The sequence below is a fragment of the Drosophila willistoni genome, unplaced genomic scaffold (assembly GCF_018902025.1).
Source record: "Drosophila willistoni isolate 14030-0811.24 unplaced genomic scaffold, UCI_dwil_1.1 Seg531, whole genome shotgun sequence".
NCBI classification, from domain to species: domain Eukaryota; kingdom Metazoa; phylum Arthropoda; class Insecta; order Diptera; family Drosophilidae; genus Drosophila; species Drosophila willistoni.
In genome coordinates this window covers 4505288-4577376 of record NW_025814459.1, presented here as the reverse complement: position 1 = coordinate 4577376, position 72089 = coordinate 4505288, and the positions used below count along the sequence as shown (strand labels likewise).

Here is a 72089-nt window from a genome sequence, read left to right as displayed (position 1 = left end):
AGCGAGGAAGACTTGCTGGTAGCAACAACAAGAAAAAAAAATTTGGGGGAAAGTGGATAAAATTTCTCTCACCCACATCAACGCAGGGGCCGAAGAAGAGAAGCGGGAAAAATAAAGAGAGAGGTAAGAAACGCCCTTCCCACACCGCAGCCTTCACCATTAGCCCAGCCGGTCTTGGCCAAAAATATGAAGCCGGTCCAGCGACGATGGAAGCGCGGCTGTTCCGCGGATGTGATATGTAGGCAGGGTGCCAAAGGCCCCTTCTGATTTGTTTTCTTCGATTTATAGGCCCGAAGGACGTCCGACTCGAGGGCAAAGCGGAGGATATTTGAGAAACGAACCGCACTCACCGATCACTGAGTATGTGTCACACAACTAAGCATGTTCATATATTAGTGTACTGTAATGATCCTTTCTCGTCCATTGGGATATTTCTAATATCTCTTGGGCTAGGTTCGGCACAACGAATGGTTTTAAAGCACGTATTTATTTATAATATTTTGGGCTCGGCTGGGTATGACTAATTTCTCTGGAGAAGTCCCGAACTTGGACAGCGCTGTTTGTGGTTTGGGTCCTTCGCTGCTTGCTCCAGTCCGTCTCTCGTTCCTTGTGTCTCCGCTGGTTCCTATTTCAGACTCGCAATGTAAATACTTTGCCTGGTATCTCCCTCTTCAGAATATCTCTGGAACGCTGATTGGCCTTAGGATAGATCCTATGGCCTTTCTTTCACGTTCCTGGCGTATCCTGATCTTCTAGGGATGTTGTTACCACCTCAGTGCCTTCAGCCGTGTTTTAAAGATGGTCTTTGCGTGCTCTTGGCCTCCAGGATAAATCTCGTGGCCGTTTGTCGTGCAGCAAGATTTTCTCAGCGATTGGTATTCGTCAGGATATATAGATCCTGGAGTTTCGGCAGTAGGATATATCCTTGTGCCTTCCAATGTGCTGTGGATCGTCCTGCAGCCGCTTGACTTCTCTTCTTTTATCGCTTAGGCACTGTGTTCTAGTCTTATTCCAAGGAATTGTTGGTTGTCTGGTAACTTGAGAGGTTACTCGTAAGGCCTTCTCAGTTATTCTACTTCTCCTCGATCCTTTTCAAAGGATTTGTTTTCACTAGCTTGAGCTTTTAAGGTTACTCGTAAGGCCTTAAAACTCCCTTGGTTGATCACGACTTGTTGACTTGATTATTTCCTTGATGGGTGTTGCCTTTATATAGGCAGCTCCCACGGCCTCAGGAATTGATTGGTGTAGTACAGCTGGTACTTTTCCATCGGCCCTCTGCTTTCACCCACGCATCCACTTGTTGCTATGCGTGGTGAAAGTCCCGTAAATCCTTGGCGAATATGTGTCCACTTTCTTTGTAGCTGCGCGCCCATTCGCTTCCTTGTTCTTGTCTTTCTCCCTTGCCTACATAACTTCTCGGTCGCTATGTTGGCTTCTATCACTTTCTCATATTGGCGTCGCTTTTCTATTGGCCGCCCATCTTATCCGTTGACTTTCGCTTTGTAGTAGCCCTCTTTAATAATAATAATTTTAATTGCATTTCGGAAAGAATGTTTTCTTTTGTTTGTTTGCAAGAATAAATGAATGACCCCCCTTGCGTACTACGCACATGTCTTCACTTGGTACTGTTCTTACTCTCATTTCGCACAGCGAACGCAAAGCGTAAGCAAAGAAGAGAGCATGGAAAAGATCCGTTAGAATTCGTTCGCATGCATTGCGTTTGATTAGAAACAGAATTTTTGGTACAGGCTTTTTCATTTAATTTGATACTTTGATTGCGAAAAGACGTGAATATTAATATTCACATAAATATATATAGGTATTCACATATATATTTGTAAAACACGTGCATATTGCATCATAATTAAAAAGTACAGTGACTGCACATGGCAGTAATATAGGGGAGAGTGGGGCTAATCGGCGCATGGGGCAATCCGGCGCAGTCAAATTATCTTGAAATCTAATAGCACGATCCAAAAAGTGATAAGTGTCATAAGATCGCATTTTGCTAGGCTATATTTGGATCATAAACTTAGACGTATCCAATTCGTAGTATCCGAAATTTTTGGGATTTTGTAATTTTTAACCTCAAAAATCAATTTTCTCGTTTTTTTTTTTGGTTTTAAAAACATTGAATAAATTTTTAATTTTGATAGATGTTAACTAAAACAGGTTCCGACATGTATTAACTTATGCTGTGCACTTCGTTTTTTTTTTTTAATTCACACGTTTTTAAAATATTTAGTTTAAAATGCTAAAACTAAGGGTGGGGCAAAGTGGCGCACTAGTTGAAATTTAAATGTGGCGTTTTAAAATCATAACTATATTTGAATAAAAGTCCGATATATAAACTAGTTATTGATAAAAACAGTACATTTACCAGAATCAAACGGATCAGAATACTATATCATATAGCTAATGGTAGCTAATGGACAAACGATGAAATGAACAATCATAATTGAAAGTCTAAACCAATCAACATTTTTGGTGAAAAAAAAAGTTTTTTTATAAAACAAGTTTTTTAATATTAATCTATATTTAGTTTTTTTTTTTTTAAATCGCTTGATTCTATATAAAAAACTTGTAAAACGCCGATGCGCCACATTGCCCCGCGATTTTTGACAACGCCAATTTCGGGTATGTTCGAAAAAACCGCTATAGCTTTGTAACGGTAAATTATAACGAAACGTATCTTTGATCAATAGTTGGACAATGAATTAACCTTTCATTTAAGTGCTCATATGACAGGATACGAGCTTCCGATCAGGATATATGAAGGATTAAAAAAAATGCGCCGATTAGCCCCACTCTCCCCTACATATTTGGCTAAAGTGAATAATAAATACTAGTGAATATTCGAAGAATAAGGTGATATAAAATTAAATTTAGTGAAAATATTAGAATTTTAACCCCGTTATATTTCAGTTAAAATTTATATTTCGGTCGCGTGGCGTCGAGCAAGCAACTTTTGGCTTTCAAGCAGCCTTGGATTTTTCATTTTCTTTGGGACAATTTGGTTAATTGTACCCCAGCCCAATATTTTCTTCGTTGGATCCGAAAAAAAAGAGACATCTCTCAATAACCAAGACACCAGCGAGCCTCGGATTTATTTTATCAACCCTTCCATTTCATCAATAATCATCGCCATGGGACAGGCTAAAATAGTCTGGTGATGAAATGACGCAATTCCCCGGGTAATACCAACATTATACACCCAATTTGAGCGAGATCTACTACTTTTCGATTTCTTTTTGGTGCATAAGCATACTTAGTAGTAGTTTTGCTACCTTTTCTTGTTTCATCTGTACGCAAAGTATGGCGTAACAGCCCTTTGGTTTGGATACTACTTTTTTTTTTGTTGCACCACAGCAACACCTTTTCATACTTTTTTTTTTTCTCTTTGATTAACGTAAATTTTTGCTGAACTAAAAGAAATTTAAATGAATTATTAGTTTAAATAACGTAACGAAACTTTAAATAATATTATTAAAATTAAGTCCCTATTTGGTTAAGTAAAATACGTTTTCCTTAGTAGGAAACCTAATGGGTATGTAATGCGTTGAGATTGGCTTTGTTGCATTGGCCCAGAGATCGCACTGTTGGATAAATCGTGAGTTAACACACACATGTATATACATATATAAATATTTGTTTCATTGCCAACTGGCACACGCGGCCACATAACCCAAATCTCGTTTGAATTACTATGAATTTTTGAATCTATATTTGCTTTAATTATCATATTTAAATTTATTTTGCTATTTCTTTTTACATATCTTTATTTTGTAATTTCTAAGAATATTAAGGCATGAAAACCCTTTTGTTTGAAATTAAACCCGTAACTTGAAATTTCGTCATGTTTGTGTAAACTAATTCATTGAGGAGTCCGTCGCCTGAATCCATGACTATGCTGCCGTTACATATCGTCAACAAAGCTTTCTGCTCTCTGACGTGACGGTCGTGTTTTTGCATAGCTCCTGAGTTTTTATTAATATTTATTGTTTTTTCTCAATTTTTAATTGTGCTTAATTTGTTTACACTTCCGCTGGTGTTGTTCGCTTGACTCCCTTTGTGTTTTATTTCCATAATTCGCCAAATTAATCAGTTTAAACAGTTTTTTCTTTTTCGTGATTAGTGTTTGGTGCATTTACATATTTTTTTTTTTTCTTTTTTTTTTTTTTCTCTTTCGTCATTGCTTCTGCAGTTGCTCCCCTCATCGCCCCAATCATAGTATCAGTGCTAGTGGCTTTGTTGTTCTCTCTGCTTTGTGCTTGTGCTTAGCTTCTCTCCCGCGTAATCACTTTTGTAAGGCCGCCTCTCAAAGCTCGGCTTATAACTGTTCTTGCACTCTCTGTTGTGCTGTGCACTCTAGCTGTTCTCTTTGTTTTATTTGTAATTATTGATTATTTATCAATAATTATCTTTGTGCTGTGAATTTAATTTTTCTATATATTCTTATATATATAAAATTTTTTTTGCCTTTCTTTCGGCTTTTCAATGGCTTGTTGTCTACCTAATTGCAAACATTCTGATCGTTTTGATGATCAGTATAGAGCAATATCTTGTTGGCTCTGCGATAATCTTATTCACTTAAAATGTGCTGGCCTCAATGGCCGCGACTACGACAAATTTTCTGGTTTGTCTGTGTCTAAGCCTGAGCTTGGCTTAATGCGCTGGACTTGCCCATCTTGTGCCAGCCAGCAGCTTGATTTTAGCCGTATGTATAGGGATCTTCGTTTAAGGTTTCTTTCTTTAAACAAACTGGCCAAACAGCTGTCAAACGAGTGTGACTCTAGCGTTCAATTATTGTCGCAATTCAAATTTGTTCCACCTTCTGAGAAATTGCACAAGAAATGTACCCTTGAGTTGCCTCGTAAGCAGTCGCCAGCTCTCTCTATTACTTCCTCTCCGATTTTACTTTCGCCTACACCATCTTCTTGTCCCTCTTTATGCTCTTCTTTTCAGATTGAAGTACCCATTACAAGCCCTGGTGTACCTCAATCTATCCCTCACGGGAACTCTGATCAATCACAGGATCATGCCGGCTCTCAATCACTTGCGGATCCCAATGCTCCTCCGCCTCCACTAACTGTAGTGCCTCATCGCAAACAATTATTTATTTCTAGGCTTGCTCCAGATACTTCTGAGTCGTCTGTGGCAGCTTACATTGGTAATATTTGCCCTGCTAAGGTTTTAATTCAAAAGTTTAAGTTTTCTAGGCCTCGCGAAATCTCCTCTTTTAAAATTACAGTACCAAATGAGTACTTCTCAGCTATGGTTGACCCTAATTTTTGGCCAGAGGGCCTAGTTGTACACGAGTTTGCGCCCAATAAGCGCTCTCGTCCGTTGCCTGTCCACCTTCCTACTTTATCTTCTGCTTCAAAAAACTAATAACGTCTAGTCTTTGCATTCATTATCAAAATGTAAGAGGACTTCTTACCAAGCTGTCGAACCTTTTCTGTGATAGCCAAACCTTTTCAGCTGACATATTAGCTTTCTCTGAAACTTGGCTTAACTCCTCTGTTCTAGATAATGAAATTCTTTCTAATAATTTTATTTCTTATAGGCTTAATCGTGTTGGTCGTCGTGGCGGTGGAGTACTCATTGCTGTAAATTCGAATCTGTCTTCAAGTGTGGTGCCGATTGATCTCCCCTTAGGTGTTGAGTTTATTTGCGTCGAAATTACATGTTCTAACTTTACCCTATATATCTCTTGTTCTTATATTCCTCCAGCTTCTGATATCATGATCTACGTGCACCATGCTGATGCTTTACGAACTATTTTTGGTCGTCTTAAAGATCGTGATGTTCTTATAGTTTTAGGTGATTTTAACTTGCCTAATATTTCTTGGCTTGTTGATGATAATCTATCTTTCTTAATTCCTTCATCTCAACATGTTTTTCTTGATAGCCTACTTGAATGTCGACTATATCAGTTGAATTCTTTCCTTAACTGTTCTAAAAGAATCCTTGATCTTGTTTTTGTCTCTGATCCCACTGAGGGGATAAAAGATAAAAGATTTAAAAAAACTGGTTCGCGACTTGACTATGCAAATTATTGTATAGCCAAATCTCAATTTTGTCTTTTAAATACTCAATGCTACAACAATTATCTCGTTCGCTGTAAGGCTGAATTTTATAATAACCCCAAAAGATTTTACAACTTTGTCAATTCCAAAAGACGCTCTAATGTCCTACCTTCCACCTTCAGACTTAACGACCAGTCTGCTAATAATGATTTAGATATTGCAGATCTGTTTGCTAAATTTTTTCAGTCGACATATTCTACTACTGTTTCGGATCCCACACCCTATCCCTTTTCAATCCCACATTTAAATTGTATGTTTTTTCCCAGTATTACTGAAGACTGTATTCTCTCTAGCTTGTCATCTATGAAGTCTTCCTTCGTTCCCGGGCCTGATGATATACCTAGTTGCATCCTTAAAATGTGTTCTATTTCCCTATCTAAGCCTTTAGCTCGGTTATTCTTTATATCGAGTGAGACTTGTAGATTTCCTGATATTTGGAAGGAGTCATTTATTATTCCGCTTTTTAAAAAGGGTAGCAAATCGGATGTTTCCAACTACCGTGGCATTGCCAAACTTTCGGCAATACCTAAACTGTTTGAGAAAATTATTACGTCTTCTCTACAACATCTATCCAGATCCACTATTTCTCCTTGTCAGCATGGTTTCATGAAAGGTCGTTCGTCGCTTACCAACCTTTTAGAATTGACTACCCTTGTACACCATGGCTTCCGTAAAAAGTGTCAAACTGATGTTATTTATACTGACTTCAGTAAGGCTTTTGATACGGTTGATCATTCTTTGCTTCTCGCGAAACTTAACATCATGGGTTTTTCACCAAAATTATTGGGTTGGTTAAAGTCGTATCTTATTGGCAGAACCCAAAAGGTGTCTTTTCGTTCCTCGATATCTAAAACTGTTCGAGTTACGTCAGGTGTACCCCAAGGCAGTCATCTGGGCCCACTATTATTTACATTGTTTATAAATGATTTGCCTTTGGCCTTGGCGCATTCACGCGTGCTCATGTTTGCGGATGACGTCAAGATTTGTTATTCCTATAAAGATCCTTCTTTCCAACAGTACTTGCAATCAGATCTCGATGCGTTCTGTGATTGGTGCCATGTTAATAAATTACACCTTAATGGCTCTAAGTGTTCTTTTATGACTTTCAGTCGTTTGTCTCCGCTCCTAGCTCATTACTCTATTAAGTCTGTTCTGTTAGATTGTGTTCCATCATTCAAAGACTTAGGCGTTATGTTTGACCCTAAACTTTCATTTAATGTTCATATTTCTTCAATTGTCAACAGAGCAAGCAGCCTTCTCGGCTTCATTAAACGTTGGGCCAAAGAATTTGATGATCCCTATGTAACAAAGGTTTTATACACTTCGTTAGTTCGCCCTACTCTAGAATATTGCTCGCCAGTGTGGAACCCGCAATATGATGTTCACCAGCGTAGTATTGAATCGGTACAGAAGCAATTCCTTAAGTTTGCGCTACGCGGTCTAAATTGGGACCCGGGTCTTCGCCTACCTTCTTATTCTGACAGACTTCTTCTTATTAATCTTCCTTCACTTTATAACCGTAGGCTTGTTTTTGGCATTCTCTTTCTCCATAAACTAGTCAACGGCGAAGTCATTTCTACCAATTTACTAGATACGCTGTATTTTTGTGTTCCCTCACGTCGGACCAGAAACTTTTTTCCTATTCACCTTAGTAGATGTCTGACTAACTACTCTCTTCACGAACCTCTTCGTGTTCTTTGCCAATCTTTTAACAACCTTTCTCACCTTATCTCTCCTCATCTTTCTGTCACTTCTCTTCGCGCTATACTTTTTAATCATCTACAGCGAAACCAATGAAAATATTCTGGACTTGGATTGGCTGCAACTCATCCCTGGCCACATTGGCTGTGAATCGGGGCATAGCTGGCACCTTGTTCAAATAAAACACCTCCACCGGGCCGGGGATGTTTAGTTGTGTATAAAGCTAAGCTACCTTCTTCATTTAATTACTATCTGTCTTTAGCTTAAGCTTTTTCGTCGACTGCTGTGTTAGTTGACGTAAATAAATAAATAAATACATAAATAAATAAATAAAGATCATTTAAGAGTCTGTTAAGGGGCAATCAATTAAACCCAATAGTTTGCCAAGGTAGGGTGGGTACAGAAAGCGAACAACACCTTTAGCTAATCTGGAGAGAAGTCGTCCGCACAATTAATAGTATCCCGATTTGCTCCAATATTTTGCTTTTTACATCCTTTTAGTTTCTGATAGTGCACTTATATTTTTTCTGTATGATCCGTGCGTATGCTTAGAGTAGGAAAGAACCCCCCCTCATCCGACGAGCTAAGCAAGAGCAACGCTAGAAGTGCACGACCCCGATCTTTAGCATACACTTGTGTTATCGTTAGCAAGGTATAAAAATTAGGCAGCTAGCAACTACACGTGCACAAGTACATCAATACAGAAATGGCGCCCAACCGTGGGACCCGAATTCTAAATTATTCGTTACTACAGAAATGCCAAACATGGGACCCGAATAATTTAGAACACCACTACAGTAATGGAGCCGAATCATGAGGCCCGAATAAAACGTAGGACAACCCCACTACTAATCGGATATGTACACCACCAAAGTATCCACAATATTATTGCTCATTATCATCCATTCATATGCAGTTATTTAGATTAATTTTATTTTCAAGCTAGTTATGCAGACTCGTAATGCGATGGTGCCCGTTGTAGATTGCTTGTGTGAATCGCAAAAGTAATTCGGGAATTTTCGGATAAGTCGACCAGAAGAAACTATTGGCGGCAACAGCATCGTATGACGTATCTTTGTATGACTAGGCGGGAACGCAAATTTTATGATCTTTGTAGTTTGAGGCTATCGTTAGGAATTGCAGTTGCAATCATATCGGGTTGACTGACCAATGGAGTCGTTGAAAAGTTACAATATTGTAAAATAGGCATTCTTAGACCTTAACTTTGTTAAGAGCGAAAAGAACCTGGACCAGGAATAGCATATGTCTGGCGTATGTCGGTATATGACCAGTTTTGGAAATCGTCATTCAGACAAAACGGCAATAGGAATTTTTGTTTAAGATTTAATAGAAATCTATTTTTTGTGCAGATCGAATCAACTTTGTAAACGGCAATAGGATTGGATAATGAGCTAGTAGTCCAAGACCAAGTACCCCTCTAGATTACACAACTTTGATACAAACTGCTATCCAAGCACAACAGGAACAGTTAGTAAACCATTTAGCTTTGCTGATTGACGACAAGTTAGCTTCTATTCGACTTGAGCGCAGCGAACCAAACCCCATTCCAGAGCGTTCTGCAGCGTTCAGCCTCCCGGCACCAAGACAAGAAGAACACTATAACCACACGCGAACATCTAAAAATCTTAGTAGTCAGACTCAGAACTCAAATAGAGGGTCGCGAGCAAATTCGACATTGTCACCCGAAAAAGTAGCAAGCATTATGCAAAGTTGGCGAATAAAATTTGATGGTTCCAAAGAAGGAATGCATTCAGAGGATTTCCTATACAGAGTTCGTTCATTAGCAGAACAAAATTTAAATTAAGATTATCAAGTACTTTGTGATCATTTGTATTTACTGTTCGCAGGTAAAGCGAATGATTGGTTTTGGAAACTTCATCGAGCACACCGAAGTATCGATTGGAATAAATTTTGTGTAGAATTTAGAAAAAAGTTTGATGAAGTAGATAACGATATGGACACCTGGGAACTGATTAATAGCAGACACCAGGGCGAGAATGAAACCTTTGAGGATTACCAGTTTAGTGTCGAAAGGCTAGTAGGAAGATTAAACACACAACTTTCAGAGGATTCTTTAGTCAAGTTATTAATTAGACATTCAAAGTCGGCAATTCGTTATGAACTTATGCATCTAGGAATTTTTACCTTATCTCATCTGAGACAGGAAGTACGCACCCACGAGCAATTTGCTAAACAAATGAAGAGCATACCGACCAAGAATACTTTTGGACATCGTTCGAAGATAGCTGAATTAGACTCTAATTTCGAGAATTATATGCAGGAGGTGGTGGAAGCTTTTCAACAAAAACTTACATGTTGGAACTGCCGGAAGCCTGGACACCGTTTTGATATCTGTCTAGAACCGCGTACTGTATTTTGCTATGGTTGCGGAGCCGTAAATGTTTTTAAACCGCGTTGTCGTAATTGCAACCCGCAGGAAAACTGATTGACGGATGCGGCGAAAAACACTTCATTGTCGCATCCAGACCAATAATGAAGGATAAATATTCCCAAACAGAGGAATGCGAACCTCTTGTTTGTAGGAAAAAAACAGATTCACAAGGAAATGTAGGACCAACCTCGACAACAGTCGATAAAAGCCCATTTCGTCCTCTTCACGTACGTTTGGCTCAGTATGAGGCCGTTCGTCATCGCATCTTTTGGAAGGTTAGAAATAACCTTAATAATAGAAATAAAAAATTGATTTCCAGTATATTTTCTCGTTCAGGTAATCGATTGTACACAGAAATAAAGATAGAAGGCCAGACCTTCACTGCTCTTTTAGACAGTGGCGCTAATATTAGTTGCTTAAGAATTAAGTTAGCTAAAGAGTATTTAAAGCATCCTAAAACACGCACTTGTTCCGGCATTTACGTATCGATAACTTACCAAACCCCTTGATTTCTCTATTATTTCTGATTTAAAATAACACATATATCTTGGAATAGATTTTTGGCATAAATTTGGTTTAATCGATAAATTGAAGGAAGACCCACTGATAGTATCGGATATTATTGGAGAAAAAGGAAATGATCATAGAGATTCCGTGAAAATGCACCGTTTGCCTGAGTATCAGTAGCGAAAACTTAATTCTGCAATTGCTAAATTATTAAATTAAAAAAGAATTAGGTCGCACACATCTCATTGATCATAAGATTGAAGTTGATAGTACTAGGCCCATTAAACAAAGGCATTGGCCAATTTTACTGGCCTTTGAGAAGCTAATGTTCACAGAAATAGATAAAATGTTAGATTTAGATATCATTGAAGAATGTAACAGCCCATGGAGCTCTAATTGTGTATTGGTCAGACGTGGCGATAAAGTTCGATTATGTTTAGATTCTAGAGCAGTGTATCAGTGCACTCGTAAGGACGCGTATCCTCTTCCCCATATTGATGGAATACTTAGCAGGCTGCCACCTGCTCGATTTATTACTGGACTGGACATGAAGCACGCCTTCTGGCAAATTCCGTTAGAGGAAAGCTCACGTCAATACACCGCTTTCACAATACCTAACCGGCCACTTTACCAATATAAAGTGATGCCTTTTGGTTTGTGCAACGCCCCGCAGACTTTATGTAGACTTATGGATCGTGTCATACCGTCTTATTTGCGCACAAGGGTATTCGTTTACCTTGATGTCCTGTTAATTCTTTCCGAAGATTTTAAATCGCATGTTGCTTTAATACAAGAGGTAGCATTGAGACTGCGTAAGGCAAATCTTACGATTAATGTAGCTAAATCTAAGTTCTGCATGCAGGAGATTAAATACCTCGGCTTTATTATTGGATACGGACAAGTGAAAACCGATCCTGGAAAAATTTGCGCAATAAACGACTTTCCGATTCCAACAACAGTTAAACAATTAAGGAGATTTTTGGGACTCACTGGCTGGTATCGACGTTTTATTGAAAATTATGCCACCATTAGCTTTCCATTAACAGAACTCTTAAAAAAGAATCGATCTCTTAGTTGGAACGAAGAGCCAGACTACGCTTTCTCAGAACTGAAACGAAGATTAACTTCAGCACCTATTTTGACCACTCCCGATTTTAAGAAACCGTTTATTTTATTATGTGATGCAAGTTTAGTAAAAAACTGAAAAAAGCGCAAAGAAACTATACGATATCAGAACTCGAATGTTTAGCAGTAATTAAAGGAATTAAGAAATTTAGAGCATACATTGAGGGACAAGCTTTTGTAGAAGTTACCAATCACGCTTCTCTAAAATGGCTTATGAAACAGAAAGACCTTTCCGGTAGATTAGCGAGATGGGCAATTAACTTACAAGCTTTCTCATTTGAAATCGTTCATCGTCCTGGTTCTCAAAATATTGTAGCGGACTCATTATCGCGACGGGATGAAGTTTCAGAACTTTCAGAAATAAAACCTATGATAGATTTGTCGTCTAAATATTTTGAATCAGATGAAAATCGTGAACTGGCAAAACGCATTACAGACAACCACTCCAGATTGACTGATTTGCGCGTAGACAGCAAATATGTTTATAAGCGAACAGAACACGCAAGGGGAAATGAAGCGCAGGAAAACGATTCTTGGAAATTATGGATCCCATCCAGTCTTACCGAAGACATAATAAAGACAGCACATAATCCCCCGAACTCAGCACATTGTGGCATTGGCAAAACTAGTGATAAGATTAGGAGATACTTCTTTTGGCCCAACATGGCATCCCAAAGCAAGAAATATATTGACAATTGTTCGACTTGTCGAACTACAAAAAGCGGCAACAAGATTCTTCGACCTCCCATGGGAAAGCCCATGACATCCGATAGACCGTTTCAAAAGCTTTACATGGACTTATTAGGTCCGTATCCTAGATCAAAGCAAGGGCACATTGGATTATTGAACATCGTCGATCACAACACCAAATTTCATTTTCTGCATCCGCTTAAAAAGTTTACATCTAATCGTATTTGCGAATATTTAGAAAATTATATATGCAACAAATGCTCGTAATTACAATTTGCGTAGCAGAAGCAGACAATTAAAAGTCGGCGATACAGTTCATGCGCGAAATTTTACACAGAGTTCAGCCCCAAAAAGATTTAGTAGCAAATTAGCACCAGTCTTCATCCCAGCTAAGGTGTTGAGGAAGGTCAGTTCGTCGTATTATGAACTAGCTAACGAGCAGAAAAAATCTCTCGGTGTATATCATTTGAAAGACATAAACACCTAAATTAGCTAAAGAGGTCCTTTTTCAGTTCATGACTCCGTCAGTAGGCTTCCGTAGCATTAACTGTGGTGTAGTAGCCCTCTTTAATAATAATAATTTTAATTGCATTTCAGAAAGAATGTTTTCTTTTGATTGTTTGCAAGAATAAATGAATAACCCCCCTTGCGTACTACGCACATGTCTTCACTTGGTACGGTTCTTACTCTCATTTCGCACAGCGAACGCAAAGCGTAAGCAAAGAAGAGACCATGGAAAAGATCCGTTGGAATTCGTTCGCATGCATTGCGTTTGCTTAGAAACAGAATTTTTGGTACAGGCTTTTTCATTTAATTTGATACTTTGCTTGCGAATATTAATATTCACATAAATATATATATTTGTCTAGATTTCGACCTTATTGAAGCCCCGCTCAAACAAATTTTTTGATTAACTTCAATAAGGTCGAACTCTAGACAAATTCCAAAAACGGAAGGCCCGCCGTTTTACACTTGCTGTAAAAAACCCTCTTTTTTGCATATAGTACAATATACTATTACAAAATATTTGGGCGCGACGATTAGTTGGTTAAGGCGAAGCCCTTTACACTAATTCAGCTGGCGCCCATGGGTATGCACACAAAAAAGGTGGAATCTGCAGTTGCAAGCTTTGCCGATCTTTTTTCGCTTCATTTAGTTGGCAATGTAATTCCCAACTAGTTTTAGCATTGAAGATATGGTATGGCCATTACAATTGTGGATTTTTTAGCGAAGTCTGCTGATGATAGAACTTGGTGGTTATTGAAATAGCTATACAGACAACCTGCTCACCTTTTGTGCCCCCTATGATTTAAAATCTTACAAATAAATCAGTAAGATTGACCTGAAGCCCCGCTCAAAAAAATTTTTTGATTAACTTCAATAAGGTCGAACTCTAGACAAATACCAAAAGCGGAAGGCCCGCCGTTTTACACTTGCTGTAAAAAACCCTCTTTTTTGCGTATAGTACAATATACTATTACAAAATATTTGGGCGCGACGATTAATTGGTTAAGGCGAAGCCCTTTACACTAATTCAGCTGGCGCCCATGGGTATGCACACAAAAAATGTGGAATCTGCAGTTGCAAGCTTTGCCGATCTTTTTTCGCTTCATTTAGTTGGCAATGTAATTCCCAACTAGTTTTAGCATTGAAGATATGGTATGGCCATTACAATTGTGGATTCTTTAGCGAAGTCTGCTGATGATAGAACTTGGTGGTTCTTGAAATAGCTATACAGACAACCTGCTCACCTTTTGTGCTGCCTATGATTTAAAATCTTACAAATAAATCAGTAAGATTGACCTGAAGCCCCGCTCAAACAAAAATTTTTTATTGAATATTCGAAGAATAAGGTGATATAAAATTAAATTTAGTGAAAATATTAGAATTTTAACCCCGTTATATTTCAGTTAAAATTTATATTTCGGTCGCGTGGCGTCGAGCAAGCAACTTTTGGCTTTCAAGCAGCCTTGGATTTTTCATTTTCTTTGGGACAATTTGGTTAATTGTACCCCAGCCCAATATTTTCTTCGTTGGATCCGAAAAAAAAGAGACATCTCTCAATAACCAAGACACCAGCGAGCCTCGGATTTATTTTATCAACCCTTCCATTTCATCAATAATCATCGCCATGGGCCAGGCTAAAATAGTCTGGTGATGAAATGACGCAATTCCCCGGCTAATACCAACATTATACACCCAATTTGAGCGAGATCTACTACTTTTCGATTTCTTTTTGGTGCATAAGCATACTTAGTAGTAGTTTTGCTACCTTTTCTTGTTTCATCTGTACGCAAAGTATGGCGTAGCAGCCCTTTGGTTTGGATACTACTTTTTTTTTTGTTGCACCACGGCAACACCTTTTCATACTTTTTTTTTTCTCTTTGATTAACGTAAATTTTTGCTGAACTAAAAGAAATTTAAATGAATTATTAGTTTAAATAACGTAACGAAACTTTAAATACTATTATTAAAATTAAGTCCCTATTTGGTTAAGTAAAATACGTTTTCCTTAGTAGGAATAATAGTACCCATTGTATGTAATGCGTTGAGATTGGCTTTGTTGCATTTCATTTTTTTCTAATAACTAAATTATACAGCAAATCCCTGCAGCATCAATGGGCCCAGAGATCGGACTGTTGGATAAATCGTGAGTTAACACACACATGTATATACATATATAAATATTTGTTTCATTGCCAACTGGCACACGCGGCCACATAACCCAAATCTCGTTTGAATTACTATGAATTTTTGAATCTATATTTGCTTCAATTATCATATTTAAATTTATTTTGCTATTTCCTTTTACATATCTTTATTTTGTAATTTCTAAGAATATTAAGTCATGAAAACCCTTTTGTTTGGAATTAAACCCGTAACTTGAAATTTCGTCATGTTTGTGTAAACTAATTCATTGAGGAGTCCGTCGCCTGAATCCATGATTATGCTGCCGTTTCATATCGTCTAAGATCATTTAAGAGTCTGTTAAGGGGCAATCAATTAAACCCAATAGTTTGCCAAGGTAGGGTGGGTACAGAAAGCGAACAACACCTTTAGCTAATCTGGAGAGAAGTCGTCCGCACAATTAATAGTATCCCGATTTGCTCCAATATTTTGCTTTTTACATCCTTTTAGTTTCTGATAGTGCACTTATATTTTTTCTGTATGATCCGTGCGTATGCTTAGAGTAGGAAAGAACCCCCCCTCATCCGACGAGCTAAGCAAGAGCAACGCTAGAAGTGCACGACCCCGATCTTTAGCATACACTTGTGTTATCGTTAGCAAGGTATAAAAATTAGGCAGCTAGCAACTACACGTGCACAAGTACATCACTACAGCTTTCGTTTCTTGCATTTATTCTTTCCCCCCTACTCCCCGATTCACAAGCATAGCCCTCACTTGGTTTCGTTTCGGCACCATGCATCCCCCGCACCCGTTTCACGGGCTTGCTTGGCCCTCACTTTTGTTCTCTTTTCTTCGCTTGGTTTCGGCTGTTCGCGATCTAACTGCTTTCGGTGTCGCATGCGTGACTTAGGCAGAGAGTACCTGCATTGGCCACCGGTACTCTCTCTCGCTGTCATACACGCATAGTATACGTGTAGTGTGGGTGTATGCTTATCCCGCGTATTGTTCCCCAAACCACACGCATGGTATGCTAGTGCATGTATGTACATGTCTTATTGCCTCTCTGTGCTCTTGGATTTTCTTAATAGGTCGATGCCCTCTGTTGATTATCAAGCTAGACTTGGTCGTATATCGTATCTTTGCTTGCCGATTTTTTGTATTATGCTTCCCACGCATCTTCCCGCTTGTACGAAATCGCCAGCGGGTGTGTGTGGTTCGATCGGCCATGTTTGATCGTAAATCATTTGCCGTGATTCGGTACGATCGGTCAGTGCTAGGCTTGGTCGTATATCGTATCTTTGGTTTGTGTCTCGACTGTATCTTGTATCTGGCATATCATTTGCAGCGTTAGATTGTGTTGCTGCTTGCTTGTTGTGCGTGATATTATTAGTATCTATAATGTTCCTCACACTCCCCCCTTCTTCGGGAGGGATTTTCCCTCCCCTGTCCCTTGTACCTTGTGCTTGTTTTATATATATGCGCATTTTTCTCCTATGCAGCGACCTTGCCCCCTTTTTTTTTGTATGTGTTTGAATGTGGTTCATTTCTTTTCGGACTTAGCTCGCATCTTTTATTGGCCTTTTGGCATCTTTTCTTATTGGCGATTACTGAGTATCTTTTCGTTCATTGTGGCGGATTAGGGCATCTTTTCATTCTTTTCCTTTTATTTTTTTTTATTGGCCCGTTCCGCATCTTTTCTTATTCCATATTTCTTAATCTATTTCCCCACTTATTATACTTTCCCTAAAAACTCTTACTACCCCCTGAGATATTCTACTTCTATACCTAATTTGACCCGCCCATACTATCCTAACTCTCCTCGGCCCTTCTTGTTGCCTTAATTCATCTATTATCTCGGCCACCCACACCGGCCACTCCTCTGGCTCTACCGGCTCATACCGCTCGTGCCCTTCTGGCACCGGCCATGATAGCTGTCGTGCTATCGGTGGCCTTCTTTTCTGCCCCATGGGTGCCGACATTTGTCGGCTCATTGCCGGCCGTGGCCATACCCATGGGCACTCGAGGTGATTTTCTTGTTGTTGTTCTTCGTTTTCTTGTTGTTGTTCTCGCTGTCGTTGGTGTTCTACGGTCCAGGCCAGCCTCTGCCTCCTTCCGTGCCCTTTCCTCACGCAACACCTGTCTCTCGGCTTCCTGTTGCTGCTCTATCCGTCGCTGCCGTTCAGCCTCCTGCATTTGCTCCATTCGTTGGCACACCCATATGTGCTGCCAGCGAGGATCGCTCAGCGCAACATTTATAGCGTCTATTTCTGCCCGGTTTGTGTGGTTTTGTGTCGGCTCGCCTGGAGGTGGGCTGGCTTCTCCATCAGCTGCACCTTCCTCAGCCACCTTCCCCTCCCCCGATTCGCTGGCTTCTGACATATTGTCCACCATACGAAACGGAGTCTGCTGGTCCCATGGTGCGCATTCTGCCGGACTGCTCCGACCGCTGCGCCTCTCATCCTCGACCGCTTCGGGCTCCATCAGTTGGAACGCCTCATGCTGGGCGCACGGTGCATCTTCTGCCGGACTGCTCCGACCGCTGCTCGCCTCATCCATTATCTCCACCTGTTCCATCAGCTGGAACGCCTCATCCAGCTCTCTCCACATTGTTTTATCGTTGACGTTGTCGTCTTGGCGTTGGTTTGCCATGAATGATTCCGCCTTGCTTTCCTCCTCCGATAAATACCCGCTGTCCTCGGTACTTTCTCCGTCCTCTTCGTCCAAAGAGGCGGCGATGCCCGGATTCATCATATCCGGAGCATCGTCGTCAGACTCCTGCTCGGAATCGTGCCAGTCACCGCGTTCCATATTGGCCCGCGGTGCCGCACCTCGTCGAGCTACGCCTTCATCCTGGCCAAGTTGTTCATTAAAAGCATTCATGATAGAATAATTTTGCTTGTTTACTCGCTGAGTGCTAAACTTTGAGTGTTTCTTGCTAATGACATTGGCAATCGGTCATTTTTTTTCTTCTATTTACCGATATTTAGGCTTCGGATTTGATTTCTATCTTGCCCTTGCTCTCCTATCATAGCTGCTTATTCTAATGCGTCGCGATGCTCCACCATTACATGCGTAATACCGTGCGCATGTGTGGGTGCGTCACGATGCTCCACTATTACATGCGTAATATCGTGCGCATGTGAAGGTGCGTTTCCCCTTCCTTTTTTTTTGATGCAACTCATACCATTACGTGTGCTCCAATTCACGAGAGTTGGGCCTCCGCATATGTGTTGGTATTGACTCTCTTGACTTGTCTCCAATCCTTCTATGTCGTTTTTTTTTTTTTGATTCGCTGTCAGTTTCTAAGTTTCTCCTTTTGTATGCATCCCATTTTTTTTATTTTTATTTTATTCCGATGCAGTTTGAGATTTTCAGCTCTATGTCATGTTTTTGAGTTCTCTGTCCAGCCGGCTGGTCTGTGCAGATTTCTCGCCGCCATGTCATCAGAGTCGTCCATACTCAATGTTCATCTTGTTTACTGCCCTCCTCTTCCTCACATATTTGTTGCTTCATCTGGCTGATATGTGCTTGTCGGTTTTTTCCCGTTTCCTTGTGCGGTAACGTACATATGACCGTAGACAAGAAACCGATTACTTCATATGGGCCTCCAAACCTTGGTGCCAGCTTCGCTGCAAATCCTTCTGCAGAATTTGAAAGATGGTGTTCTTTTGCCCATACTGTGGCTCCAATTATTGGTCTCCATTCTCTTCGTCTTAGATTGTAGTGTCGCGCCTGATCCTGCGCCGCTGTTTCTAGATTACGCCGTATTAACTCGAATAGTTCTTGCATTTGTTTCGCCTTTGCTACCGGTGGTATGGATTGTTTCCCAGTGCCTGTCGTGACACTATCATATATCGCACTTGGCATTCTTGGTTCCCGCCCCTGTATCACGTATGCTGGCGTAAATCCTGTTGACTAGGATTGGCTTGTATTTACTGCTAGTGTTATTTCTGGCCAACTCTCATCCCAGTTACGATGATTTTCCCCCGTAAACTGAGCAATCATTGTCTTCACTTTTCCGTTTGCCTTTTCGGTTGGATTTTCTTGTGGTGTGTACGGTGCTGTAAGCTGGTGTTGGCATCCCCATTCATCTAGCATTTTCTTTAATATTCTGCTAGTGAATTGAACTCCATTGTCCGTTATCACCGCTCTAGGAGCTCTGAATCTAGACAGAATCCTCTCCCAAAAGGCCTTTATTAAATTCTCTGCAGTTGCCTTTTGCATAGGTATCAGTTCTGTCCATTTTAAAAATCTGTCAATGATTACTAGTAGCATCGAATTTCCGTGTTTCGATCTTGGTAATGGCCCCACAAAGTCAGTCTGCCGTTGTGAATGTGTGGTTTTCGACCATCACTTAGTTCCGGAGTGCTTTTGGCACACATAATTTCCATGAAACCATCTCTTCTTGGCCCGCTCTGTGCGGAATGTTCCTGTATACCTGGCTATTTTCTATTATGTAGCCCGGATATTTCTGTGGTTGTTGTTTTATTTTTCCCATTATGTCTTGAATCCACCCACACTCTTTGTTTGCTTGTCGTAATCTGGCACCATTGTCTACTATTCTTTTGCACCCTTCCATTGGTTGTCTTGACAAGGCATCGGCGACAATGTTTAATTTACCCTCTCGATTGTTGAAGTTCCAGTGCCCATGGGGTTTTACGGCCCGTAGGGCTCCCTATACTATTTAACCACTTCAACGCCATGTGATCTGTTACCACTTTAAATCGGTATCCTTCGAGGTATGGTCTTATTTTGCGTTTTGCCCATACTATCGCCAGGCATTCCTTTTCTGTTGCCGAATAGTTTTTCTTTGCTGGATTTAATTTCCTTGACAGATATGATAGCACTCTCTTCCCATCCTCAGTGTTTTGTACCAATATGGCTCCTAATCCCATGTTACTTGCATCCGTCTGGAGCACGAACATTTTTGTGAAGTCTGGACATGCCAATACCGGGCCACTCGTCAGCCTTTCCTTTACAGCATCGAATCCTGCCTGATGCTCCTCGTTCCAGTGCCACTTTGTTCTTTTCTTGAGCAGTTCGTTGAATGGGTGTGTTAATGTTGCAAAACCCGGTACGAATCGTCTGTACCAGGAGGCCAATCCTAGATACTGGCGTAAACTTTAGTTGTTTTCTGAAGAATTGGCACTTCTCAGCATTAATTCTTAAATTTGCTTCTTTCAATCTTATGAACACTTCTTGGAGATGGTTCATGTGTTCTTCAATTGTTTTGCTCACTATCACAATGTCATCTTGGTATGCGAATGCGTTTGGTATCATTTCTGGGCCAATGACTTGGTGCAGTGCACGGTGGAAAGTTGCTGATGCAGAATGTAAGCCGAATGGCATCACTTTCCATTGGATTAGCCCATTCCCTGGACTGTGAATGCCGTCATTGGTCTGCTTTTTTCTTCCATTGGAATCTGCCAGTATCCATCTTTCAGATCTAAGCTGCTTATGAATTTTGCTTCGCGTAGCTGATTTAAGATATAGTCGATGCGTGGCATTGGGTAGGCATCCTTTATAGATTTTGCGTTAATCTGTCTGAAATCTACGCATAATCTCCATTTGCCTGTCTGTTTCTTTCTCACCATCACTATGGGTGAGCTATATGGGCTTTGTGATGGTTCTATGCATCCCATTGTCAACAGTTCATCGACCTTTGTGTTGATTTCTCCTTGTATTTTAGGATTTTTCGGGTAATACCTTTGTTTTATTGGGATATCATCCTTCATCGTTATGCGATGTATCCCCACCTTTGATAGTCTCTTAACTTTCCCCAATTCCTTCAACTCATGACTCAGAAAACTTTGTATGTCCTGTTGTTCACCATTCTGAGTCACCATGATGGATATTCTTTCCACCAGCCTGCCCTGTATTCGCCTTACTGTCGGTATTCCCACTTTGTGGCCTCCACACGATATTTCTGTGTTCATGATCCTGAGGAAATTCCACCCTAAGATCAGTGCATCCATTCCCTCTGGCATGACAAGAAATGGCATGTGAATTTCCTTATTCCCGAATCTCACGTATCCTGTCCATTGCTCTTTAATGTCTCGCACCTCTGCGTCTGCCATGTACACCTGTTTGTGTGTGTTCTCCCATTTTCCTTTATTCCTCACAGTTTCCAACATCTGCTTGCTGATGAAGCTGCTCGTGGCTCCGGAATCAATTGTCGCCTTCATCTGAATTCCTGCTACATCGATAATCGCTGACAATTGATCCTCTTCCTCTACTAGTTGACCTATTAGTGGTGAGGAGCTTGTTGGCTGGGTCCCTGCTCGCCCCGGATAGGCTGGAACCGCCTTTCGTTTCCCGAACTCCAGCAACATTCTTTAGCAGAAATTGAGTCTCTGATTATTGCACTCCCTGGCCCAGTGTCCGACTCCCCCGCACCTGCGGCATGCCTGGTTTGGGTTCAAGACTCTTCCGTCTTGGATGTTTTTGTTTTCTTGGTTTCGTCTTGAATGATTCTCTACGCTGGTGTCCTGCCATCTTCGGAACTGTGTGACTCCCGTGATTATTTCCTCCACTGTGGCTTGATTGGTTGTTGTGTGTTCTTTGAGCATTGTTTTCGCGATGGAAATCGAATCGCTCCTGTTCGAGCACCTCGTGTTCTTCTGCCAACTGCATCAGCTCATCTAGGTTTCTGACCCTGTGCGACCGAACCAATATTTTCAAATCTGGAGTGCAATTTTACAATATGACCTCCAATTGTTCATACTCTCGTATTTTAAGGGGTCTCATCATTGTTTGCATGTCCACCATGTAGTCCTTGAAGTACTCATTCATGCTTTGTTTGCGAGCTTCGACTTGGTCAGCCAGTTTGTTGAAGAAACCTCTTGGAAGAAAGTATTTCTTGAATCCCTCCACAAACTCTTTCCACGATCGCCATTGTTTGTTGTTCGCGATGTACCATTTCAGTGCTCTATCTTTCAGTAGCTCTGGCATTGCTCTTGGTATCATGTCTAGTTCGATGCCATACATGTCCGCTGACCATTCTATCTGTTCAATGAACTCTAGCGGTTTAGAATAGCTATCGAATCTGAAAGTCCACTCTCTCACTTGTTTTGCCACTTTAGCATATTCGGTGGTCTTGCTTGTTGTATTTAGCTCCGTCTTCCAGGGTTCCATTGTTTGTCTTCTTACATGCCTTTTGTTTTCGGTGCTATCCAGTGCTCCGTCGCTTCCCCATCTTGGTGGTAGAAACGGAGGAATTGCCAATGTGGCGATATTTATTTTTTTGAATGACTCAGATTCCTTGTTTATAATGTCTCCGTATGCTTTTGATGTGCTTGCTACTGTTTTCTTGAGATTTTTCGTGTATTTTGTTTCCAATCTATTTATTTCATCCTTCCAGTCTTGGTCCGTTTCATTGTTTTATAGCCACTCGCATAGCTGTTTCCTCATTTTCTCCACCGTGCCAGTCATATCGATCCCGATCCTTTGGCCTGTCTGTACCAGATCCTCCTTCTTCATGTGGTGAATCCATCCTTTTCCCATTTTGATTTACAAACCGTATTTTTTTTTTTCTAAATTTTACCAGTATAGCACGTTGGGCGCCAGTTGTAAGGATCCTTTGTCGTTCCTTGGGATATTTATAATATCTCTTGGGCAAGGTTCGGCACAACAAAATTTATTTTATGCCCTGGTGAAATTAGAACTCGTTTGTTTGATTAATGCTTTTAAATCACGTATTTATTTATAATATTTTGGGCTCGGCTGGGTATGACTAATTGCTCTGGAGGAGTCCCGAACTTGCACAGCGCTGATTGTGGTTTGGGTCCTTCGCTGCTTGCTCCAGTCCGTCTCTCGTTCCTTGTGTCTCCGCTGGTTCCTATTTCAGACTCGCAATGTAAATACTTTGACTGGTATCTCCCTCTTCAGAATATCTCTGGAACGCTGATTGGCCTTAGGATAGATCCTATGGCCTTTCTTTCACGTTCCTGGCGTATCCTGATCTTCTAGGGATGTTGTTACCACCTCAGTGCCTTCAGCCGTGTTTTAAAGATGGTCTTTCCGTGGCCGTTTGTCGTGCTGCAGGATTTATCTCAGCGATTGGTATTCGTTAGGATATATAGATCCTGGAATTTCGTCTGTTGGATATATCCTCGTGCCTTCCAATGTGCTGTGGATCATCCTCCCTGAGTCGTTTGTCTTCTCTTCTTTTATCGCTTAGTCACGGTGTTCTAGTCCTATTCCAAGGACTTGTTGGCTGTCTAGAACTTGAGAGGTTACTCGTCCTTCTCAGTTATTCTACTTCTCCTCGATTCTTTTCACAGGATTTGTTTTCCTTAACTTGAGCTTTTAAGGTTCCTCGTAAGGCCTTAAAACTCCCTTGGTTAATCACGACTTGTTGACTTGATTCCTTGATGGGTGTTGCCTTTATAAAGGCAGCTCCCACGGCCTCAGAAATCGATTGGTGTAGTACCGCTATACAGCTGGTACTTTTCCATCGGCCCTCTGCTTTCACCCACGCATCCACTTATTGCTATGCGTGGTGAAAGTCCCGTAAATCCTTGGCGCATATGTGTCCACTTTCTATGTGGCTGCGCGCCCATTCGCATCCTTGTCCTTGTCTGTCTCCCTTGCCTGCATAGCATATCGGTCGCTATGTTGGCTTCTATCACTTTCTCGTATTGGCGTCGCTTTCCTATTGGCCGCCCATCTTATCCCGTTGACTTTCGCTGCTTTCTTTTCTCTGTCGGCGCTGCCGTCGCTCCCCTTCATCCACTCGTCATACCCAACTTCGCCCGAATCACCCCACCCTAGAACTAGACATACATATATTTGTTATATTCAACTTAATCTATTATTTTACGATAATTAGCCTGTTTATTTTTATAAGTATTGGTGGTTGATTTTATCTGTATCGCAATCTAATGCGCATATCTTATCCATTAGATAGAGGGCTTCCCCATTGCTCATCCCTCCCCCTTCGGCTTGTATATTCCCCTTACAAATCCACAAGCCATTATCGTTTCTTGCATTTATTCTTTCCCCCCTACTCACCGACTCACAAGCATAGCCCTCACTTGGTTTCGTTTCGGCACCATGCATCCCCCGCACCCGTCTCACGGGCTTGCTTGGCCCTCACTTTTGTTCTCCTTTGTTCGCATGGTTTCGGCTGTTCGCGATCTAACTGCTTTCGGTCTCGCATGCGTGACTTAGGCAGAGAGTACCTGCATTGGCCACCGGTACTCTCTCTCGCGGTCATACACGCATAGTATACGTGTAGTGTGGGTGTATGCTTATCCCGCGTATTGTTCCCCAAACCACACGTATGGTATGCTAGTGCATGTATGTACTATCTTATTGCCTCTCTGTGCTCTTGGATTTTCTTAATAGGTCAATGCCATCTGTTGGTTGTGATTATGCCCTCAAGCCTCGTTTCATTTGCTCTTATACAGCCGATTTCTTATGTTCCTCCTCCCACGCATCTTCCCGCTTGTACGAAATCGCCAGCGGTTGCGTGTGGTTCGATCGGCCAGGCTCGATCGTAAATCATTTGCCTACAATCGGTTCGATCGACCACTGCTAGACTTGGTCGTATATCGTATCTCTGCTTGCCGATTTTTTGTATTATGCTTCCCACGCATCTTCCCGCTTGTACGAAATCGTTTTGGTTTGTGTCTCGACTGTATCTTGTATCTGGCATATCATTTGCAGCGTTGGACTGTGTTGCTGCTTGCTTGTTGTGTGGGATATTATTAGTATCTATAATGTTCCTCATAGTACATTTATATATGCACATACATATATTCACATAAGCAACAAAGCACAGGCATAACATGAGCTAGAGCCAAGCCAGCGTGTGAACACTGATCAAGCATTTTGATGCAAGCGTCCCAAATAATATGTATGTACCTATGTACTGTTACTCTCCCTCTCTTTTGTATCTGTCGCTAAAGTCGCAGCATAAGAATATATATGTAACAATAGGTTAAGCAAAAGAATATTTTTGGAATAAAAATCAATCTGAATAATACCACCAAGCAACACTGACGTGTTCGTTTTTTAAATAATTCAATCCAAATGGAACCCGGTCATTTTAACAGTTACAATTTTTAGTTGACGTAAACAATAGGGTTGTCAACACTGCAATAATATTGCGCGCGGTAATTATATTAAAATTTTTTGTTTTATTTATAACTTTTGGAGCTCTTAGAATTAATTTAATTTTTATTGATTTTCAACGGATTTATTTATTTTTAATAAAGTTTCAAAAAAGCACATAAATGTCAACAATCGAAATTGGATCTAACGTTTATCGTGACATTTGATATTTCTGGCAGTAAAAGGGTGAACGAATAAAACACAAACTGTTTGACCTTTTTTACTAATTTTTTTTATATTATCGATTTTAAACATATACATTTATGTATGAATTTAGATATCTTTTGCATGTCCACCGTGTGCATGTTTTACGAAGTCCAAACGTTGAACCATATTTTTGACCACTCTTTTGCATAAATCGGCCGAAATTCCAGCAATTTCGCGTTTGCGTTGGCTCTGAGCTCACCAATCGTCGCCGGCTTGTTACTATAGATCAATGACTTCAGTTCTTGTGTCAGCTTGATCTTATATGGATGTAGGCTAAGATCTTTTTGCGAAATTCGCCACAATGATGACCCAGAAAGGCCCAGTTGTTGAGAACGTCGTGTGAGCGACACATTTGCGTCTTCTTGAACTGAATCCCTGGCGACAGCAATTCTTGCTCTCACTGGCACCGATGGCACTTCTTGCTCTCACTAGCACCGGAACACTATGTAGCAAAAACGTAGATTCAAATTTTTTCACTAGACGGTTGATTGTCGAACGGGATGGCTTGTTAAATGGACCATAAAATGGCCGTAATGCTCTTAAAGTAATAGCAACAGAACGATTATTTTCATAAAAAATTTGCACGATTTGCAGTCGTTGTTCAAGTGTGTAGCGTTCCATGATGAAATGTGTACTAATGAAGTTTACAAATGACAAGCGTAAAATAAAAATTATTGCGTCGTTCGCCCTCACTATTGGAAAAAAGTTGAAGCGCACCTATTGAAAAACGCTTTATAAACATTCCAGCAGTGCGTGGGAAACTCTGAGCATACACTTTACACTTCTAGAGGTCAGCCCATACATAACATATGCATGCCTTCTGCAAGTTTTCCAAGTCTTCACCAACAATCAGGATTGCCTCCTAGCTGGTCTTTTATCTGCTCTGATCACAACTATATAGGTATGACTTGGCCTCGCTGTACAGCAGTCTTGAACAGCCTGACCAATGCATGATGTTCATGAAGCATTTGCTGCAGATCTTGGAGAATTGCTCGATCCCTTGACGCCGGTCAAGTTGTTCTTTTAAATATAAAAGAACAACTCTGGACAATAGCCCAGAGAACTGCTCTTTGCTTAGTTGTGTTGATCCCTTGATGCCAGTTATGTTGGTCTTCCATATTGACCATGAAGTATATTTGCAAGAATTTATGCTGTGCATCTTCAATAGGTTGCAATAGTCCAATGCGATAGCAAATCTGACCTTGAATCTTTAAATTGAAAGCCATAGTTATAGTTAGATTTACAAACACTTTATTTTAACGTAAATTACCTTAAATGTTGGATTATATCCGTGTTCTTTGATAATTTCAGCCCCAAATGAAGTCTGTTGGAAACAGACATTGTATTTTTGAGTGTTCGATAGAAAATGTCGGGATTTGTGTTTTGCCATCAAACATGGAACACAATGGCCCTGATGGCGGGACCAGTAATATGAATTTTACTTTACTACCAAGGCAGCACAAAACAAGCGTGTTACCGGCAAACTTCAATGCGCCACAAAGCTGGCAAAGGCTGCTTTATTGAAGGCAATACTTCGAAGATTATTTTTCTCTTCATCTGTACGATTAGCTTGACGATTTCTCGTTTATAACCTAGCCGTTTCACGGGCTGCCTCTCTGTGCTCTTGTCTCTCTAACGCGGCGCCCTTTTTCGTACAATTTCTCGTTTTTCATCGGATAATTGACTCGCGTTATTTCGTAGTCTAATTGCATTACCGCTCTCTGGTTCTTTTTTTAAAAGTTTTGGTTTCGATATTCGAATTTATATTATGTCACTGCACAAAAACGATATTCGAATTTTTATTATGTCACTGCAAAAAACACGATATTCGAATTTTTATTTATTATGTCACTGCACAAAACAAAATATTCGAATTTTTAGTATGTCACTGCACAAAATTCGATAGTTTTTACAAAATACATGGTATATTAAAGAGCGCTACAATGACATTAAAACAACAAAGAACTTTATTCAATTTGACTGTTTGAAAACGTTTGTATAGGGAATTTTGCTATTTGACAACTCCAACAAAATTGGTTCAGTAAATCTCTAGTTATAAGTGGTTGAGCAGACCCGACTTACATTTATATAGGGGAAAGTGGGGCTAATCGGAGCATGGGGCAACTCGGCGCACTCGAATTATCTTGAAATATAATAGCACGATCCAAAAAGTGATAAGTGTCCTAAGATCGCATTTTGGTAGGCTATATTTGGATACAAAATTTCTAACCTCAAAAATTAATTTTTTTTCGTCTAGAAATGGTTTCAAAACCATTGAATAAATTTTTAGTTTTAATAGATGTTAACTAAAACAGGTTCCGACATGTATTGACTTATGGTGTGCACTTCGTTTTTTTTTTTTTAAATTCACACAGTTTTAAAATATTTAGTTTAAAATGCTAAAACTAAGGGTGGGGCAAAGTGGCACACTAGTAGAATTTTAATTATGGCGTTTTAAAATTATAACTATTTTTAAATAAAAGTCCGTTAGTTATTGATAAAAACAGTACATGTGCCAGAATCAGACGGATGAGAATACTATATCATATAGCTGCCATACAAACGATGAAGTTAACAATCATAATTGAAAGTCTAAACCAATCAACATTGCTGGTAGTAAGAAAAGTTTTTGTACAAAAAAAAAAAAGTTTTTTAATATTAAACTATATTTTGTTTTTTTTTTTTTTTTTTTAAAATCACTTTATTTTTATGAAAAACTTTTTTGTCTAGACTTCGACCTTATTGAAGTTAATCAAAACTGGGTTTTAGCGGGGCATCAGGCCAATAAATTTCACTAATTTATTTTTAAGATTTTAAATCTTAGGCAGCAGTGGTCCAAGACACCGCATCCGAAGCGGGACTCTGTCGGCTTTCTTACAGTCCTTGCTCATGTGGCCCTTCGAGCTGCAGTTGTTGCAACGGAAATCTTCTTTGGAACGTCTGCCAGGAGCGGCCACCTTTGTAGTTTCTCTTGCTGCTCGCTGTACCGGTAGCTGAATGCCTGAAAGTGCACGGCGTAATTCTGCAATGCACTTGAATCTTTGATTCTGCGCTAGTCACTTATGAGCCCGTCCTTTTAGCTTGGAGACTAGAAGCATGTGCATTTGTACACCATTGATACCGTATACACCGCTTATATTTGTCAGCTGCGTGACCCTTTTCTTTCCACACGAGTTCCCATTAAATTCCAACAACGCTTCCTATGCTAATTGGAATTCTGCAGCCGACGAAAACCCGCTTTCCAACATTTACTCCGAGCGTTGGTTTACCAACACTGGTTCACTACGCCGGTTTTGCGCGCCAATTGGTTCTGGTTCATGACGCTGGTTCTGCGCGCCAATTAGTGTTGCTGCCGTCTCGTTTTCCCGGCCGCTGCCGTGCCACGCACAATAATCGTTGCTCGTCGGCACTAAATTGTGCGTTTCGTTTTCTGTCTGGCGTTGAGGCGCCACAATGTCGAACAAATGTGGTCGCTGCAAATCGCACAATTTTTCCAGCAAGACATCAGTGTTTTTGTTTCCCTCTTTCTCATTTGTGATCTCTGACAGTTGACAGTTACTTTCGTCTTCTGTACTTTCCTCGACAGTCTCAGTTCCAATAGATATGGAACAAGCTCCTCGTCGATCAACTGGAACATCGATTAAGCGCGCCACAAGCTCGGCCTTTGACCCTGTAGTAGGCAAGTCCAACAGCTCCAGCCACTTCTTTAAGGTTGGCAAATTGTGAGCCCAATGTTGATGTCCATTGCGTTAAAGTTCACCATTTCAGATATTGAGGGCGGTAGATGAATCAAAGGATGTCAGAATATTTAAGGTATTCGGGTTTTAGTTGCTTTAGAGTAGTAGTAGTTTATTTTTTTTCTTATCTGTACTTATTTATTATTATTTATTATAGTTATTGTTAATGTTAACCGAGTAATTATCTCTTGATATCTCTCCTTGTCTTCTCAATGCTCAGCAACGACATTAAAAATACCGGGATCGAAGAGTAGCAAGAGAGCAAGTGTGATCGTCTCTCCTGCTACACTATAGATAAATGAATGATCATTTTCGCATCATGAACAACCGGATTGAAACTATGACAGAATTACTAAAAGAAAGCTATTACGTGTATAGAGAATCCATCCAGTTCTTCATGATTGTAAGGCAATTGAGTTCCGGGGTTGATGAATGTGAAAAAATTTAGACAGGAACTATAAATCTTTTAATAGACACTAACCATGGTAGGTAGAACGCTAACATTTTAACACCAGCCAAATGAAATTGGAAATAACAAAAATAAAGGACAAAGTTGTCCGAAGCATTAGTACTATCAGGTAAAAGGACAGGCTCTGAGTTAAAAGATATATATACTCTGTTGACGGCTAACGGTATTTTTTTTGACAGAAAAATAATTATAAATGCAAACATACCACTGTTTGGTATACATCCGTCTTTTCTCTACAAAAATATTACAGCGCCTGTAGGATTGAACAATATTCAAATGATAATAATCCATATAGATAGTCAGTGCTTAATATATAATTTTGAAAGAGACTCCAAAATAGTAAAAAATTTCAACCCCCGAATACGTGGGTTTGAGTCGTACTAGAATAAGATCTTCTAAGAATTGTTGCCTCTTAGAGCCTAAGATTCCCTATATAAACTCCGTTCTTTTGTAAATAAAATATTTTGAATTCTCATCCGTTGAGTTTTTTAGTTGTGGTTCTAAACTCCCTTTTCAGTATTAATAGCTGAAATACTAATGTATTACCTAAAATTGTATGTGTAAATTCATTGAAAAATGTACTGGAAAAAATGTCGCGTGAGTGATGTCGTGCGATTGAGAAGAATCATTGTTAAAAACAAGTCGCAGCCAATATTGAAAAAACAAAAGTCGACAAATAAAGCTTTATATTTCTTATTTCTGCCAAAAATATTTAAAGTTTCAAATTTTCACACAATTCACAGTTTTGCGATTGTTACCAATCCTGCCTAAAGCAGGAAAGTCCTGTGAGTAATTTCGGAAATACCCATATAGTAATATATCCGCCACTCGATCCAGCCATACCACTTAATATTTCATTCACCCACAAAACTTCACCCCCCTTAAGTATACAAAACCAAATGTACGATATACGACCAAGCTCGTTACTGGTCGATCGAACCAGTGCACACGCAACCGCGAGCGATTTCGTACAAGCGGGAAGTTGCGTGGGAAGCATAATGCGAGAAGTCGGCAATCACATATACGAGGTACGATATACGATACGGTTACGATCAAACACGATCGATCGAACCGCACGCAACCACTGGCAATTTCGTACAAGCGGGAAGATGCGTGTCAGGCATAATAGACGATATCGGCTGTGTAAGAGCAAATAAATGCAAGCGAAAAAGGGCATTGGCCCAGTGAGACAATTTAAGAGCACAGAGAGGCCATAATAGAGATGCATGCATTAACATACAATGCATGTGCAAATACGCTGAATAAACACACACCCACACTACACGGATACTATGCTTGTATGACCGATAGAGGGAGTACCGGTGGCCAATGGGTGCTCTCTGGCTACGTCACGCATGCGAGATCGAAAGCAGTTAGAGCACGAACTGCCGAAATCATGCGAACAGAAGAGAGCAAAAGTGAGGGCTAAGCAAGTCCGCGAGAAGAGTGCGGGGAGTGCATGGTGCCGAAACGAAACCAAGTGAGGGCTATGCTGATGAACCGGGGAGTAGGGGGGAGAGTGAGAGAGTGGAAAGCAACGAAAGTTAACGGGATACGAGTGGCGGCCAATGGGAAGGCGACGCCAGCATATGAAAGTGATGGAAGTCAATATATACAAGCGAGGAAGACAAGAACAGAGAAAGTGGACATATGCGCCAAGGATTTACGGGACTTTCACCACGCATAGCAACAAGTGGATGCGTGGGTGAAAGCTGATGGGCTAATGGAAATGTACCAGCTGTATAGCGGTACTACACCAATCTATTCCTGAGACCGTGGGAGCTGCCTATATAAAGGCAACGCCCATCAAGCAAATTATCAAGTCTACAAGTCGTGATCAACCAAGGGAGTTTTAAGGCCTTACGAGTAACCTTTAAAGCTCATACTAGTGAAACAAAAACGAGTGAAAGGATCAAGAAAGTTAGAATAATTTGAGAAGGCCTTACGAGTAACCTCTCAAATTATCCTATAACCAGCAAGTCCTTGGAATAGGATTAGAACACCGTGTCCAGGCAAGAAAAGTCAAGCTGCTCCAGGAAGATTCCCAGCATATTGGAAGGTACAAGGATATATCCTGTTACCGAAATTCCAGGATCTATATATCGTGACGAATACCAATTGCTGAGAGAATCCTGCCCTACGACAAAGGATTTATCCTTGGGGCTTGGGGAAACGCAGTTCGAGGCATTGAGGTGGAAGTAACATCCCTAGAAGATCAGAATACGCCAGGAGCGTGAGAGAAAAGCCAGAGGATATATCCTAAGGCCAATTAACGCGCCGGTATTATTCTGAAAAGGGAGATATCAGACAAGATATTCATATCACGAGTCTAAAACGAGAACCAGAGGAGACATAAGGGACGAGAGACGGACTAGGATCGAGCGTCGAGGGACCCCAGCTATAAGCAGCACTGTCCAAGTTCGGGACTCCTTTAGAAAAACTTGTCATATCCAACCAAGCCCATAAACAATCGTAAATAAACATACCACCAAAACTGATAATTATACAAACGTGTTCTAATTTCAGCGGGGCACAAAATAAATTTTGTTGTGCCGAACCTGGCCCAAGAGATAGCATAAATATCCCAAGGGATAACCTGATTCGCAGAAAATGAACGTCCGATAACACAACTGTGTAAGAAAAACTTAGAATTTGTTTGGTCTGAAGAATGCCAAAGAGGATTTGAATATCTGAAAAAAGCCTTAATAAAACCCACACTGCTGCAGTATCCAGATTTTAGCAAAGAATTTTACATAATAACAGATGCTAGCAAATATGCATGTGGAGCAGCACTAACTCAAACTTATGGCGATAAGCAGTTGCCAGTAGCATACGCATCCCGTTCGCTCACTAAAGGTGAAAGCAACAAAAGTACTACTGAGCAGGAACTAGCTGCGATACACTGGGCTATTACACACTTTCGCCCATATATATATGACAGACACTTCAGAGTCAAAACAGACCATAGACTCCTAACTTATTTATTTTCTATGATAAATCCGAGTTCAAAATTAACAAGAATGAGAATTGATCTAGAGGAATATGAATTTACAGTAGAATATCTGAAGGGAAAAGATAATTTTGTTGCGGATGCATTATCCCGCATTACAATACAAGAACTAAAAAACACAAAAGCAAATGTCCTGAAAGTCACTACCAAGTAGACAAAATAATCTCTGGGCAGATGATAAAAATGAAAATACAATTAGGCAAGTACCTAATGATGCTTCTAAGCCCAAAATACATGAAGTACTCTACAATGATGAAGTACGAAAAGTAGTGACCTTGCGCATAACACACGATTTATTTTTCCTCAAACATGGAAAGAAAGTTATAGCAAGAATTGAGATTGAAGATCTGTACACCAATGGAAATCTAGACTTAGGTCAATTTTTTCAAAGGCTTGAAAAACAAGCCGGTATACTTGACATCAAACAACTCAAATTGGCACCGAGTGAAAAGGTCTTTGAAACATTTTCAATAGAATCTTTTAAAGAAATGGGCAATAAAACATTGAAAACATTAAGAGTAGCGCTGATGATCCGATACAGGGTGGCCATACAGGCATTACAAAAACTTTGGCCAAAGTAAAAAGACATTTTTATTGGAAAAACATGACACGTCATGTAAAAGACTACATTAATAAATGTGAAAAATGCCTAAAGTCAAAAACGACAAAGCACATAAAAACACCTTTAGTTATTACAGAAACCCCCATACATGCTTTTGATAGGGTAATAGTAGACACCATTGGTCCATTACCAAAATCCGAAAATGGTAACGAATATGCAGTCACTTTAATATGTGACTTGACGAAATACCTAGTAGCAATACCAGTTCCCAATAAAAGCGCTACAACAATCGCGAAAGCTATTTTTGAATCCTTCATTCTGAAATACGGTCCAATGAAGACGTTCATTACGGACATGGGAACAGAATACAAAGATTCAATAATAAATGACTTGTGCAAATATTTAAAAATAGACAACATTACGTCTACTGCACACCACTACCAGACCTTGGGTACCTTTGAAAGAAGTCATAGGACATTCAATGAGTACATTCGATCATATATATCAGTAGATAAAACTGATTGGGACATATGATTACAATATTTTGAGTACTGTTTTAACACAACCCCGTCAGTAACACACAAATACTGTCCATATGAACTTGTATTTGGTAAACAAAATAATTTACCAACGCATTTTAATAGCATAAATAGAATAGAACCATTATATAACGTAGATGATTATGCTAAAGAAGTTAAGTTTAGATTAAAACTAGCATACAGTAGAGCTAGAATAATGTTAGAGGAACGTAAGGAAAACCAGAAACATTTTTATGACAATAAGTCAGCAGATTTTAAAATAGAAAATAGGTTTTCTTAAAAAACGAAGCTGGTCATAAGCTTGACTCAGCCTATATAGGACCCTTCGAAGTGGTAGAAATATCTAAAAACAACAACATAAAAATTAGGAACAATAAAAATAAGATAAAAACAGTACATAAGGATAGGCTAAAAATTTGCAAAAATAATTAAAAAAAAAAAAACCAAAAGAAATATATGAAATTTTTTTATGGATTCAATTACTAACACTACTTCATTCTATTACGAATATAAAAAAAAAAAAAAACAACGAAATTTTTTTGAGAAAGAAAATTTGTCTGGCCAGACACAAATAAAACAATTTTTCTAACAAACATACTTAATTAATAAATAACTCCATAATATTACGTTATTTTCTAAAAAGGGGAGGTGTAGTATATCCATACCAAAATCATTCAACACAAAGAGCTCAACTTTTAACACAAGTATAAACAATCAAATATGTACGCAATTAAACATAAGTGTGCACTTGTATATGTTTATGTGTATACATTAATATATATTCACATATATTCATATGAGCAGCAATGCACAGGCGTAACATGAGCTAGGGCCAAGCCAGCGTGTGAACGCTGACCAAGCACTTTTACGCAAGCGCCCTAAATAATATGTATGTATGTACTGACACTCTCCCTCTCTTTTGTAGCTGTCGCCTAAGTCGCAGCATAAGAATATATATGCAACAATAGGTTAAGCAAAAGAATATTATTGGAATAAAAATCAATCTGAATATTACCACCAACCAACACTGACGTGTTAGTTCTTCATTAATTAAATCAAAGTTGAACCCGGTCATTACAATAGGCTCAATAGTCCCGTTTGAGCATAAGTGCGGACTAATGAACTACTTAGAGTTTTGCTTGCACAAATCCCGTTTAAGCGTGAGTGCGGACAAGACGGACCACATTCAGAATAAGCTAATAACGACAACGACGGCAAAACGTCTGGCTTTCCTAAACTCGACAAAAGCACAAAAGTGCCTCATAAATGTGCGCATCTCATTTACACTCCCATTAAATCATGAGAGTTAATTCTATTAGTGCAGATTATGCAATTACTTTTGGAGCAGAGAACCAATTAATACAAATTTAGATTAGATTATAACAATGTAAAATATCATTCTAAAACTGCTTATAAAAAAGTAAAAGAATCACACTTCATATAAACACAAAGTTAGTTAAAACGGTAAGATGTAAGAACTCAAAAGCAAAAGAAATGAACAACATAACATCGCTAAACTAAATTTTGTTAAAAAGTTATTTTGCGATTGTACAAAAACAAGTGGAGCTAAATACGAAATATAAATGAAATTAGTAAAATAAATTGTAGTAAAACCGTAAGCTTACTAGTAATATCGGGCAAAGCTGCCTGCGCTCCGTCTTCCTTTCTCTCGTGAAGTTGGCCGCAGCAACCTAAAAAAAACTTTCAACTCCGCGGCGATTTTTCTACTTAATTTTTCTACGATTTTTTTTCAGAACGGTAAACAGTCAAGAAATTAGGCCAACGGCCTAATTTTCGGTTAGGGGAATGAGCTATACATCATCGTCGGGGTTGAATTTCTAAGGGTGTGATTGTAAGTCAGCAATTTTAAGTAGAAATTGGCGACGAGCGTTCGCATACACTACCTGCAATTGATTTTGTAGATTCGTCCCGGATTCGGAGACTTCTTCATGGTCAAGGGGAAAGGGTGCCGAATAATAAAATGCTGAGAAGCCTCAGTTCTCATCCAAAAGTTAGTATATCGGGCGAATAACCACAGCTCTCGTAGACCGTTGACCTGTAGGCCAATAACGCCATTGGAGGTAGCTCTACCCAATTGATTGCCTGGTAGACACGAACCTGGCCAAGAACTCAGTATCGTACGATTGAAGCGTTCTACCATTCCGTCTGGTTGTGGGTGCAACAGTGTGGTACTTGTCTTCTTTAAAGTCATCAGCCGCATGCAGTCAGAGTGTAAGGCGAAAGGAACGCTGAACTGACAAAATAAGTCTTGATCCAATGCTCGAGCTACAGTTTCGGCACACATTTCATGATTTGTAGTTGTCAGTGGGCCTAGAATATCAATCGATCAGCGATCGTAAGGAGCCCCATACTACTTGGTTGTAGGCGACTGTTCTTCAAGGTGGTCCCTTTGCGTGCGTTGCAGATGGTGCAGCGTGCACACCAAAGGGCTATATCGGCACTTTGGCCGATCCCGTATTATTGCACCGAAGTGACCCCCAGCCATTAATAGTGCACGGCTGGAATCGCAACATCTTCCAGTGAGCGTGGCACGAGGGCTACCAGTAAATTTTCCGAGTTCTATTTTACAAAGGATAATCGGTCGTAGAGATGGCACAAGGCCCAAACCATGGGCCTTTTAGGGCCCCGTCAGACTCTTGCTCCTTGCGATGATCGGGTAAATGTACTTGGGTGAACAACACAGCCATTCCATTTTTGGCTCGCTCGCATGTGTGACACTCGCCTATCGTTGCTGACTTAACATTGTAAAAATCATATCTTATAAAGCGATTTGAAAAATTTAATAAGCATTTCATACAAAATTGATCAAGCTTTAAATTAATGTTTGTGAGGAACATTATATACACAAGAATAATGTCCCACACAACAAACAAGCTACAACAAACAAGATACAAAGCCACAATACATAAGATACAACAAACAGCCAGATACAAACGCAGCCCAGACACAAACTAAAGTATAAGAGTGAAATCGGATGTAAATGATCAAATAAACAAGGCCAGCCGAACATTGCCGATCGAACCCCACGCAACCGCTGGCGATTTCGTACAAGCGGGAAGATGCGTGGGAAACATAATACGATAAGTTCGGTCGTATAAGAGCCAATGAAAGAGGCCGGTCGAACATGGCCGATCGAACCCCACGCAACCGCTGGCGATTTCGTACAAGGCGTGGGAAACATAATGAGTATTCATGGCTGTATAAGAGTAAATAAAACCGGGCTTGAGGGCATAATTGCATGCAAAAATAGGGCATTGGCCTCATTAGATAAATTAAGAGCATGGAGAGGCAAATGTAAATGCATGCATTAGCGTACATACGTGAGTGACGGCATGGGAGAATACCGGTGGCCAATGGGCCGCGCGATGCCTACGTCACGCTCATGAGAGCGAAAGCAGTTAGAATGCGAGCACCAAAAGAATTTCGGGAGCGAGAGAAAACAAAAGTGAGGGCCAAGCAAGCCCGAAAGACGGGTGCGGGGGACGCTTGGTACCGAAACGAAACCAAGTGAGGGCTATGCTTGTGAATCGGGGAGTAGGGGGGAAAGCAAAGATGCGAGAAGCAATGATGGTTTATGGAGGTGTGAGGGGAATATGCAAGAGGGAGACGAGAAGGGTCGACGAGGGATTCGAAGTGACTCACCAACGCTGCCCAAGCCCAGAACTACCATCGAGAAACCGTCATATCCAACCGAGCCCACCAACGATTTGAATAAACATACAATTAAGACCTAACATCTGAAATCAAACGTGTTTTAATTTCACCGGGGCACAAAATAAATTTGTTATGCCGAACCTAGCCCAAGAGATATCGTAAATATCCCGAAGGACAAAGAAGGATCGTTACAACTGGCGCCCAACGTGCTATACTGGTGAAATTTTAACAAAACAAAAGTTTGAAAATTGTAAAGAAAACATCAAAATGGGGAAAGGATGGATTTACCACATGAAGAAGGAGGATCTGTTACAGACAGGCCAAAGGATTGGGATCGAGATGACCGGAACAGTGGAGGAAATGAGGAAACAGCTAGGCGAGTGGGTAGAAAGGAATGAAACGGACCCAGACTGGAAGGAGGAAATAAATAGATTGGAGACAAAATACTCGAAAAATCTGAAAATGAAAACAATAGCAAGCACATCAAAAACATGCGAAAATGGCGTAGACAAGGAGGCCGATGAATTCCAGAAAATAAACATCGCCACATTAGCAATTCCTCCATATTTACCACCAAGATGGGGAAGCGAAGGAGCCCTAGACAGCACAGAAACAAAGAGGGACATAAGGAGACAAACGATAGACCCCAAGAAAACGGCACCACATACAACAAACAGGACCACCGAATACGCCAAGGTGGCAAAACAAGTGAGAGAGTGGACATTCAGATTCGATGGCAATTCCAGACCGCTAGAGTTCATAGAACAGATCGAGTGGTCAGCAGACATGTATGGCATCGAGCTGGACATGATCCCGAGAGCAATGCCAGAACTATTGAAAGACAGAGCACTCAAATGGTACGTCGCAAACAATAAGCAGTGGCGAACATGGAAGGAATTCGTGGAGGGCTTCAAGAAATACTTCCTGCCAAGAGGATTCTTCAACAAATTGGCGGATCAAGTGAAAAATCGCAAACAAAACAGAAACGAGTATTTTAAGGACTATATGATCGACATGCAAACAATGATGAGACCCCTCAAAATACCAGAGTACGAACAATTGGAGGTTATATTAAAAAACTGCACTCCAGATTTGAAGATATTCGTTCGGCCGCACAGAGTCAGAAACCTAGATGAGCTGATGCAATTGGCGGAAGAACGAGAGATGCTTGAACAAGAACGATCAGATTTCCATCGCCCAAACAATGCTCAAAGAACACACAACAACCAATCAAGCAACAGAGGAGAAAATAATTACGGGCCACCAGTCACACAGTGCCGAAGATGCCAAGACAACAGCATGGAGAACAATTCAAGACCAAGCCATGAAAATAAAAACATCCAAGATGGAAAAGTATTGAACCCAAACCAGGCATGCCGCAGATGCGGGGGAGCCGGACACTGGGCAAGGGAGTGCAACAATCAGAGACTCATTTTCTGTTGGCAATGTGGAAGGATTGGGAAAAGAACAAAAGAATGTTGTTGGAGTTCGGGAAACGAAAGGCGGTTCCAGCCTATCAGGGGCGAGCAGGGACCCAGCCAACAAGCTCCTCACCACTAATAGGCCAACTAATAGAGGAAGAGGATCAATTGTCGGCAATCATCGAAGTAGCAGGAGTCCAGATGAAAGCGACAATTGACTCCGGAGCCACGAGTAGTTTCATCAGCAAGCAGATGTTGGAGACAGTGAGAAATAAGGGAAAATGGGAGAACACACACAAACAGGTATACATGGCAGACGGAAAGGTGCGAGACATTGAAGAACAATGGACAGGTTACGTGAGATTTGGGGACAAGGAAATCCACATGCCATTCCTGGTCATGCTAGAAGGAATAGATGCGTTGATACTAGGGTGGAATTTCCTCCGGATTATGAACACAGAGATATCGTGTGGAGGCCACAAAGTGCTAATACCGACAGTCAAGCGAATACAGGGCAGGCTGGTAGAAAGAATATCCATCATGGTCACTCAGAATAGTGATCAACAAGAAATACAAAATTTCCTAAATCAGGAGTTAAAGGAATTAGGGAAAGTTGAGGGACTGTCAAAGGTGGGGATACATCGCATAACAATGAAGGATGATATCCCAATAAAACAAAGGTATTACCCGAAAAATCCAAAAATACAGGGAGAAATCAACACAAAGGTCGATGAACTGTTGACAATGGGATGCATCGAACCATCACAAAGCCCGTATAGCACTCCAATAGTGATGGTGAGAAAGAAACAGACGGGCAAATGGAGATTATGCGTAGATTTTAGACAGATTAACGCAAAATCTATAAAAGATGCATATCCAATGCCACGCATCGACTACATCTTAAACCAACTACGTGAAGCGAAATTTATAAGCAGCCTAGACCTGAAGGACGGCTATTGGCAAATTCCACTGGAAGAAAACAGCAGGCCAATGACAGCATTCACAGTCCCAGGGAAAGGTTTATTCCAATGGAAAGTGATGCCATTCGGTTTACACTCTGCATCAGCAACGTTCCAACGGGCACTGGACCAAGTCATCGGCCCAGAAATGATACCAAACGCGTTCGCCTATCAAGACGACATAGTGGTAGAAGCAAAACAATCTCAGAACACATGATCCACCTGCAAGAAGTGTTCAGTAGATTGAAAGAAGCAAACCTCAGAATAAATGCCGGAAAGTGCCAATTCTTCAGAAAAGAGCTAAAGTTCTAGGACACTTGGTAACAGAAAACGGTATTGCAACGGACCCAGACAAGGTGGCAGCAATAGCTCAATTGAAGCCGCCCACGTGCACAAAAGAATTACGGCAATATCTAGGGGTGGCCTCGTGGTACAGACGATTCGTACCAAATTTTGCTATGATAACACATCCGTTAAACGCGCTGCTCAAGAAAAAAAACCAAATGGCATTGGAACGAAGAGCATCAAGCAGCATTCGAATCAGTAAAAGGAAAACTCACGAGTGACCCAGTATTTGCATGCCCAGATTTCACAAAAACGTTCGTACTCCAGACAGATGCAAGCAACACAGGATTAGGGGCCATACTAGTACAAAACACCGAGGAGGGGGAAAGAGTGGTTTCATATCTGTCAAGAGAATTAAATCAAGCAGAGAAGAACTATTCGGCAACAGAAAAGGAATGCCTAGCAATAGTGTGGGCAGTACGCAAGCTGAGACCATATCTCGAGGGATACCGATTTAAGGTGGTGACAGACCACATGGCGTTGAAGTGGTTGAATAGCATAGAGAGTCCCACGGGCCGCATAGCTCGATGGGCACTGGAATTACAACAATATGATTTCGAAATAGCATATCGAAAGGGCAAACTAAACATTGTCGCCGATGCACTATCAAGACAACCGATGGAAGGGTGCAAAAGAATAGTAGACAATGGCGCCCGATTACGACAAGCAAACAAAGAATGTGAGTGGATTCAATAAGTAATAAATAAAGTACAACAACAACCACAGAAATATCCAGATTACATAGTAGAAAACAGCCAGGTGTACAGGAATATTCCACATAGAGCAGGTCAAGAAGAAGTAATATCATGGAAATTGTATGTGCCCAAGACGCTACGAAACCAAGTGATGGAAGAAAACCACACTTCCATAACGGCAGGGCATACAGGAAGCAGGCGAACGATTTCCAGAACTGCGGCAAGATATTATTGGCCAGGAATGCAACGAGATATCAGGAAATTCGTGGGAAAATGCACAACGTGTCAGCAATACAAACCCAACCAACAGCAAGCAGCAGGGAAAATGCTGACGCAAATACCTGACGAACCATGGGCCACTGTGTGTGCTGATTTCGTCGGACCACTACCACGGTCGAAACATGGAAACTCAATGTTACTGGTAATCATTGACCGATTTTCAAAATGAACAGAACTAATACCCATGCGAAAGGCAACCGCGGAGAATCTAATCAAGGCCTTTAGGGAAAGAATTCTGTCGAGATTTGGAGTTCCTAAAGTGGTAGTAACTGACAATGCGGTACAATTTACTAGCAGAACATTTAAGAAAATGCTAGAGGAATGGGGATGCCAACACCAATTTACAGCACCATACACACCACAAGAAAACCCAACAGAAAGGGCAAACAGAACAGTGAAAACGATGATTGCTCAGTTTACCGGTGAAAATCAACGGAATTGGGATGAGAGCTGGCCGGAAATAACACTGGCCGTAAATACCAGTCAATCAGAGTCAACCGGATTTACGCCAGCATATGTGATACAAGGACGCGAACCTAGAATGCCAGGCGCAATATACGATAGTGTCACGACAGGCACAGGAAAACAAAGCGTACCACCAGAGGCAAAGGCAAAACAAGTGCAAGAGCTTTTCGAGCTGATAAGACGTAATCTGGAGACGGCGGCACAGGATCAGGCACGTCACTATAACCTAAGGAGGAGAGAGTGGAGACCAACAATTGGAACCACAGTATGGGCAAAAGAACACCATCTTTCGAATGCGGCCGAAGAATTTGCAGCAAAATTGGCACCAAGATTTGGATTTCACTTATGAAGTGACAGGATTTTTGTCTCCAGTTATATGTAAATTACGGCACAAAGAAACAGGAAAAACCAGGCAAGCACATATCAGCCAGATGAAAGAGCAAATAAGTGAACAGACAGATGTCAATAAAATAGATGAACAATGAGGATGGACGAATCTGATGACATGGCAGCGAGAAATCTGCACAGACCGGCCGGCTGGGCAGAAATCTCAAAAACATGACACAGAGCCAAAAATCTCAAAGTGCATCAAAATCGTACAAAATCACGTAACAAAAAAAAAAAATGTAAAACAAAAGAATCACAAAGTGCGTAAATAAGAACAAGCAGAACAGCAAAGTCACAAACCGCATACCGGAACAAGATAAATATATGCGGACATCATATACATACAGTCAGGCAAAGATGCATGAGCAAATAGAAATAGCAAAAAAAAAAAAACAAGGATAAACAAAAAAAAACGATCACACAATCAAAGAGAGCCAAAACCTACACATGCGCACGATAGTACACATGTAATAGTATGAGTGCACAAAGAGAAAACAAAAGGAAAGAGAGGGGAACACACATACACATGCGCATAAGAGTGAGCATGTAATCGTGCAGCATCGCGACATACACACACATGCGCGCGTTAATACATTAGTATTAGTGGATCATTGCAGGGGCATTAAAATATTCGGCATCGATAGTTAAAATAGAGAATCCAAAGTTTTGAATAACGGTAAAAATTTAACAAATATCAAAGATGCGAGGTTTCCTGCATGCAGAAATCCTAAGCAATCCTACTCAAAGTTTAACACTCAGCGAGTAAAGCCAACAAAAAAAAAAAAACCCAATTAGAATGATTGCGTTTAACGTAAATTTTGGCCAGGATGAAGGCGTAGTTCGACGAGGTGCGGCACCGCGGGCCAATATGGAACGCGGTGACTGGCACGGGTCCGATGAGGAGTCCGACGACGATGAGCCGGATATGATAGATCCGGCAATCGCCGCCTCATCGGACGAGGAGAACGATGAGAACGTAGATGACAGTGGCTACGGATCTGAGGAGAGCGAAGCCGAGTCGGCGATAAACCAGGGCCACCAGGAGGAGGAGGCTGATGAGGAAATATGGAGGGAGCTGGACGAGGCGATACGCATGATGGACGACGAGGAGGCGAGAGATGCGAGCAGCGGACGGAGTAGCCCAGAAGAGTATGCGCCGTGGGAGCAAAATGAGATCTATGAGCCTCCGGCAAGATTGTGGGAGCCAGCGCGGCCACCAACGCCGTTTCGTATGGTGGACTCAATGTCAGAGGCCAGCGAAACGGCGGAGATGGCCGGGGCTGATGAAGGTGCGGCTGATGGAGTAGCCAGCCCACCTCCACTCGAGCCAGAGGGGACGGATTGGGAGGCAGAAGGATCGACGTCGGAGAACCAGCAGTGGATGGAATGGTGGTCGGAGCAGATGAGGCAGCAGGAAGAGGCGGAGCGAGAGCTGCTGAGGTGGGAAAGGGCCCAACAGGAGGAGGAGCAGCTGAAACGGGCAAGAGAACGGCTGGCGATGGCAATGTTGCACATACAACAGCAACAAAGGCAACTGCAACAACAACAGCAGCAACAAATGCAACTGCAACAACAACAGCAGCAACAAATGCAACTGCAACAGCAACAGCAGCAACAAATGCAACAGCAACAGCAACAGCAGCAACAATAGCAGCAACAGCAACAGCAACAGCAGCAACAAATGCAACTGCAACAACAACAGCAGCCACAATGGCAGCAACAGCAACAGCAGCTGCAGCTCGAATACCGAGAGTGCCCGTGGGTGTGGCCAAGACCGGCATTGAGTAGACAAATGTCTGCACCCACGGGGCACAATGACAGTGCTCGGCCCATATTGGCCAGGCAAAACTCATGCCCAGTGCCATACGGGCATGAGAGATATGAGGCGGTGGAGGAGAGAGATTGGCCGGAGATGGTGGCGGATATCGTGGGCCAAATGGTGCGACAGGAAGGGCCGAGGAGAGTTAGAATAGTATGGGCGGGACAAAATAGGTATAGGATTAGGATAGCTCAGGGGGTAGTTCGAGTATGTAGAGAAAGGAGAACATAATAAGTAGAATAAGTAGGCGTAATAAGAATATAATAAGTAGGATATTTAAATGTAAGTTAGGTATAAGAAAAGATGCGGAACGGGCCAAAAATAAAAAAAAAACAACAATGAAAAGATGCCCTAATCCGCCAGCATTTAACGAAAAGATACTCAGTAATCGCCAACATTAGAAGATGCCAAATGGCCAATAAAAGATGCGAGCTGAGTCCAAAAGAAAAAAAAAAAACCCCAAAAACAAGCAAAACACATGCAAAAATAAAAAAAAAAAAAAACTACAAAGGCAAAACATAAAAATGCACAAGTACGAAAATGAAAAATACACACGCAGAAAACAAACACATGCAGAAAACAAACAAGGTACAAGGGACAGGGGCCGCTGGCGATTTCGTACAAGGCGTGGGAAACATAATGAGTATTAATGGCTGTATAAGAGTAAATAAAACCGGGCTTGAGGGCATAATTGCATGCAAAAATAGGGCATTGGCCTCATTAGATAAATTAAGAGCATGGAGAGGCAAATGTAAATGCATGCATTAGCGTACATACACGCACGTCACACGTACACTATGCGTGAGTGACGGCATGGGAGAATACCGGTGGCCAATGGGCCGCGCGATGCCTACGTCACGCTCATGAGAGCGAAAGCAGTTAGAATGCGAGCACCAAAAGAATTTCGGGAGCGAGAGAAAACAAAAGTGAGGGCCAAGGAAGGCGACGGCAGCGCTGGCAGAGAAAGCAGAGAGAGTCAACGGGATATGAAGGGCGGCCAATAGAAAGGCGACGCCAATGCGTGAAAGTGATGGAAGCACGTAGATACAAGGGAGCTAGACAAGGACAAGGAAATAAATGGGCGCTCAGCCACAAAGAAAGTGGACATATGCGCAAAGGATTTACGGGACTTTCACCACGCATAGCAACAAGTGGATGCGTGGGTGAAAGCAGAGGGCCGATGGAAATGTACCAGCTGTATAGCGGTACTACACCAAGATATTCCTGAGGCCGTGGGAATTGCCTATATAAAGGCAACGCCCATCAAGCAGCATCATCAAGTCATCAAGACGTGATCAAGCAACAAGTAATTAAGGCCTTACGAGTAACCTTAAGAAACTTAGCAAGGAAACACAAGGAGCAGTAGAAAACTAAGAACTACACAGGCCTTACGAGTAACCTGTACAGTTCCACTTGATAGCAACAAGTCCTTAAATAAGGATAATAAACACCGTACCCAAGCTAGAGTAAATTTGAGAGAAGCCAAGCAATCTCCAGGAGTACCCAAGGTCAGTGGAAGGCACGAGGATATATCCTACTGCCGAAATTCCAGGATCTATATATCTTGACGAGTACCAATTTCTGAGGAACATCCTGCTTCGTGATAACAGCTACGGGATTCATCCCAGAGCCTTAAAGCAAAAGCATTCTCAACGAACTCAGCGAAAAGGGTGCAGAGGTGTGTAGCGCAAATCAAGCACACTATACGGATCGAGACAGTAACCAGCAACGGCTATAGGAGCAAGAGGGAGACGAGAAGGGTCGACGAGGGATTCGAAGTGACTCACCAACGCTGCCCAAGCCCAGAACTACCATCGAGAAACCGTCATATCCAACCGAGCCCACCAACGATTTGAATAAACATACAGTTAAGTCCTAACATCTAAAATCAAACGTGTTTTAATTTCACCGGGGCATAAAATAAATTTGTTGTGCCGAACCTAGCCCAAGAGATATCGTAAATATCCCGAAGGACAAAAAAGGATCGTTACATGTTTGCCAAGAGTGTTGGGTATCCGTTGTGTTGTAATATTCAATGTCAAGGTCAAAAAATATTTTAAAGCATTTCCGACCCCATAAAGTATATATATTCTTGATCAGGACCGAGTCGATCTAGCCAAATCCGTCCGTCTCTCCGTCCGTCTGTCCGTATGAACACGTAGATCTCGTCCTTGGAATAGGACTAGAACACCGTGTCCAGGCAAGAAATAAGAAAAGTCAAGCTGCTCCAGGAAAATTCCCAGCATATTGGAAGGTACAAGCATATATCCTGTTACCGAAATTCCAGGATCTATATATCGTGACGAATACCAATTGCTGAGAGAATCCTGCCCTACGACAAACGGCCACAGGATTTATCCTTGTTGCTACGAGCACGCAAAGACCTTCTTAGAAACGCAGTCAGAGGCATTGAGGTGGAAGTAACATCCCTAGAAGATCAGAATACGCCAGGAGCGTGAGAGAAAAGCCAGAGGATATATCCTAAGGCCAATTAACGCGCCGGTATTATTCTGAATCAGACAAGATATTCATATCACGAGTCTAAAACGAGAACCAGAGGAGACATAAGGGACGAGAGACGGACTAGGATCGAGCGTCGAGGGACCCCAGCCATAAGCAGCACTGTCCAAGTTCGGGACTCCTTTAGAAAAACTTGTCATATCCAACCAAGCCCATAAACAATCGTAAATAAACATACCACCAAAACTGATAATTATACAAACGTGTTCTAATTTCAGCGGGGCACAAAATAAATTTTGTTGTGCCGAACCTGGCCCAAGATTGCGGAGGCGGAAAGGGGCGTGGCAAAAATTTGAAATAAACTTGATCACTCTACATACTGCACGAGTCTACATACCAAATTTGGTGGCTCTAGCTCTTACAGTCTCTGAGATTTAGGTATTCATACGGACAGACGGACGGACGGACGGACGGACGGACAGACGGACATGGCTAGATCGACTAGGTTGTTCTTACATTTTGTTTTTTTCTGCTTGTTACATACATTTTGGCGACTTTAATATACCATTTCACCCTATGGGTGTATGGTATAAAAATTTAATAGACATACATTTGGTGTTCGAAATTTAAATTATTTGTTCACCTGGTGGATGGTATTCATTTTTTCATCACAAATGAATCTTTTATTGTTTAAAACGACTATATAACATTTTTTAATGATTTAATTCGATTTTCTAACATTACCATTATATCTGTCTTTCTGGCAGCCCGTCTGGATCAAGAATGAGCTTTTGCATGTGGGCTTCTATATACTGCACGTCCTGTAGATATTGGTTGTAGCCGACAGTGGACACGCGGCCAAAAATACTTCTAGTGATGGTAGGATGGTAAAATTTTGACCAAGGCTTATAAAAATATTTAAACTTAGTGGCAAAAAGATGAATGTGATTTATTCGAGCGCACGCCAGCCAAGTCCCATATCCAACCCATAACTAAATCTATAAATTGAACAAAAAAGATAAAAATTTAGTTCTATGCAACTCAAGCAAAACTTATAATTATTAACGTATGCTCTAATACTTTGAGTTATCTTTTTTTTTGGAACATTTCTCTGACCGGTTATATGTGGGTAGGACCGTAAAAGGAGTGAATGTATTATATTTGCGTTTGTAATAACGAGTGACATTTTCCGGCTGTGATTAAGTCTACATTTTTTTAATTCTTTATTATTCATTCTGCAGATTCCTCAGAAAGCTCTCCAATTGAAACAATTGCGTGTTCTATTATTGCAGATCCATGAATAAGAACTTGATGCACCGTAGCTGGCATATAGTACCACGGATACTCTTTGATGAGATCCTTGGCAGTATCGAGGGCATATGCGTTAAATTTGTCGGCATTAATTTTATACCCCGATGATAGAGCTTGAAGTGTAGTCGCACAACGATAGATAAGATTCTCATTTATTCCTGTTATTTCGGAAGCCAACCTTGGATTGGAAAAAAATGTTCTTGCTTCCGTCGTTCGATGAGCCCCTACCTCCATCTCTGGGCTTGTCTACAATTAAACCCATTTTTTCACGAAAATCCTTTTGCATTTTGATTTTTCTTTCCATGACATTTTGTTTTTGTTAATTTCCTCTAGCTTGCCACATTTTAATGACGGACTTATAGGATATATGCAAAAAGTATAGTAAGTATGAAGAGCCGAAAGACCAAATTCAAAATATTTCTTCAAAGCGACTATTTAAGCAAACGGCCAAGTTATTCATCTTGGCAGAAGACGACTCGCTTAAAGCATTGCAGACCTTTCCATCCACCATTGTCAGTTGTAAACTATGTTTAACGTTAATATTTCTTTTGTTGATAGATAGTTCCGTCGGCTTTAAAAGTTGGATTTTATCCTTAAAATATTTTTCTTCTACCAGTGACACTTCGCTCGTTTCTTTTTTAAACTGGAATCGAACTGGCCTGCAGTAACATGTTGACGAAGGCCGGGGGTTTTTCCAAAAAATTTGTTGGTCAACTGTTGAAATGAGTTGCAAAGGTACATATGAGGTAACAAATAAGCTTTTGTCCTCTAAGCCGTCATTGGAAAACTTCTGCTTATATTCGCTATGGCGAATCAAATCCCCACTTTCCAATTAATATAAAATTATCAACCGAACCCTCACAGGCTGTTTTGACAACATCAGCTTGAAGTTCCAGAAGTTCGTTGACTTCGGCGTAAGATTCGTCCACAGAAATATTGTATCCCTTTTTTTTCGCAGTGACAATACTTTGATAGCTCGGAAAAGAAACAAAGGATATTTTGTTATTAACGAAGTCCCTTATCAGCAAATATTGGTTTTTTGACATCCATTAAAAGCGAAATAACTTTGATTGGATCTGCTGGCAATAAATTTTGCGTTTGATTATCATTGCGGAAAGCAGAAACAGCAGATTCATCGATCTCGTTCATCTGAGCTATACATCGTCGCTTTGTTCTCGCTGAAGATTCTGAAAAACCGAGTCTAGGACGCCCACATTGAGCACTTTCCGATGTTTGCTTAGATGAATTTACTAAAATTGACACATTTTCATTCAACCAAGTGCATTTGTATTGGAGAACGGATGATTTTTTGCGGTCCTTCTCAATTTCGAGTTGCACAGAATTGATTACTTGTTGTTGTTTTTCGGTTTTAGTACCTTATTTTGTGCACCATTAATGAAATACATACATGCGTGTAATCACACAGTGATTCGTATGGCCCTCAAAAATAAAAAATTAAGAATATAAATTAAAAAATAATTAGAATTATTTAATAATATTTGAACTTATTTAAACAACATAAATTAAATGACCATTAAAAATTGTAGAGAAACACGATAGATGTAGCAAAACACAACAACTCAATAACAAGATGACACAGAGGCTTCGCTTGGCAAATTTAACCTTGAAAAACAAGACGATGATGAGTTAGTATATTAAAGATTGCAACCACATCCGCAAATTTCCGTAAGTTACTTTAACTCTTTTATTAACTTAAAACACAGATAATTAATGTGAAATAGAAAACTTTTGGGGAAATTTTTGGAAACACAACTAAAAGTTTAAATAAGCATAAAAACATGCATTTCTTTAAACAATATTTATACTGGAGTTACAAAAAATAATTCATATTTATTATTTTTTAATAAAAAGTAAATACCTTTAACTTGAAAATCCATTTTATATAATTAATTTAGGTGCACTCAATCGTTTACCACACAAAATGCAATTTCACTTTGCTATGAAAACATGCTACGTCTACGTAGATGTAGTGCTTATATTTTCGAAAAGGTCAAAGATATTCAGAAATATCCTGAGCCAAAATGCCTCTATGCACTAAGATCATTTTTGGGCCTTGCTAGTTATTTCAGGACATTTATTAGGGATTTCGCATTAATCGACATACTGAAAGGTGAAAATGGAAAAGTAAGCAAGCACATGTCCAAAAAGGTCCCAATTGACTTCGATGAATCGCAACGTCACGCCTTTGACGTCTTAAGAAACATTCAGGCATGTAACCAAACTCTCAAAAAAACCTTTCGACCTCACAACCGACGCTTCTGCCGACGGGATTGGAGCAGTGTTGTCTCAGGGAGGCCAATAACAATGATATCCCGATTATTAAAGCAAAGTAAGTCATGTTAAGCCACCAATGAAAGGGAGTTGTTGGTAATCGTGTGGCCTCTTAGAAAATTACAGAGCTACCTGTATGGAACCAGAGAGTTGCACATTTTCACAGACCACCAACCGCTCAGATTTTCTGTGTCACAAAAAAACACAAATGCGAGAATTAAAAAGTGGATGGCATTTATTGAAGAACGAAGCGCTCAAATTCATTACAAGCCAGAAAATGAAAACCTGGTGGGAGATGCCTTATCACGGCAAAATGTGAATGCCCTACAAGATGAAAAACAATCATGTGCTGCCACTGTCCACAGAGAGCTTTCCTTGACCTACACAATCGAGACAACGGACAAGCCTGTTAATCTTTTTAGGAACCAAATAATCCTAGATGAGGCGCGCTACAACTTGCATCGGAGACTAATTCTATTCGGCAGCAAACCTCGCCATGTGATACAATTCACAAAACTTGTAGTGAACCGTGAAGATGTAAGCGCATTTCATTGCAATTTTCTTACTTTAGCCAACTTTCAAAATAATTTAGTGCGACAGCAAAGTTTTGTCATTGCAAGAATATGGTAATTGATATAACCAACAAAAATTACCAAAGTCAAATAGTTAATATAGAAATATCAAACAAATACTTCGTAAGTACTACTTCCCAATGAAGTAAGTAAGTCGTCTCGCCGACTTAGGTATACCATACACCAGTAAAGCAAATATTTCAACTTTATTAAACAAATGCATTTTCACATGCTTCTTACAAGTATCTTAGTATCTCGCTCACTCAATCATACGAGCACCCTAGCGCCCCCACCAGCCAACGGCCAACTCCGGCCTTATGGAAAAACGTTTATATGCATAACTCAACTGTTTTTTGTCCGATTTTGATCAAATTTGGTAGTTTGCTAGATATTAGTATTAAATTTAAGTGTGCCAAATTTGATTGTATAAGGTAAAAAAATACGGGAGATAATCAAGTTTTTCAAATTACGGGGGCGGAAAAGGGCGTGGCAAAATTTTTATACATACAAAATGTGTGCATTTTGCAAATATACATACTAAATATGGTGTCTCTAGCTCTAATAGTTTTTGAGATAAACGCTTTTTTTAAATTGCGGGGGCGGAAAGGGGTGTGGCAAAAATTTGAAATAAACTTGATCACTCTACATACTACACGAGTCTACATACCAAACAGACGGACGGACGGACAGACGGACAGACGGACGGACAGACGGACATGGCTAGATCGACTCGGTTGTTGATCCTGATCAAGAATATATATACTTTGTGGGGTCGGAGATGCTTCCTTCTGCCTGTTACATACATTTTGGCGACTTTAATATACCATTTCACCCTATGGGTGTATGGTATAAAAATGGCCAAATTAACCAGTAAAATTGTCCTAAATAGCAAAGTCTGCACTATTGCTAAGTACGACCGTCACCCAAAAAACAAGAACTTGGGGAAACCCCCACACCGTCTTATCCCGTCAATATGCTGGGTATTTATATATTCTCCACTGACCACAAGCTATTTTACAAATTCGCCCTTGCACAACCCCTATTATTTTTTTTTTTTTTTTTTTTTAATAGACGTAGTCGTACAACGCTCAGTACGAACAAGTGGCCCATATGACACCAGGCCCGGGCCTGTTACGAATGACCCTAAGTAAAGTTAATGTTACAACCTCTACCCACTCCTACCTAAGGGCATAGGCGTATTACATATATAAACATAAATTAAACTAAAGAAATAGAAAATATTAAATGTAATAAGATAATAGGTTACATATAAAAAGAAAACAGGATAGGTTAAAATAAAGATGATTACAACTAATTACGAGCAAGGAAGGACAAGATCGCTGTTTTTCTACCTGTAAGCGATGTTTTGAAACCGATAACGTGCCAAAGTCTGTTGTAGTCACTACATAGTATACGAAAAGGTTCATGCAGAGAAAAGTTAGTTGGGCAAGTAGGAAGTATAAGCGGTGTGAAATTTTCGGTTCTTCTAGATGGAACACAAATGTTAATTTGGCTCAACATCTCGGAAGAGTCAATCTCACCATTCAAAAGTTTGTAAAGAAAAGTTACACCAAGCCTTGTTCTACGATTAGTTAAAGAAGGAAGGTTAATTAACTGAAGTCGACTAGAATAAAATGGAAGTTGTACAGATGGATCCCAGCGCAAATCACAAAGAGTAAAAACTGTTTTTGTACAGATTCTAATTTGTTTTGATAAAACTCATATTGAGGAGACCAAACGCAAGATCCATGCTCCAATATGGGGCGGACTAAAGAAGTAAAAAGTATTTTGGTAGTATATGCATTATCTCGAACAAAAACGGATATCACCATCCCCATATTACAGTTGGTCAATGTTTTATCGAAAATATAGACAATTTACTGTAACAACGAAGCATCATTCAATTCAGAAACGATTACTTCAATCTTAATCACCCAATTCGAAGTAGACATAGTTAACGCACCTCCATTAAAATGAAAATTGATAAAGGACTAAATGATACAGCCCATATAATAGTAAGAGTAGCGTAAGTATATAATAAAACAATCTATTCAGTTACAGAACAAAAAGCCGTTGACATTATTCATGCACAACACATTGATTTGCGAGAAATTATTAAAGACTAAATAAACAAAGCCAAGCAAAATCAACTTAAAAGATGTAAAGCAGATAGGCCACATAGAGTATTTAACCTAGGTGAAAATCAATAAAAGATTAGGAAACAAACTATCCCTATTCTATTTTGAGGGACGCGTGCAAGCAGACCTTTTAACGTCTGTACTTATTAAAAGGAGAGTGGTCCATAAGGATAATTTGAAGTTGTAGAAATAAGACAATTAAATAATCGTTGCGTTTATTTTTGACGGTAAAAACCGAATGAATTTTATTTAAAAAATGTTCTTGTGCTTAGCCTAAGAATTCTTAGTTATACAAGTTCTGCCGCTGAAGGCAGCAGAACGAGAGAGCGTAGTATGTATGTATGTATATATGTATGTATATGCATATGGCATATATATTTGACAGACGCATAAGGCTAAGGGAATATGCCGACGAGGCAGATCCCACGCTGGTGGTCAGCCACACATTAGTGGGATCGCATTACATTTGTATATATTTTGCGCTCGACTTGTTTATGCATAGCGACAAAGTATCACTATGTGAACATGTAGTATACACTATCATATATTGACCATATGACGCTTTTATATGTAGAATACTCTACATTGCGTGGAGTATTATACTGAACATACTACACCTCCCTCTTTTTAAAAATAACGTAGTATTTATACTTAGTTATTTAATTAAAATTAATGTCTTATTTTTTATGTCTGCTTTTTTTTTGTTTAAATTCTTAATTATAATGAAAATTATAAAATATATATATTTATTTTTAAAAAAATTTTTTTTTTATTAAATTTTAAATTTTTTTTTTAAATTGTAGAGATAAAAAAAATTTGTTATTGTATAAATTTTTTTTTTAATTGTTATTATTATTACGGTTGATCATTCCGATTTTTATTTTATAAATGGTTTTAACCTGTTTTTATGAACTTTCTGGTTTTTATTTTTATCATCTGCAATTATTATATTATCATTATACCATACACCCATAGGGTGAAATGGTATATTAAAGTCGCCAAAATGTATGTAACAGGCAGATGGAAACATCTCCGACGCCACAAAGTATATATATTCTTGATCAGGATCAACAACCATGTCCGTCTGTCCGTCCGTCCGACCGTCCGTCCGACCGTCCGTCCGTCCGTCCGTCCGTCCATCCGTCCGTCCGTATGAACACCTAGATCTCGGAGACTATAAGAGCTAGAGCCACCAAATTTGGTATGCAGTCTCGTGTAGTATGTACAGTTATCGAGTTTGTTTCAAATTTTTGCCACGCCCCCTTCCGTCCCCTGAATTTACAAAAAACAGATTTTCTTAAAAACTATGTAAGCTACCGACATTAAATTTGGTATGTAAGCTAGCTTAATAAATAAAAATTTTGCCACAAAAACAAAATTAAACAAAACTGATTTTCTCGAAAACTAACGAAGCTAAAGTCACCAAATTTAGTACGTATATTGGCTTAGTATGCGCGCAGAATATATATATTTTAATATGTTGCCACGCCCACTTCCGCCTCCATAATTTAGAAAAAACCGATTGGCTCTTGCAATTTTTTGACCATCGCGATCAAATTTGGCAGACTAATAAATCTTATCTATTTCTATCAAACTACCAGAAGTACTACTAATCGGACTAGAAACATACAAAATATACGTATGAACGTATTTTGCTACGCGATCCATAAGGGCAGAATTGGCCGTTGGCTAATGGCGGCGCTAGAGTGCTCGTGTGTTTGTAGAGTGAGCGAGATAGCATGTTAAAACAATTTAATAGACATACATTTGGTTTTCGGAATTTTAAATATTTGTTTCACCTGGTGTATGGTATACCCAAGTCGGCGAGACGGCTTACTTCATTTTCTACTATACTCACTACCTTTTAAGGCCCTATATATTTAGCATCTAGTTTATGACCTATTTCTTTTCTTAACAAGACTTTATCTCCTATTTGTAAATCAAAATCTGAAGTATTTTTATCGTAGTATTTTTTATTCTTTAACTTATGGTTTTCGTATGTGTCGTCGTTTTTCTCACCTGGCAGTTATGACATCTACTTATGTACTCTTTGATATAGCGTCCCATATTTTTCCAATAGTAGTGTCTTTTGATTTTTGCCAGCGTTCTGGTAATGCCAGTATGACCTCCTTGAATTGGATCATCATGGTATGTAGACAGTATTGCTTCTTTTTCTTTTTCATTTTCTATTAGGGTCACCGGCTGCAGTAGCGCTACTCTTAATGTTTTCAATATAATGTTGCCCATATTGTTAAAAGAATCTATTGAAATAATTTCAAAGATCTTTTCCCTCGGTGCCACTTTGAGTTGGCTGATTTCAAGTATACCGGCTTGCTAACATCAATTCTTGCAATAACTTTCTTTCCATGTTTCAATGAACATTTAGATTCTGTTATTCGCAAGGTCACTACCTTCCGTACCTCGTCATTATTGGTGACTTCGTATGCGTTGGGCTTAGAAGCATCTTGAAGTTTTTGCCTTGGCAAAAGTTCTTCGTTATTAAATGCGCAGTTTTTCTGTCTCCTTTGTTGCCTGGTAGTGACTTTCAGGACTTTTGTATTCATATCTTGTAATTCGAAAATAGCTATCCGCGATAGGGCGTCTGCCACAAAATTATCTTTACCTCTCAAATACTCTACTGTAAAGTCGTACTCTTCCAATTCTAGCCGCATGCGTGTCAGTTTTGAACTCGGGTTGACCATTGAGAACAAATATGTTAATGGTCTATGGTCTGTTCGCAAATGTTTTCCATATATATATGGTCGAAAATATGTTATTGCCCAATGTATTGCTGCTAGCTCTTGTTCTGTAGTACTCTTGTTGCTTTCACCTTTAGTGAATGCTCTTGATGCATATGAAACTGGAAGCTGGAGTCCATTGTAGTTTTGTGTTAAGACTGTTCCACATGCTTGTTTGCTTGCATATGTGATTATGCAAAATTCTTTGCTAAAATCTGGGTACTGCAATAGATTAAATTGAATGAGCTTGTCTCTTAAGTATTGGAATGCAATTTTGAACGGAACATTCTTTTTACATAATCTTGTTATGTGCCGGAGATATCGAAATGTTTTATGAAACGTCTATAGTAATTGCAAAATGCAACAAAGCGTCTAGCACTATCTGCATCATGTGGGACTGGATAATTCTTGATTACGTCAAATTTTGTGTCGTCTGGCAAGATTCCTTTGTCTGTGCATTTGTGACCTAAAAATGTCACCTCATGCATAAAAAATTAACATTTTTCTGGATGCAGTTTTAGATTGTTTTTTCTGCAAAGTTCAAAAACATCTATTAAATATTTAGCTCTTCCCAATTGATCAAGAATATCATCAATTCTGGGAAGCGGAAACTTATCTGACAGCAATTTTTTGTTTATTTGACGATAGTCAATTATTCAACAATTAGTCAACAATTCCCTGTTCAATTAACTTTCCAACTTGTCGCTGGATTTCTTCTATTTGGCTATCCGGATTCCGGTAATTTTTCATATATACCAGTTTATTATCCTTATGTCTTAATTTTTGTTTATAAAAATTATTTGTTGTGATTGGTTCGGTGTCAAGTCCGAACACATCACTATACTCGGTGCATAACTTTTCGAATCTGTCTTTAAATAGTATTGGGACATTTTTCCTCAATTTATGAATTACAGATTCTTTTTTTATATCTTTGTTATTTTGTTATCGTAGTTCGCAAGTGATTCAAATTTTATATTGTTAAAGCCTACTATTTGGCATTTATCTGTGGTATTTAAGAATCGGACAAAAGTACTTTGGGCTGTTGCAATAGTGTTTGCAACATTAACACCCGGTTTAATTTCCTGATTGGGAATTAAAATGTTGTCTTCTGCTGAAGATAGTTCTATTTTGCGTACCACTTGGGATCTTCCTGGTAGAAGTGTTGAGTTATTACCAGAACTGAATGTTATTGAAACATAAATTGGGTACGTTAAATTTCGTAGTCTAGATATAAACCAATTTTCTGAATTACTGTAATCTAATGTGCAATTAAAAGTTTTTATGAAATCTAATCCTATTATTCCATCGCATGGGATTGCGAAATCTGAATGAATCAGATGAAATTCGTATGGAATAATATATTTATCTGTCTGCAATTCAATTGAGACATGGCCTTTTGGAGTTTATTACTCCTTCTCCTATGCCTCGAATGTCTATGGTTTTATTTACTTGTATGTCATGGAATACATCAGAATTTTCTTTTATTATAGAAATGTCTGCACCGGTATCAATTAAGAATGTTATCTTCTTATTTGTTGTAACATTCTTAAATGTTACGAAATTATTAAGACTTAGGTTAATAGAATAGACTTTATTTTTTAATTGTGAGCATTTGGAGGAACTTTTCCGTTTCCATGGTCGCTTTGGGTAATTCGGACATTATTGATATTTTTATTATTATAGCAGTTCCTGTTCTGGTTGTTGTTTCGGTTTGAGTTATAACTACCTCGGCTAAAACTCCGTCCTCCTCTATTGTTTCTTCTGTTATTGTCATTGTAGTAAATGTTATTACCATAGGCGTTGTAGTTACCTCGGCCATTGACTCTACCTCTTTGAGTGTAGTAACTACCTCCTTTATTATTTCGTCGGCGCTGAAATAGTACTATACTAGCACTTCCAGTCATTTCAGTGCTGCAATGGATATATATTCCCATTGCATTATTAAAAGTGACGAAGTTACCAGCTTCTAGCACGATTTTTAGCTTTTCATGCTCACAGTTCTTAACCATGGCAGCTATGGACTCTTTTGTTGAGAATTTTTCGGCATTATCAGGGTCTTGGCCATCGTCAATATAGGCAGCCATAAGTTGTTTTCGCAAGTTGTCAATATCGGTTGCATATTGCGATGCCGTTTTGCCTTTCTGTTTTATATTTAACAGTTTGGCTTTTAATACGTCGGTTGATTCACCCTTGGAGGTTATCATTTAGTTTGTTGATTATGCCTATAATTGTGTTTTCATTTTGTATTCTGTAATGGATTGTTCCTACTATTTTCGATTTGATTACTTCGACTGCCAAATCTTTCTGGTTACCTTTGGTTCGTTCGACAATTCTTAATGCTGTCAAGAACCTATTTAATGAAAACTTGTTGCCATGAAATTCAGGGATGGAAGAGGAAACCTGCTTCACATATTCCCTATCTAGGGTAACCTGGTCATGCATTGTATTTTCCTGTAATGTTTCGACTTCGCTTTCAATTTCTGTATCAATGTCTATCATTGGCTTTGACTCGTCTAAACCTTCTAGCTGGTACTCATCGAATTCTGCTATATGATTTAGGTCTTCTCTTATTGTTATAACAATATTTCGTCTTATTGCGATATTGTTTAATCTTGTCTTCAATGTTTGTTTTATTTTCTTACATTGATACCTATGTTATTGAGTTAATTTCTCATTGACATCGTTTATTGCAATTACAATATTGTTATATTGTGCTGTGATTATTGTCGCATGGTATACTAATGTATCATTCCTTATTGTTTTGTTGGAATTAATACATTTGTACGATTTTTCAAATTTGTCTTTATAAGCATTTATTTTTCTTGCTAGTGTACTCCATTCCATTGTTCAATGAAACAATTGAGCTTCTAGCGGTGCATGCGCAGCATCAATATGTCTGTTGTTCCCAGTATTGGGTGTGTTTCGCTGATACTCTTTATTACCACATAGTGTTATGTGCTTAATACGATGCCCTTCTCGATTTTTGTACAAACGAATAGTGGGCTCACATTACTCTGGAATGTGCCAATGTATTTGTTTTCGAAATTATATATTGTAATAAATTCTCTTCTCTAATAATATTATCAATGAGTTTAACCTGAAATCTGGGTGCTTACTCTAAATTTTTTCAATAATTTCTGTCATATTGTGTTTTAATTGTTTTTAAATACTGTTTAGATTATTATATGAGCAGAACATATATCTTTTTTTTATTAGTTTGTTATGTTTGACGTAAAGGGTCAATAGAAATTGACATACTGACACTATAGTTAGTATAAGCAGTAGCAGCCATAAAGCATTGATATCGTCAGTGTGATCAATAATTTTGACATTATTGACCACATTGGCTGTATTATCTTTTGCTTGAGTATCGTCGCTACCTAACCAACCCATTTTTACAATATATATGTTCAAAAAATTTTGTAAAATTGTAATTTGTTTTATGTATTTATTTTATTATTTTTTCTTTTTGCGTGAAAGTAAAAAAATTTTTTTTTGTTCTCTATCAATTAAAAAATTTTTTTTTAATTTTAGAATTTTTATACCATACACCCATAGGGTGAAATGGTATATTAAAGTCGCCAAAATGTATGTAACAGGCAGAAGGAAGCTTGTTGAAGAAAGCTATTCTTGATCAGGATCAAAAACCGAGTCGATCTAGCCATGTCCGTCTGTCCGTCCGTCCGTCCGTCCGTATGAACACCTATGTAAATCTCGGAGACTATAAGAGCTAGAGCCACCAAATTTGGTATGCAGTCTCGTGTAGTATGTACGCTTATCGAGTCTGCCAAATTTGATCGCGATGGTCAAAAAATTGCAAGAGCCAATCGGTTTTTTCTAAATTATGGAGGCGGAAGTGGGCGTGGCAACATATTAAAATATATATATTCTGCGCGCATACTAAGCCAGTATATATACTAAATATGGTGACTTTAGCTTTGTTAGTTTTCGAGAAAATCAGTTTTGTTTAATTTGCAGGGGCGGAAATGGACATGGAAAAATTTTTAGATAGTCAATATCTGCGCGTCTATTAAGCTAGCTTACATACCAAATTTAATGTCGGTAGCTTTAATAGTTTTTAAGAAAATCTGTTTTATGTAAATTCCGGGGCCGGAAGGGGGCGTGGCAAAAAGTTGCAATAATTATTTTCTGCGTGCTAACTAAACGAGTATATTAACCAAAATTGATATCTCTATCTGCTATACTTTTTAAGAAAAACAGTTTTATGTAAATTCTGGGGGCGTAAGGGGGCGTGGCCAAAATTCCAATTAACTCCATATATTTACTTACGACACGAGTCTGCATACTAAATTTGGTGGCTCTAGCTCTTATAGTCTCCGAGATCTGCCTGTTACATACATTTTGGCGCCTTTAATATACCATTTCACCCTATGGGTGTATGGTATAAATATGCATCGCAGTGCATTAAAAAAAAATGTGCGGCGCAGCGCATAGTTGATTAAATATTTATTATCGTGGGCGCTCTTTGTAGCGCTATCGGTCCAGACGTTGCCGGCGCTGACTTCACAGGTTTCTGTGTTGGGCTACCGGTGCGGGCAGCACAGGCTTCTATGTTGGGGTAATGGTGCAGACGGCACAGATATACTCACAGAACTGCCAGTATAGTGGTCCCTCTCAGTCGTTTGCACAAGCTTTCCTTAGCTTTGTGATTTCCTTTGCGGGTTGTGGCGTTTGTTTCATCCTTGGCTTTGCCAAGTTGCGTATTGTAGAGTATGTTGATGGGGTGTTATTTGTGGCTTTATTCCTTATTTCGGCCAATTGGCTTTTTATGAACTCCACCTCGGCGTGTAATTTCACCAAGGTGTTCCAGTTAATTTCGTTTGGGCTGTTTAGCAGCCTCAAAATTTCAGCCTTTCTGGCTTTTAATTTATTCGCCACACCGGATTTCCTTCCCATCACTCTACTTATTAAAATTGATATCATATTTAGAACCGCTCGTTGTACATAATTTGTTGTTGTTTCTTGCTTAACTCAAATTATTATTGAAATTTTTTGCATCATTTTTTCTTCTCTCTTTCTTTCTTGTTGTTTTTGTGTGTGTATTTTTTGTTGTTTTACTTGCTTAAAACGTTCAATTGAATTCGCTGTTTTCATAAGATTGTTGGCTTAAAACGGTGTGGTATTTAGTAGTATAAAACAACAAAAGCTCTTCTTTTTCCCACTTATGCATATTTGTGTTTTTGCTCCGTGTTGGCCATCGTCATTAAGAAATACGCTTTTAATTCCATACAAAAACCAATGGGTCACAAAGTTTTTTTATTTTTCTGCTGCGGCAATTGATTATTGATATTGGTGTTTAGAATTATACATTTAATAATTAAATATATTCCATTTGAAGTTCCATTATCCACGATTTGTATTTTTTTTTTATTCTTTAATTAAAAAAAAAACTAACTGCACACATTCGTGACACTTGTCTCAGCAATCCAGTCACTTGGAAGCATTTACAAGGGTTGACGAGGGTAATAATTTTTGTCAATAAGATTGCAAGCATCAGCGTAGATGGCGGCCGCGTTACACACCCAATGGAACTCATCTTATAACGTTTGAGAAAAGCGCTATGATAAACTGGACCATGTACCTCAACCATAACAAGGCCGTAAACAATATTCCTGGCGTTCCGGCTTCCTATAAGGGGACAGTATCATATGTTAAGTCTACCTTTGCTCCATCGAATGAATGAACGCAACTTTCATTCTGATCTGAACGATGATGTAACGTCCAACAGATTTCCCAAGGTTTGGTTCGCAATCGGAGTATTTGTAAGCTTCATGCTCTGTAGCCTCGTAGTAACTGGTCATAGCTGGTACCAGAGGAAGTCAGCAGCTAAATTGCAGAGATTCATCCAAGAGTCATGCATCACCGAGGTCGGCAATAAACTTAGGAAGGGAGAAGTTAACAAACAATCCAATGAACTGTCCCCGCAGTAAGCCTTAGAACAATCTCTGCTACTGCAACATCGATGTGACGAATTGCATATAAAGCGTGTGACCAAGAACTCATTACTTCATATGTATTTAGCTTTAGATTCAGATTCATTACCATTAATTTACTTAGGTTTAGTTCTCTTTTGTTTCCTTCAATATATTTAGTTTTGTACAATCGCTTAAACAATAAAGACATATTAATCCGGCACTTGGCCGCAATTACATTTCATAATTTTAAATATATTGCTTAGCCACAAGTACAGTGATATAGATACTTAACCATATCTGCCCCTTATCTACCTTATTCATCTCTTGAGTTGGAAACGGCCCTTATCAAAAATTTTTTTGACTGTTATTTCTTTTAAAACTTTATTGTTAATTATTACTCGCAAGGGAAGTGACAAGAGCACCCTGATTATTGTCAGAATCTTTAACCGCGCCTTTTTTATGACTTTAATATTGCTGATACTTGCATTTTCATTGTAAACGTTTCGAATTGCATTTTGAGTTTAAAAAAAAAAACCTCATATTCGTATTCGTTTGATTCAGGACCAAAAACATTACCCTTGCATCATAATCTGAAAGCTAAAAAATAGCTTTCTATCAATATCGTAATAATACCGGGAATCAAGAACCAGGCACGAGTCCCCTACGAGTCCCCCTATCCGCAATACCTAATTTATTAAAGGTGGACCATTTTTTAGCAGTAAATGCCTACATAGTTGTACAACTGAGGAATCAAGGCATTCTATGAATACTATTTCTTGAAAGTAAGAGCCAAGGGATTAACTTAAGTGCCTTTTTTAACTACCCGTTAACTGCATATTTTTAAGAACCATCAATTTGGTTTCAGCTGAATTTATTAATATTTTTTTAATTATTATTTTTATTACAAAAAGAACATTTTTTTCTGATTAGTATTTATTTATAGTATTGTGCCTTTGCTTTGCGTCTTTAACGTGCATCTACAGAACACAAGTATTGCCTTCCGTTCGCGAGTATTTGTGCATCGAAATACTCTGGCCGGTACATGATGATTGTGTTACACAATTTTTATTTCTGGCTCTCCAAGTTTTGTCCTTCGAATGAATCCCTGGAAATATATAGAATAAAAATATTAGTTCAAATTATATATAGATAAAGTTTTATGCACAATGAAAGTCTACAGGTCTTTCGAAAATAGGGTTAACATGGACAGGAGGCAATAGCGGATGCAACTGCAATATTGGCACTGGCCACGATCACTGGGTAACAGGAGCCGGCCAATGCTTATGGGTCTTGGATTTGGCGCCTACATTCACAGATGCTTGGTGATAGGTATCGATGTGTTTCGCAAGGTGACAGGGTGTCCAAGGGTCAACTCTGGAGTGTTGCCACTCGGCTGGTTGATGTCATTGGGTTTGGCTACCCTGGTCAGCTGTCAATCGTTTTCCCTTTCTTTCCGGTCTTTGCCCCATACAATACGCATCGCTCGTAACAAATATAAAAACTAATCTCAAAAATAAGTCGCAATCCGTTTATTTAGAAACCAAAATACGCATGCAACAAATAAATAAAAACGAATATTAAAACACTTTAATATAATTAGCGCCCGACCTAAACAAAAAGTGCAAAAAGTAAAAACGAATATTAAAACACTTTAATATAATTAGCGCCCGACCTAAACAAAAAGTGCCCACCGTTTTAAAAAACAATTCTAAGTGAAAAATAAAATTGAAATAAAAACCCAAAAGTTATAAACTATGTGGTAAAAATTATTACTACAAAAAATAACAAGGTCAGGTCACTGGACTCGTGACGGCAGCGGCTATGAAACTATTTGTAAGACGAAAAGCAGCCACAACCAACAAGGAAAAAAACCCACTAAATACCGCCTGCCACAATTCAGCAACGGGGCATTAAAAAATCATCAGCAGAAAAATTAAAATGTGAGATTTTTGTTGTTTGTTGTTTTGTTGTTTTTGTGATGATTTGCTTGGCATTAGGGGTGTTTAGTTAACTAAAACGTTGAAGTGGACATTCTCTGTTTTAACTAATTCCAAAACAAAATTTTGCACTAACCATTATAAAAAAAAACTATACTAAATAATATGTTGAAATAATTCTCTCTCAACTCAATGCATGCATGATCACACACATACGAATATATATATGTAACTTTGTATACTCTCTCTCGAGATGCGTTAAAGAGAACAATGACTCGATGAGAGACAAATAGAAGTTAGTCGCGAATAAACTGCACAACCAACCACACGCATTCTGTTTTATTATAACAATAGGTTATGGACCCAGGCAACGTGCCTATGTGGTTGCTGTGGTAATTTCTAGAAGAAATTAGATTTCGCGCTGTGTTCTAGACGGTTTTTTCACAAAGTATATATAAACGAGTATAATGTCGGCGTTATATCAGATTGATAAACTCGAGGACAGTAATAATGACTCGTGGTGCATCCAGATGAAAAGTGTGCTGGTGCATGCGGATTTGTGGAATGTGGCGTCAGGCGTATTGGCAAGGCCAACTACGGGGGAGAACACCGGATGGACGACGCTGGATCAGAAGGCATTGGCAATGATCACCTTGAGCGTCAAGACTTCACAGTTGGGACATGTGAAGCACTGTGCAAGTGCACATGAGGCTTGGAAGAAGCTTCAGGAAGCTCATCAACCCAGAGGACCCGTTAGAAAAGTAGCTCTTTTCAAGAAATTGCTAAGTAAACGCATACAGGAGGGTCAAAGCATATCGAGTTATTTGTCGGATTTCAAGGAAATCTTGGACAAACTTGCTGGCGTTGGAATTGAAATATTGGACGAGCTTGTAACGATTATTTTGCTATCCAGTCTTCCAGACGAATTCGACAATTTCGTTGTCGCCATAGAGACGCGCGACAGTTTGCCGAGTTTCGACATGTTATGCATAAAGCTGAGAGAAGAAGGAGAACGCAAAAGGAAGAGCGAAAAACCGATCGAGAGCGCAAAAGCGTTTACAGTGGTGGAAAAGCAATCGATGCAGAGAGACAATTGGAAGAAAAAGCAAAAAGTTTTGAACTGTTTTGCGTGTGGCGGCAAAGGCCATTTTAAAGCGAATTGTCCCAGTGTAAACGGTCGGAAGGTTGCATCGAACCCGAATAAGGCAGTACAGTCATCGTTAGATTTGCTGAACGCGTTGGACGCGAAATGTTTGGAACGATCGAACTGGTGTCTGGACAGTGGCGCCACCAGCCATATGTGTTGTAACAGAGATTTGTTTTCAACATTTGTGAAACATTCGGAGAAAATTGTTTTGGCTGATAATAACTTTCTTCAGGCTGAAGGAAAGGGCGAGATAAAGCTGAATATGGTTTCACGTATACTTACATTAAAGAATGTATTGTATGTACCCAAAATGAGAGGTAATTTCGTGTCGGTGAGCAAAGCAGCTGAACATGGAAGCATCGTTGAATTTGGACAAAAGTATGCAGGAGTGATCCAAAAAGGTGAATGCATTCTGAAAGCGGACAAAGTTGGCCGTTTGTATATTTTTGGAACAGCACCGAGCGAATGCTATGCCATTGAACAGTCTTTCGAAGATTTGTGGCATAAAAGGTACGGACATCTCAACTATGGCAGTTTGGCTGAAATTGCACGAAAGGATTTGGCCCGTGGCATGGGAACGTTTGACTTAACGTCGTTGGAACCCTGCAAGATCTGCATGGTAAGCAAGATCACAGTACAGCCATTTCCAGATTCGACCAAGAACAGAGCTACAGAAATCTTGGAACTGGTGCATTCAGATGTTTGCGGTCCGTTCGATACAAAAAGCCTTAGAGGCAGCAGATACTTTTTGACATTTATCGATGACAGGTCACGTCGCATATTTGTATATTTCCTGAAGGGAAAGGATGAAGTATTTGGAAAGTTTGTCGAGTTTAAAAACATGGCAGAGCGGCAAACTGGAAAGAAGCTAAAGTGCATTCGGAGCGACAATGGTCGCGAGTACGTCAATAAATCGTTTGACGAGTTTCTCAAGGGCAATGGAATATTACGGCAGCTCACGGTACCATACACGCCGCAGCAGAACGGTGTAGCAGAGAGAGTTAACAGAACTCTTGTGGAGATGTCAAGATGCTTGCTCATCCAGTCTGGTCTACATCAATCTCTTTGGGCTGAGGCAGTTTATACAGCTGCTTATCTGCGGAATAGGTCACCAACTCGAGCCCTGGTTAACATGACTCCAATGGAAGCATGGAATGGTAAGAAACCATCAATAAGTCATTTAAAAGTTTTTGGGTCTATTGCAGTGGCACTGGACAAAGGACATCATAAGGGCAAGTTTGATCCAAAGGGCAAAGAATACCGAATGGTTGGTTATTCTCGAAATGCGAAAGGGTATCGGTTGTACGACGCCGAAACCAGGCAAGTTGTTGAGAAGCGAGACGTTTTGTTCGACGAGCGTTTCGGCAATGGCGACTCGAATGGTGATATCGTCAAGTTTGATTTTCCATATGCGGATGATCAGGATTCAGGATCTGTTGATGCAGCAGATGACTTGAGCAGTACAGACGACTCTGATGCAGAGGTCAGCGAGAAGGGCAGCAGTAGCGAAAATTTTGACATGGCAGTTGAACGAGAAGTGGCAGAACCTGTGGTTGAACAACGTGTTGGACCCGGCAGGCCGAAGCTGATTCGAACTGGAAGGCCTGGCAGACCAAAGAAGCAGTTCAACATTTTAAGCGCATTGATTACAAGTGAGGTGATCATACCAGAGACCTATGAGGAGGCGCTTAGTAGTCCGTTTGCTTCGCATTGGCGTGAGGCTATGCAAAAGGAGTATAATTCCTTGATGTCAAATCACACTTGGCAGCTTAGTACGCTACCGGAAGGGTATAAACCTGTTGGCTGCAAGTGGGTCTACAGTGTAAAGCGTGATGCAAAGGGAGAAGTCGAGCGTTTTAAGGCGAGACTAGTAGCAAAAGGATGTTCACAGCGCTATGGAGTGAACTACAATGAAACATACTCGCCTGTATGTCGCTTGGAAAGTGTTCGATTCATCTTGGCCCTAACAGCGCAGTTAAAATTGTATCTACACCAGATGGATGTATGCACGGCTTACTTAAACAGTGATTTGGGCGATACCGTATACATGAGGCAGCCCGAAGGATACGCAACTGAAGACAAAAGTAAGGTACTTCTGTTGAAAAAGGCGTTATATGGACTCAAACAGTCTGGACGGGAGTGGAACTCCAAACTCGATAGTGTTTTGCGAGCTAATGGGTTCATACCTTGCGACAATGAACCATGTCTATACAAACAGCAAGCAAAAGGTAATCTATCACTAATCCTTGTCTATGTAGACGATCTTCTTATAGGATGCCAGGAGAAATCGGATCTTGACAGGATTAAGTCAGCTATAATGGCAGCGTTTGAATGTGTTGACAAGGGACCTGTGCGTTTGTTCCTTGGCATGGAGGTTTACCGTGATGGCGAACTTGGTGAAATATCATTGGGTCATTCACAGTACATCAAGGATCTACTGGAGCGATATGGCTATGCTCAGTGCAGATCAGCTGCAACACCGTTAGAAGCAGGGTATCAGGTAGCCTGCGATAAAATGGAGTGTAAAAGGGTTGATGCAACTCTTTATCAGTCAATGATAGGCGAGCTAATGTGGCTTGCGTTGACTACTAGACCAGATATACTTCACTCAGTATCGAAGTTGGCTCAACGTAACAAGGACCCCCATAATGAACACCTTGCAGCCATAAAGCATGTTTTACGATATTTGGCTTCGACAGTTGGCTTCAAGATTCATTACAAGCAGTCGGATGCGGCGTTTACTGGTTTCGTGGACGCAGATTGGGCAGGCGATAGGATTGATCGCAAGTCTTATACAGGATATGTATATTTTCTGGCTGGCGGACCGATATCATGGAAATCGGAGAAGCAGCGGAGTGTTGCTCTTAGCAGCACCGAAGCAGAGTACATGGCGTTATCAACAGCGTGCAAAGAAGCCATTGTATTGCGTCGATTAATCATCGAGATTGGTTGCGGAGAGGAAGATACATCTACCGTTTTGTATGGCGATAACCTCAGCGCGCAACAATTGGCTAAGAACCCGGTACATCATTCAAGGACGAAGCACGTGGACATTAGATATCATTTTGTTAGACAAGTAGTTAATGATGGTCAGATTGTTTTAAAGTATAAGTCTACTAATGAAATGATAGCTGATATCCTAACCAAGAATCTTGCGAAGAAGAAGCATGTAGAGTTTACGAATTTGTTAAGTATAAGATAAATTTGTGGACATACTTGCATTGAGGAAGGGTGTTGAAATAATTCTCTCTCAACTCAATGCATGCATGATCACACACATACGAATATATATATGTAACTTTGTATACTCTCTCTCGAGATGCGTTAAAGAGAACAATGACTCGATGAGAGACAAATAGAAGTTAGTCGCGAATAAACTGCACAACCAACCACACGCATTCTGTTTTATTATAACAATATAATATTTGTTCCCGTCTGTTCATGAGGATCGATTATAAGAAAAATAGTGAAAGTAGTGATGAGGAGTTACTAGGAGGCAAAAGTGGACAAGTGAAAGAAACGTACAAAATGCCAATAACAAAGGAGGTGATGAAAATAGTACAAGTGGCAGTGCAGACTGCACTTGATCACCAAGCTACACATATACAGTCTACTTTCACATAACAGTTAAACCAAGAAATTGAGTCCTTAAGGACACAATTAGAAAATTTAAAAGCAGTAGCACCGGAGGTTGAGGTATATAGGAATGCCGAAATCATCCCAGGAAGGTGCCGCTAGTTCCACTCTGGCGTCGTACAACACTATTAAAAATGTCGACTAGACTTTACCTACGCAGACAAAACGCCAATTCGCGTTATTCAGCAAAAGCTGGGAACCTTACGACAGGGGGAGCAGTCGCTGTCTCAATACTATGACGAGGTAGAAAAAACCTTGACCCTCCTCACTAATAAAACAATAATGACACATGAATCAGCGTCAGCGAACGTGCTAAACGAGCAGTTTAAGTCCGATGCGCTACACTCCTTTGTGTTGGGGCTTAAGAAATCCCTTAGGGTAGTAGTACTGCCAGCAAAGCCCAAAGATTTACCCACTGCGCTATCATTAGCGCACGAGGCCGAATATAAGCAATTACTACGCAGCTATCGCTGCAAGCTTCGCGCGATACCTAAGAAAAGACTCAGGGCCACTTGAACAAAAAAATCCAAATTTTTAAAACAATGCCAATCAGAATAAGTGCTCTGAAAACAGCCAAGAGGTATATAAAAAGACTTTACTTACACTAGTGTTCAGGAAAAATCAAACAATAAAGGGAAGCCACCACAAAATCCTGTGGCTCAGGCGTTTCCAACACCAGAGCCCATGAAGGTCGATTCCTCTTCAAACTATAGGCAACCAGGAAACAAGTCCACAAATTCTGGATACTGGTCGAAAAAAAAGCAGGTTCATTTCACGTCTCAAAATTTCCCTGGGGAAGATGCCTATTATACAAAAGCAGAGGTGAGCGTCCTTGCAGCTCGTGACGACTTGTTAGATGGTGAAGCTTCTTGTAATTTTTTAGGGAACACTCCAAAAGAAAAACAATTAAACTACTTATCGATACGAGGGCTTCCAAAAATTAAATTCGACCAATGCACTATGGGCGATTTTTCATAATGGGCGGCATAAAGTCATAAAATTTATGGTGAAATATTTAGAAAATGTTATTTTTTATTAATAGTAAACACTTCGGTTAGCTGAAAAAAAATTTTTTTTCTATCGGGTGGCAACTCTCTTTTTGTAACAGCCCTTCGAACCAGCTGATCTATTGAAGCTCGCAATTATATAAATAGGCGCGAAAAATTTCATGCTGTTGAAAGTGCTTAAATAATTATTGGTTTCGTTTAAATAAATAAGTGTAATATGGATAGCAAAGCTCAAGGTATTTAGAAACTTTTATTTACGCTAAATGTGTATAAATGTTCCTGGTTTTTTTAATGTCCAGTGTTATTGTTGATTGTATTTTTAGCAAAAATCTAACAATTTTAATTGTGTTCCGTGGAGTGTTTCTTGAAAAGTGCATACCAAAACATGCAACTAAAAATGGCAAGTTACTAACGAATGTTTCTAGTTTATTGTAGTAATCATTTTTTTTTTTGTCATTTTTGTTCCTTTTAAAAAAATTGCACTTGAAGTTTCCTTTACGTTCAACAACAACACGCTTGTTGATATTTGGAACAACAACAATCGCAATGCTGATGCTGTCGCAGCGTACATAATGGAAGAAATAAATGAAGATAATTTGAACAAATCAAACATACAGCAAATTAAGGCAAAAGTGACTAATTTTGAATATTATATAAAACGATACTTGAGCAAATACAATCGAAATCTTGAGCGATTCAAGTCAATTCACACAGAATGGTTTGCAAAATGTATGGAAATAAAAATTGAAGTTGAGGATACTGCTAAGCCATCACCATCGAAGATGAGTCGTACAAAAGTAGGAAATGCCAAGGCCCGGCCTAGACTACGAAGGCAAATGGCATCAGAAGTTGCCGTTCAAAATGATTGCTCTACTGCATTACTTTTGCATGCCGCCTCTGCGTCTGCCCATAAAAGTAATGAAAATAAATTGGTTGGGGTATTGCGAAATGTAATGACTGAGGAAAATGTTGTAAATCCCGTAATAACAAATCAAGCGGGACCAGATCGCATTTCTAATATTGAAGCATTAGCTTTTTTATTGGAGAATAATTTAACAAAGCAGCAATATATCAGTTTAACACAACTCAACAAGGCGCACGGCTGCAATATATGTCCCGGGTACGACTTAATAAGATCTACAAAATTGCAATGCAGACCGTCAGGAATTAGTATTTCCGAAACTGTGGCAAAGGTTTCTCTGCAGGATTTGCTAAACCACACAGCTGAACGAATATTGACCTTACAAAATGATGTTTTAGAGAAAATGGAAAATGTAACGGACTACACCCTTATTATTAGCTATGGGTTTGATGGATCGACGGCTCAAAGTTCATATAAACAAAAATTTGATTCAGATGAACCTGATTTCTTAGATCAATCGCTGTTCGTATCCACTGTCATACCAATACGTCTAATTGATTCTTTAAATCGCGTAATATGGTTAAATAGAAGCCCACAGTCAGTAAGGTTTTGCAGGCCTTTAAAAATTGAATACGCGAAAGAGAGCTCCACAAAAATCTTATGCGAAAAAGAAAATTTAGATATGCAAGTAGCGAAATTGGAGAAGTTCAAATGGCAACCTAAAAGTATTTCTGTGGATTTTAAAACATATATGTCATTAATTGATGGAAAGGTATTAAACGTCATAACTGGTACAAAATCAAAGGCACATCAAAGGCGATGATAAAAATAAAATGATGATAAGAAAGAAGGAAATTCAGCAAACAGTATGGAAGGTAATGGGTTTGCATATTAGCATACCAAAACAGAACGGAAGTGGTAACAGCAATGATGGTAACACGGCGAGACGAATCTTGCATCCATAACATTGTTTGATGAGGTCATTTTGAATAATTTTTACTATATATTAATAGCAATATCGTGTGAATTCTCGATCAGCCCAAAAAAGTACCGACAATTTTGTAAAGACACTTTTAATCTATAGATGAAAACATATCCGTGGTACCCAATGTCTCCAACTGTACAATATTAGTTCACGGAGCAGACGTTAAAAATTTGTGTATAGGTTCAGTTAGATGTTTGGGTGAAAATGCATCAGAAGCTCGTAACCAATATTAGAAAATGGACCGACGTTCTTATGCCAGAAAAAATTCTAGATTTAGTAATATGGCTGACTTTTTTAATAGAGCCATGGACTCATCTGATCCATTAATATCAAGCTACTATGTAAATAAGAGGCTGCAAAATTTGAAAAAGCAACCGCTTCCAATAGAAGTTATAAACCTTTTAGAGTATCCAACATCAGGGCTCAGTTTTGGAAATGATGAAGACACCGAATCAAACAACGAAAGCGAGGACAAACATGAGAATTCTTTTGATTTGGATGAAGAAGATTATTAACTTTTTGATTTTTTAAGTTTGGAATATTGTTAAAACATGGTGAAATATTATTTTTTCTATTTTTATGCTTTGCTTTATAATAAAAATTGAAATTTTTGTACAAGTGCCGGGGTTATAAAGGGGCGGAAAATAAAGGCGTAGTCAAATTGACTAAAAAAAAATCCGAAATCAAACTAAAATATTAGTAACACTTAAAAAAAAAAAATTAAGCGCCTAGCTCTATGTGTGGATTTTATGCCGCCAAAATCAACTTATCGCCCATAGTGCAATGGCCGTATTAAAATTCATTACCCTCGCATAAAAACCATTTAAAGTCAGATCCATACATGGGACCTCAAAGGTAACAGAAACATATCCAACACATATTTTCGGTCTTAAAGCTCACTTCTTTTTGATAAATAGCCCAGAAGGTTTTGACGGCATAATTGGTTTTGACCTGTTAAAAAAGGTCGGAGCAACTATCGATCTATTAAACAACCAAATAATTACAAAAAATGGATGAGTCCATTAATTTTACCCGTTGTCCACAAGTAAATTTCATTTACAGACGTTCCGGCTGCTGTACTTAAGTCTTTTAACAAGATGATGAACGAAAGGACGTAGCAGCGTTCGCAGATCCTGACGAGGCTCTGCCATATAACATAAACACTGCTGCAATTATACGAACAAATGTGGAACCGGTGTACTCTAAACCATACCCACCAATAAGTTAAAC

At 39.6% G+C, this 72089-nt stretch overlaps 1 protein-coding gene across 1 annotated transcript; it reads left to right on the top strand.

Annotated features, from left to right (window-relative positions):
* Positions 1–40839: 40839 nt before the first annotated feature.
* Positions 40840–43201, top strand: LOC124461536 (acidic leucine-rich nuclear phosphoprotein 32 family member B-like). Its single transcript, XM_047013042.1, has 3 exons — positions 40840–40872; positions 42846–43155; positions 43194–43201. The coding sequence occupies exons 1-3, from the start codon at positions 40840–40842 to the stop codon at positions 43199–43201; spliced, it is 351 nt and encodes a 116-aa protein (XP_046868998.1).
* Positions 43202–72089: the final 28888 nt, after the last annotated feature.

What these genes read in the sequence shown, in the direction of transcription:
- LOC124461536 (XM_047013042.1), top strand. Translation starts at nt 40,840, where the DNA reads ATGGCGCCCGATTACGACAAGCAAACAAAGAAT. An exon ending in ACGACAAGCAAACAAAGAAT is followed by an intron (nt 40,873 to 42,845) that starts GTGAGTGGATTC and finishes AATTTTGGCCAG; the next exon opens with GATGAAGGCGTAGTTCGACG.